The sequence below is a fragment of the Chelonoidis abingdonii genome, chromosome 5, assembly GCF_003597395.2.
Source record: "Chelonoidis abingdonii isolate Lonesome George chromosome 5, CheloAbing_2.0, whole genome shotgun sequence".
NCBI lineage: Eukaryota > Metazoa > Chordata > Testudines > Testudinidae > Chelonoidis > Chelonoidis abingdonii.
In genome coordinates this window covers 16,718,880-16,790,968 of record NC_133773.1, presented here as the reverse complement: position 1 = coordinate 16,790,968, position 72,089 = coordinate 16,718,880, and the positions used below count along the sequence as shown (strand labels likewise).

Genomic DNA, 72,089 nt, shown 5'->3' with positions numbered 1-72,089 from the left:
CAAAGATACCATCACTAGTCTCCGGGCAGGCAGCCATGGAGACCGCATAATTAGTTGCCGGGCAGAGTCAGCATAATTAGTTGCCAGGCAGAGTCAGCCATGGAGGCATCACCACTCTTTTCCACAATGAATATAAACAAGTCAAAATACTGAACACAACTATCCGGTGCACACCTTGCTTCAATCCTGAAGGTTTCAACTGCTCAGTTATGGAGGCCAAACATCAACTAACTGACAGAACTGAGGTGTCTGGCAAACACTAAAAACTCTCTGGCAGGCAAAGAATTGCATAAAGTTGTATGACAGTTTCATTATTTCTAATAAATTCAAAATAAAAAATATAAACGTTTTCTTTTTTGAACACCATCTTCAGTGACATTATCGGCCCGCTGGATTTGAAGACTAGCTCTGGCCCTAAGGTAAATTGAGTTTGAGACCCCTGATTTAGGCACCAGTATTCATCAGGTTTCAGGCATTTCTGCGATGTAATCACTAGACAAGTTTTAAAACCTCAAGAAGCACGGCCTAATGAGTATAGTTGCCATTTATTTCACCAATATATTCATCCTTTAAGGAACAAATGTAATTGTCAACCTGATTGAGTCAGGAAAAGAAAACTGGAAAGGGCATAAATAAAAAGATTCTTGCACTACTCACTGAATGTCTGGAAGAGTTTGCTAAGTGTTACCTGCCATGACCTCTACTTGGATCTTTTTCTTACCATTAGTTTAGAATGCTGCAAGCCTTTGCACAAAGAAGAAGCCCACGGAAGGCTAGAATACCCACAGAAAGCTAACAGAAAAGGAATTGATGAGCTCTAGAGTGCCAGTGAACTGTCTGTTCCCATTGTAGGATCTCTGTCACTATCAGACAAGGCTCTCTCTTGAATATGTATTCTTGGTTTTGGTCCACAGTTTTTAAAACCTGAGATTTGGAATTCTTCCCAAGCCACAAACATTCCAGTATTGACAAGAGGACAGGGAAGGGTTCACAAAGACAGGAAGCATGTTACGTGTGCTACAAATATCACACCCTTTAGTAAAGGGGAAGTCTCTCTCAAATATGGCAGCAGAAATGGAAAGGTCTTAGGCATTGCAATGCTGAGCATCATGGTGCCTAACTTTTAGGCACTTAGAAAAATCACAGGAACAACATGGTAATCTACAAAGCTGAGTTAGGTGCATAAACTCCCTATACAATGGGAACTGTGCCCTATGGTCTTGGATGGATATTGAGTCACCAGTATGTCTGGCCCATTCAAGCAAGAGGTATTTGTCACCCCTCCTCAGCTAGTGAATTACCATATATAATTTATTGCTCAATGGTCTGCCTTTGCAACAACATAGAAAAGTCAATGGAAAACTATTAAAGCCAAATTATACACAATCAAAACCACTTGGAGATAAAAAGGAACAGACAGACGATTGCCTTGTCTGGGAATGAAGACAAAAGACATGCAGTATATCACAGGGTGGAGAAAGATACACAGCATCCATTCATGGTGGAGACATCTCCTTGAGCCGGGAATGTTACGTGAAATACTGGATCCTGGGAAACCAGCCAGCTCTGCAATAGACTTAACTAATAAATCTACTTTATTAGATAGGAAAGGTAGCTATTAGTAAAAGTAGACCTTATCTCTCTTTTTATTATTCTGTTTTGTATTGTAACCATTTGTTTCCATCACTCTAGTTTCTGCTGAAACCTCTACCCTTTTGTTTTATACATGCTGTGTGTTATATAGGAGTGGTGACAAAGTAGAACTAGTAAACTGGTATACACTGCTCCTTTGGAGGCAGAGGATCAGGGATCTCAGAGTAGCTAGTGTCAGTGGCTGGATATAACAGAGGAACATTTCAAGGGGACTCAGGTGCACCCCTTGTTAACCTGAAAGGCATAGACGGGTTCCATAACCCAGAGGATAGTGCTTGAGTGGCTGAAAGGCTGGAGAGGTAAGTGAGCAAACCCCCAGCTCCCACAGGCAAGACACCATCTCCCTAGAGGAAGTGGGTAACAAGGTGATTCAGTCCTGGGTATCCCAAGAACCATCACAGGGCTCCCTCTTATTGAAGCTGTTGCACTGTGGATAAATAATGAAAAAGTGATTGGAGCAGGGGGACTGGGGCCTGCATCTCCCACATTCTAGGTTGATGCCCTAATCACTGGACTATAGAGGGAGACAACAAGCAGCATGCCTGGAGGCAGGATAGGCACCCAGAACCTTTTACTGTGAAAAACATAGGTACTGTTACGTGCCTAAGTGCTTTGCAGGGACGAGACACATACACAGTGAGTGATATGGCTTTTAATGAAGGTAAAGAAAACACACCCGCAACGGGGACTCTGCACGTTGCTAACTCAAAGCAGGGAGCGAGTCCAAAGCAGCAAAACAAATTCTGATAAATATAACTTTATGCTAATGGCATGTAAAGCAGCTCATACATAGGCATGTGGGAGCTTTCCCACAACTCGGCTCTCTCTTATGGCAAAGGGCCAGGCTTTTCCAAACACGCCGGGCTTCCCAGGCTAAGCAGTTCCAACCGGCTACAAACAGCATATGCTAGTGTACAGCAACCTTTAATAACCTGTCCTTGAGAAGGCGAACAGCCTTAGCTAAACCGTAACAAAATCTTCTGCAGTCCCTTACAGGTACCTACAGGGTTTGGCATGAGTTTTGTGGATTGCAATGGAAATAAAACTGGGTTTGTCTACACTACCCACTGGATCAATGGGTAGCGATAGATCCAGTGGGAGTTGATTATCCCATCTAGTCTAGACGTAATAAAATCGACTGCCGAGCGCTCTCCCATCGACTCTGGTATTCCACCGGAGCAAAAGGTGCAGGCAGAGTCAACAGGGGAGCATCAGTCGTCAACTTACCACAGTGAAGACACCGTGGTGAATAGATCTAAGTATGTCAACTCCAGCTACGTTATTCACGTAGCTGAAGTTGCGTAACTTAGACCTATCCCCCCTGCACTAGTATAGACCAGGCCTAAGTGCCTTCATGGATCCTACCCCGGCTTCTCTGGGCTTCATGACTTTTGCCTTACATCCCTGCAATCTATGCAAGGTGCAGTCTCAAAACTCATCTGCCTCTGGTATGGCCAACCCACCTCATTCTCTGGACTTGTCTACACAACAGTTATTTTATAAATTTTTCCACTATTTAACCACCTGTGCAGCTGGTGTAGACAGATGGCCAGCAGCCACTGGTGTTTTAACAACCACATCACCCAGGCTTGCTCTGAGCAGAGTCGGATGACAGTGGTTAGAAGATGGCTGGCTGCAAGGAGCAGCAATAATGAGAAATTTTAGGAAGACAGGGTCTTATCCAGACACTGCTTGAGGAAATGGGAAGTCTTCATGATGAAATGTGACTATGACCAAGGTTTTTTCTTATTTTCAAATTAGATAGGCTGGATTCTGCAATCCTTTCCCATGAGTAGCACAGAGTTCTGTGAATAATTCCATCGACGTCAGTAGGATATACACGTGAATAAAAGTAGTAAGCCAAAGTCCTAAAGGCATGAGCCAAAGTCCACTAAAGTCAATAGAAAGACTAGGTTATTTCAAATGGCCTTTGGATCAGGACCTAAGGGAAGTTTGTCCCAGCCCGGTTGCTTGGGCTGATGCAAGGACAAAGAACATTTGGATTTCATGCAGCCTTCAAGGCTTGCAGGTGAGAGAATTGCCAGGTCACAAGACTGCCTTGGCCACCCATCCTCCTACTCTTTACCCTCTCTCCTTCCTCCAACCAAAGGCTGATTCAATCTACAGCTCACCTCACTATACTGCTTCTGCAGGGGCAATGCAGAGATTCCCTATGCTAGTGCAAGCAGGTCATAGAGCAATAATGAATCAGCCCTCAAGTGTGTATATATTCTCCTTCCTTATGGTCTCTAATGGCTTATTTCTGTATCCTGGGCACAGGACTGGCTCCAGCTTTTTTGCCACCCAAAGCGGGGGAAAAAAACCAAAAAAAACAATTGAGCTCCTGCAGAATTGCCTCCAAAGAAGAAGAGATGGAGTGTTTGACTCGCCGCTGCCAAATTGCCACCGAAGCCGAAGTGCCGCCCCAATACCAGACGGAGTGCTCCCCTTTCTATTGGCCACCCCAGGCACCTGCTTTCTTTGCTGGTGCCTGGAGCCAGCCCTGTCTGGCAGTACTGCAATGGTTTCTTTATCTGGAAGCCAACAATGCATTAATAGGTTTGCTAATGTGACAAATATCCCTAAATATCGCTTACAGACTAATTGGGTGGAACGCAATAAGACATTTGCACGTTCAACTTAATAACCCAATTGTGTTGCAGCGAGGAATGGTTTCGACACAGAATTTATTGTATCAATTTTAATTATGAAATAGCTTGTGAAATAGAGCTGTGAGTTTGCTTTAATACATTCAGAGTCTCAATCTCTGGAGAACGGTATTGTTTCACTATTGAAAAATCGAAGGCATAAAGCACAATCCAGCTCCTATTAAAATCATTTAGAGGACTACCTAGGCCTTGGATATAGCCCATAAAGTGCACCCTTTGAATGGACCTTTTCCTCTTTCTATTAGAACCCTACTAGTAGTAACATCAGGGAATCATGAGAAGTGTTGAAAGCCCACAACTCCAGTTGAGTAAGTGATATCCTGAAGTCCCTACTCTGTTTTTACCTAGTGGAGTTGTTGGGTAAGCTCAGTGTTTAACCACAAATCTTACTAAAACACAAGATGAACCTTCACACTTGAAAGAGCAAACCACACTGTAAGTAAAACAGAGTTTACATGAATGTTGCTTGCATGCAGTTCTTGGTATGAACTGGTGTGCAAGGTTAGGGCTCAATCTCATACTCCATGCACATCGGTACTCTCATTTAAGTCACAAATGATTTTTAAGGGGTTACAGGATTGGGTCCTGGGTTTACTCACTGTAGCCATTACATTTATTTTGTATTATTTTTCCTAAAATGCCCAAACAGTATGCCAAATCACAAGAGATGCTGAGCACACAAGATTTCCACTGGGCCAAGCCCTGAAGGCCTTATTTATACAAACTCCTACTCAATTTATCTGAGTAAAAGATGAATGAGAAATTCAAGATAAGGGACATTGAGTTCAGGGGGAATTAACAGAATAGGTATAGGCCAGCCTGTAACACCAACTCTAAATTCTCATGGATATTAATTGAAAAGTGTCAGTGGGTGGATAAAATACTAGCATTATATTGCAAAGATGGAGTTTGAATGCTTAATTTGTACTTTTTAGTAACATTTGTATTATCTTTTTCTATCAGTGTAGTTATAGCTGAATTGTAAGAGATGTGCAGTCTCTCCCTATCTCAGATTTCCTATTGTCACTCCATCTGTTTGAGACTTTTGATATTTTATATTGGAAAAAGGCCAGGCTGAAAAATGACAGAATGGAAGGTAACAAAGAAGCTTGTTAGATGTTTCTTTCCCCACTGGTTTTCATAACAGTGTGGAAAGAGGTTCTTGCAGACTTCAAGTGATTAGCACAGTTTTTAGATTTACAAATAGAAAGTTTGGTGGCAACGAAAATATAAGTCAAATGCTAGTTAATGACATCTACTCTACTCTTCAGCATTCCAGTCGCTTGGTCTGAAAATGTACCTGCTTTAAGTTGAGGTAAAACATTATTTATGCTTAGACTGGACTTTTTAAAAGTAGAACATTTGTCCAGAAATTATGGACACAGGAATGCCCAAGATAGGGTTCATTTTATACATCTGTTTGAAGAAAAAAAAGCTCTGAAGAATTCCAGCTCCGTTTCACATCACTTCTTGTGACCTCTCCAACTGCATAGTTCACCTTGGGCCCATAATGAGTTGATAACTGATGGACTAAACCCAAACACATGTATTTCTGTAGGTTTGGACTGGATCCCTAGTGCCTGCAGTAAAAACTATCATAATTAGCTGCTCATGCACAAAATCTGATCAGTTTTGCTTTACAATGATGCTAATAAAAATAACGTTATTCTACTTTCCTGGCTAAAAATCACCACCACAAGCCCTTTCTTGCTTCAAATCAGTGGCCAAATACAGCTTTACATCTTAATCTAGTTGAGTAACAAATACACATCAGGGACTGGAGTATTTCTCGTATTTTGAAAGAAATATAACCAACACCCATGGCATAGAGAAAATACCTATGATGCTCCCCAAAATACTATGATGTGTAGAACATATATTATTGCAGTTATTTACAATATGTAAAGTCTAGCCAATGTTTTCGGAATGAGGGGCAAAACTCCAATTGATTTCAATGGGACCAGGATTTCACTCTAAGTGGCTAAACTTTTCTTTTTCCACTTTGCACTTTAATACCCTACACTCCTTCCCAGCCCCCACAATGTTCCTCATCTGCTGAGACATTTGAAACTAGAACACAGAGAAGAAGTGGCAACACACATGACGGTCAATAAGAGTTTTCTTGGCAATTCTCAGACTATTTGTTGTGCATTCAGAGAAAAGCTGGCAGGACCTCCTGTGGACAATGTGGTATGTGCGCTACTTAAGGATTTCTTAAGAATCCTTAATAGAAGAAAAAAAAAAATCACCTTTACAGCTATAAATGAAGTTTGATAAGAAAGAAGATCCCTTGTATTTTTTTAAAAAAGCAAACGATATTGGTGTGTTAAAAACTAACGCCATTGCTTGCAAATCCATGAAAATGTTGAACTGCAAACTGTGGACTAGCCAGGGGTTCATACAGGGCTGCCGAGGGGTGGGGGGGGGAGTGAGGCAATTTGCCCCAGGCCCAGGCCCCGCAGGACCCCCCACAAGAGTTTTTCAAGGCCCCTGGAGTGAAGGCCTTCACTGACTCCAGGGGCCCCGGAAAACTCTTGTGGGGCACCGGCCCCCAGAGCTTCTTCCACTCCGGGTCTTCGGCAGCAGTTCTGCAGTGGGGGATCCTTCCACTCCGGGACCTGCCACCGAAGACCCCAGGCCCCCGAATCCTCTGGGCGGCCCTGCATTCATACATGTAAACACAATTACTTCATTCCTGAGATTTTACTACCATTTCAGGGATCCTCTTGCAAAGCTTCAAACAAATTTCTAAGTTCTCAAACTAGTGAAAGATCAATCACCAAAATAGTTTCCTTTTCCCCTTAGGGTCTCTACCATATCTACATGATGCTGATTTAGAAAGGGATTAAAGAGGCTGTTTTCAAATTAATAGTGGAATGTAGCCACTTGCTCAAGATTTTCCTTGAGCTCACAGGCTCTCAGTCATAATAACCCAGTCTTTAATTACAGCACTTAAGGTGTGGTTCTCAGAGGACCAGAAGTAAGATTAGTTCATAAGGCAACAAATTTTACATCAAGCTTAGAACTGGGAATCATCTAGCATTAGTTGTAAAGTCAACACTATTCTGCTTTTCCCGGATAAATCTGGTGAAAGTTTACTATAACCCTTCCCAGTGTGCCCAGAAGTAATTTAACATGAAAAATAAGAAATTAAAGAGTACATGACTTTCTTTTGGTGGGGATGGGGGGTGTTATAGTAGGCAGTCTGTTATTAACACAGGAGAGACCAGGGTTCGATTCCCAGTCAAGCCTCTAGACCCAAAGTCTAACATGGACAGCACAGGCACTTGGCATTTTTCTACATTAAAAGAGGAGGTTGAGTTTTTTTAAACAATAACCATTTTCCTTATGCAGGGGCACATTAATACCTTCAACTCCATTCTGCTGGCCAGGGGCAACATTAGTTCTGCACCATTAGCTCCTCCACTCTAAGGGAGACGATCCCTGTCCAATAACACCCAGGATCTCAGTCATAAGGAGAGATACCTTCCCTGCTGTATGGGCCCTGAGGTTTCCTTCTGCTACAGACTTCCATAACAGTGGCTAGGGAGAAAGAGGAGAGCTGCAGATGATGCCAGAACACAGATCCCAGCTCAGCTACAGAGACATTTCTTTACACAGTTAAAAGGTGTTTATACTAATTCTGAATCTCCTGAACATAAAATAAAGTATCAGGCAAATAAAGTCTTCAGCCTTATCCAGAGTTACTCTTTATACAAGCAGCAGTGACTAGAATACTGTGTGTGATAAGTTCTATATTCTTCCTTAAAATGTAAGCTAAAGCTGCTATCAGACTTTAGAGCCAAACAAGATACTATTTGCTACATTGCCCTAATACCTATTTTTTTTTCTCCCAATAAACACTTTCCCTGGATACTAAACTCAGAACATTTTCCTCTTTGCAAAGAGATGTAGCTTTTTGCTGAGAAACAAACACTCAGTTTCATAATCCCAGCTTGTGACTATCAGTTCTATAACTGATATTTAATCTTGATATCATCTCACAACATTATTGGGTTTTTGAACTATGAAGAGATGCAATACCTGCAAATTCAAGGGAGACACAGCTCGTTAGGGGAATGGTGGAAGCTCCAGTCCTTGCAACAGTTTCTGGGTGGAGCTTAAAATAACATCACAGCATTACTTCCTTCCACTTTGAACAGACCAGCTGGCTTATTACATTGGTGCATGTCAGGTAAAGAAAAGTAAAGGTCCTTTGCTGAGTGGAACCTTCCATAATTTAGCAGGGGGCAGGTAGAACCATAGACACCCAGGCAACAAACATACATCCCAGAAGCTATCAGTATCAGCAGCTTGACTAGCTAAATCAGCACTTATTGATTAATTCCCTTCTCCTTACTGACTTTCTGTTTTACTTCATATCCCATTTATACAATTTCCTGTTGCCTTAACAGGCTAATCTGCAGCAGCTATTGCTGTCCCTTGATAACAATACTTGCTTCTCAGGTGTGGGTAGTGGAAGGCTGTAACCACCCAAACCTATAAACTAAGGGGAAGAGGGGCCACACACCCATCCTCACACCCAACCAAACAACTAACACCACACAAACAGGTCCCCTCTTAAGGGACATGACTACCCAATCACAGACCCAGTAAATATTACTATTTCTATTTGCACATTGAGGCAATGGGAAGGAGTATGGTCTGGGGACAAGGCACTGGACTTGGGTTTCAGGAGATTAGAGTTAAATTCCTAGCTTTGCACATGTGACTTTGGGCAGGTCCCAGGCTGAGATCCTCAAAGGTATTTAGACATCTAACTCCCATTGATATTAAGGGGAGTTCCCTTTGAAGATCTGGGGCTTAATTCCTGTGTGCCTTAGCTGCTGATTTGCCAACAGGGGATACCAATACTTGCCTACCTCACAAGGACAGCATGATAAATCTGTAAATATTTGAGTTATTTAAGATAGATACTACAGTGAGGGGGACCATAAGGTCCAGTTCTCCTGCTCCAATCACTGTTTTGTTATTTAGCCACAGTAGAACAGCTTCAATGGGAGAGATAAAGGGCACCTTACATTGCAAAATCCCATAATTCGGTTGTTAGAGCACTCTCAGGACAGTTCAGGTCCTTTCTCCCCCTCTGCAATAGGTATCCATCATTGCAAGTATGTGCTTTAACCACTGGGCTAAAAGTCATAAGGAAGACACTGGCACCACCACCTCCTGCTGTAGTGGCCAGATTTTGAATGGGTCCTGATCTGGCAGGCATGCTCAGAGGCTACCTACCAGCTTGGACCCTGCACAGACTTATGTGACAGAATGCTCTGGTTCGTGGGTCTTTGGTGAGAGCTAGAAAGGCACCTGGATGCCTGGTGGGGGCTGCAGTTCGCATGCCCACAGAGGGACCAAGAGAATATGCGCCCTGAATACTTAGGCACCAAGTGAGTTTAGGGTTCAGTGGGAGTTTTGTGGATTCCAGTGAAGTCAAAACTGAGGTTTAGATGCCTAAGTACCTGTGTGGATCTTGACCTAGGCCACTAGCTATATGCAGCCTAGCTGGAAAATTTATATCTAAATGGAAATGAGGTAGGGCATAGACTTGAGCTGGAAAATAAAATCTGGAACCTTAGATCTACCTCCACAAAGGCCCAGGTGATCTTGTCTTCCCCCCGCCCACTCCCAGGATGCAGGGATGGTGGATGAAGTTAGACAGGAATGTCAGAAGTGGAGTAGATAGCAGTTTGGTCTGATTAATGAACAGTGGTTCCTCACTTAAAAGCTGAAGTCTCATAGACTGAAGGAAGCTCGTCAATGAGGATCTCTGGTCTGATGAATCTCCTGTAGTTTGTCAAGCTGGACATCATGTTTGATAAACCTCCTGTGGTTCATCAGACATCTGTTCTCTTCTCACGAACCACAGGTCGTTCATCAGAGTGTAGCTGCAGCCTCTTCTAGATTTAACAGACCTCATCCATTTCCTGCCCCAGAACATCTTTCACACAAGTCTGGCAGGTCCCCACTTTATGACTAGTAACGGATTCTTCAGCGGTGGGGAAGCTGAGATGGTGCTAAGCGAGCTTTTGGTGGTTATTGGGGCTGAGATGTTGGGATAGGGGCTTGGGAGTAGCCAAAGCACCAGCACCATAGTTCCCTTGGTGCACCAATGCCTTGGCAAAGGGAGTCTGGGAAGCACCAGTGTTGATACTGTGCCTCACCAAGACATTGGTACATCAACACTGGTGGAGTCCCTGAAATGCCAGTGTTTTGGTGTTTGTACTCAGGACTTCCCAATCCTAAACTCCAGACCTTCTCTCACTATCAACCTTCCCTCACTGTGCATCCCAGTCCCCTTTCTGCTCTTATATTCCACAGAAATGTTGCATAAGAGGAACTATAAAGTAACATTAGTCCTAACACTTGCCAGATCTGTTAACACCTCTTCCATTGTACACTGCTATTTAAAATGAGCACTTGCATCTGTTTCTTTATTATAGAAATGTGACTTAACCCAGAAAAGCTCTTTTCCTGGGAGTAGATGTGCCATCATCTAAGGAGACACTAAGGCACCATGCAGCCATAAATATAATTTTTTTTTAAGATCCATAAAGCTGAGGTGACGCCTATCAGGATCACTACGGAGCCCATGGCACTGTTTTCAAACGTATGTCCTGATTCCAGTTTGAGCAATTCCAGTACATTCTGCCCAATGAAATTCCCCCATTTGGTTTCCATTAGTTAAAGAATTCTTTGCGTGCTACACTGCTAGGTAGCATTGCTGTGTTTCCTTACCAGTGCTGCCATGTTCCACCCTGGAGATATTTGTATTCCTATACACTGGGCCAGAGTGTGCTTATTCCTGCTTGGGTGTGCAAGGATAGAGGAGTGTGACTTCCCCCTTTGAACTCTCACCACAATCAAGCAAGGCATAATGCAGTCCCTGCACTTTCCTGAGCTCCATTCTAGCTCTCGTGACCAGGGCCCTGCCTCCTGTCCACTCTCACAGGTCAGCAGAGCTGGCCAGATACACAGGGGTGGGAAAGAGGGATTCTGTCTGCTTGAGGCACCATGTCTCCTGGAGCTCTGGGTAAGGCAGAGCTACTCCACACCACTACGAGCATGGGCTTGTGCCTCCAAAGGCACAATCTAGCCCACAGTTTGCAGACAGCATGTAAAGTGCTTAGGGATCCTATTAGCAGGAAGATGCCATTCAGACTTAAATAATTACCATTCAGATGAAAAAGTTAGAAAGGTAAATGAAAGCCTGAGAACTTCATGCAAAATCTCTTCTTTCCCCTCCCCAGGCAATGAGGGGGAAATGGATCCCCACTACTGTGACTATTGGGGCTACAAATTCTACCCTTACTGTGAACTAAAATGTTTAAAGTATGCAGAAGTTCACAAGATGTTACAACAGAACCATGAAATAGGGCAAGTGGTTTACAATGTGGAATGCTGTAACCAGTGCAAAAGAGCCAGACGAAGCTGGATTAGTCTAACCCCAAAAGGCCACCTTGATATAATCTAAGGACTGTTGAAATTATGGTTAGTAAAGACAGAAGATGTGGAAGTTAACAGACCAAAATTGGTGTGATGGATATTAGACCTAATTGGTGGACAAAATAATGAGGGAGATGAAATATGATGTTCACTTTTCCCCTTTTTGGGTTCCTAGAAAGAGACTGAAAAAAGACAGATACAGTTCAGATCAGTTACGCTCAAATCTCCCTCTCATTTCCCATCCCACTTTCTATCCCACCTCATCCCCTGAACTGCCAGAAACTCATCTAAACTCATCTAAAGGACTTTCTTCCTGAGAGGAAGGCTGGCTGGTCTTCATCTTGTTCAAGGACCTTTGTTTTCACCTGTGACTGCTTGGTGATGGCTACAGGGTAGTCACTAGCATGACTGCATCTGCTCTTCTGGTCAGAACTGCAGTCTGGCTGTCCTGCTTCTCATGAAGGGCAGAAATAGCCTCACTCCACTCAGCTCAACACAGCTCACACTGGTCACATTATTGGACTATCCATGCACTCCAGCAACTATATGAACACCTATGCAATTTCTGCCCCATGGACTCCTCTAGAGTAACTAGGATCTCCATGAATTCTCTCTTCCTGGATGGTACTTAGTCTCAGTTGCCCTCATCTGATACAGATGCAGGAGAGAGAGGCTCTTTTAGCCTTATATGGTGGCACAGGAATTTCAGGTCTTTCTTGAGGGGAGCCTGCAGGACTGCCGTGCAGAAGGTCTTCTGGGAGGATGCTGGTGTTCTTGTGGCAAGTTTGTATCTTGCACTCTAGGCAATGGGTGGTCCAGTGCTGAGGAAGCTGAAAGAGACAGTCCAAAGTTAGTTGCAGTCCCTGCCTTCAGGATGGATAAAAATATATCATTTTTTATTTAAAAACTCAGATTTTTTATTTAAATTCAATACAGGTTTATTTTTAAAAAAAAGCAATTTAAAATTAAATGTGAAATTATGGCAATCTGTGTTAAGGCCTAAATTTGCTATGTTCCATTAAAATAATTCACGTTAATTTTAGAAATAAATTACATAAAATTAAAATTTAAATTTAAAATTTGCTGCCAAATTTTAAAGAAAGCCAAATCTCTGAAGTGGTGGAAGCCACTGGCTAAGCAACTGGAACCAGAGTTTATTGAAGTGCTAAACCAGCCATTGACAGTAGTTGTCTCTTTTTTACGTGCAGAGAGAATATTTTCTCCTTTTCAATTTATTCAACTAGTTCAGTTCAATGACTAGTAGATTCAAAGTTAAGAAAGCAATAGAAGGCTTGTTTTCCTCTTCCAGTCTATGAATAAAAGCTAAGTGTAAGAAGATGAGGTCTACTAATTCTAAAACCTTGAAGGGCACCAGGAACAATCAGTTCAATTCACTAACTACAGATAATATGTGGGGTTTTTTATAGTAATTCAGTTAGTTTTAAATGCAAAACATGTTTTGATACATTTTTATATGCTTTTTCTCCTTAGGTACAAAATATTTAAGATTGTTTCATTTAACTAGTGAAAAAAATTCAAAATATTAGCTTTTTGCATTTTAATTGAATTTAAAGTTTTATCCAACTAGAGTTTGACACAAGCAACAAGTAAAAGAGTTAATCCTCATCAAAAATAGCACCAGTCACCATTTTCTAACATAAATGTAAAAATTAAGAATATGAATAAATGCACGTTAAGCTACATAATTGCTTAAATAAATGTGTATAGCTATAGTATATCCTCCTGATTAGCAAAAAGAAACACCAAATTTAGCACAAAAGCTATATTTAGTTGTAAATATGTTTATGTTTTAATGTCCTAAGTATGAGAAAAATATTATTAATCTATCTGAACAGCATGGACCCTGTGGAGCTCTACCAGACCCATGGAGCTTGTTGGGAGCTGTGGACCCTTCAACCTGAGCTCTAGTGCCATGTGGTATCACAGAGAGCGTAAACTTCTTTTCATACCTCTGTCCTGGAAAAGCCAGGGGAGAATTCAGAGGGGCAGGGTAGTGGGTTGGCCTAATAGCTGAACTAGCATATGATTGAAGTGGGTGCTGATTTTCAAAAACTTCAAACAGCACATGGAACAAGTGACATCTTTCTGCCTGTTAGTAAAACCTGATTCAAGTGGCTGTGCACAGCAATACTAAACTGTAGTCTTTACATACATCCACTGTGTTCTCTGGTGCAGTACATACTGTGATTCTGACTTACAGTCTGGCCTCTTCTGCATTGGAGAGGTTGCCAGGCCTCCTCCATCCATTGTGACTTTCATAGAAATAATAGACTCTCCTACCCATAATCCTGGAAGTAGCTGCGCTACCCATTTTTCTTCCGCACATGGCCCTGCTCCACCAGTGCAATGTCATGCAGAATTCCCTTTGTTGTTTCTTGCAACAACTTCCACTTCATGTTGGTGTCCTCTCCTGTGCCCACCCACCACAGTCATCCTCATCCACAGTTCCTCCTATTCCCTGTCCCGGTCTTCTACAGATTGTTCATGTGGCACCACCAGTAAGGTACAGGTCCCACTTGCTCATGAACTTTCAGAAATGACATTGATCTCTGTGCTGAAAATATCCTGCTGCAAGCAGGTTCCTTCTTCCTCTTCCAACGCCCTGACACTGACATCTCACTTCTGACCTGGATGTTGCCACTGCACCTTCTTCTGGGGAGTGGTAAGAGTGGTCAGGATGAAAAAGTCCACTTCAGAACCCTTCTGCCTGATTTTTGGCACCATGTGGTAACAAGCATATGACATCACCTCTCTGTCCACTGCCTAGCTGGCCCTGAAAGACATTTTTCAAGGTGCCTAGGGAGAGAGAAGCTTCCATTTTGAAACATACAGGCAGAGCTGAAGCAACCGTCTTCTAGGCTTGGCTATGACCGTTCTCTGTCTTAAATGGTGACACCTCAGCCCCGGCTCACAACTTTCCAGTCCCTCCTGACCACTTATCTGAAAGGAAAAATAAAAGCTGGTGCCAAGCTCAGACTGACAGCTGGACTCTACCAAAAGATTTTGTCTAAGGTCCTTTAGAGAATAAACTGCTCCTCCCTTGAAAATAAATTGACAAAGTGGTACAAGGGACGTGGGGGAATGGGGGACAGCTCAGCACTATGGGAAATGGTAGCATTCTCCTTCTGCATTCTCTGAGCAAAGTCATTGGTGGCTCTGGTCCCTGGGGAATTCCTTGCTTTCCACAGCCAAAGAAGGGATGAAAAATAATCTGGAAATACAGCCAGGCACCTGGCAGCAGCCCAGAGGGTAGGTGAGTGTTGTGCAGATTGTTACCTCTATCAAAGGGCTGCTCAGTGCACTGGACGGCAGGCTGGGAACTTGCTGTTTTATTCAACAGCATCATAACAGAGTGGGGAGGGAAAACTCCCACCCACAAAACAAGAAGCAAAGGAGGGAGGGAGGGTGGCTCAAGCCCGTAATACTCTGGAGAACCTAGTTAACCCTATCATGACCACTTTACTACACTTACAAATCCACCTTGAGTCAGGGGAGCTGTCTGCTGGCATTGGGGGCTGATGTGTGGTGATGGAGAGGAGTGAGGATGAGGAGGAGATAGGAGGAAGGGATGGAATCTTTGAGGCTAAGGAGCAGGGATAGGGTGAGGGCATGAAGAACTGTTTGGCTTAGTTCAGCAACTTGTTGGTCATTTTCCCAGTCTCTGGAGGGAAGGGTGGGATTCTCATGTACCTCTTGAGCACCAAATGTCCCAGGGCTATCAACAACCCCAATGGCAGGGCACTCCTGTTCCTCCTTTCCTTGCCATCACTCTAGGATCTCTAGGGCCAGCATACATTTGCATAGCTCAAGGTTGACCCTTGATGTGGGTGGAGTGTGTTCAAAATGTTGTGGAGACGGACTTCCCTCAGAGCTGCCTCTGCTGCTCTCTAGGGATCCTTTGTGCCTGAGAATTAAGGCAATGGATTTGGTCTGTGTATGCTAGGAATAGAGGGCTTTTTCCCTTTAACTTTCCCCCATCCCCGTCAGATCCCATGTGCAGGTAATGCAGCACAGAGGGAGAACTCACTCACCATTCTGTGCCTGGTGGATAAAGCTCAGCAGTCAGGGAACAGGGGCACATGAGTGTGTTCAATCTCATTACCTCAGCCAGCTGGACTTACTAGGGTACCCAGAGGGAAAAGAGTTTCCTTTTTTGTCTCCAGTACTGTGTTGGGTAGTGAGAAAGTCCTTGTACGGGCCAGAGCTGCAACAGATGAAGGTGGTGATAGACTGTGTAAATCAATTGTTTGTGGCTGACATTGGTGCAGAGGGATTGACCTGCTTCCCACCATTTAAAGTCCACCTTTATTTAGTTCACTGTTCAGTTTGGCAGCCAGCACTCACTTTGGGGCTTTCAGAAATGTCATATATTAAGCTTTAACATGTCCCCATTTCCTAACATCTACCTGGCTCCAGTATGCAAATACAGCTAGGTAATATATTCCCTAGAAATTTGTACCTTAGACCACTGAGCCGGGCAATGCTGAGGGACTTAGTAAGTCTGGCCCTGGATCTTAACTTCATCACTGCTGATGCAAATGTCTGTTTATTCAGCATCACATAGTAATAGTTACTGTGGTGAAGAATATGGACCAAATTCAGTCCAGGCGCCAGACAGGGAACTCTGCTGAATTCTTGCTTGGCTCGATGAATTTTATGTGCTTCTGGGAGAAATCTCTGTTCTTGCTTTTTTCAAAATGGTAACGCATTCGTTCACAAAATATACAGCATACTGCCATGCAGAACATCTTAAGTACTGCCTCAGCTTCCCCCTCACAGAGCAGGGTGTATCAGATGCCTCCCACGGCACAATTCCACCCCCCCCCACACACTCCTGCCAAGAGCCTTCCTCTGGTCCTGAGTAGAGCTGGGCAAAATTTTTGTGCGAAACCTTTTTTCCCTGAAGAATGTGGTTTTAGGTGGGCATGAATTAGAGTCAATTACTTGGAGTGGGGGAAATTCGTAAATGTCAAAACAGTTCATTTCAGCCTTTTCAAAGTGAACCGTTTTCGTCTGCCATTTTGTAAAGACATTTGGTTTGGGGATTTCTCGCTATTGTTTTTTAAAGCCTCAAAAGCAACAACAAAAAAATGTTTCTGCTGATACCAAAGGAAACTTTTTTTTGGACCTACACCTAAACTTCATATTCTGTATTCGGACATCCTTTCCCTGAGATCCATACAAGGAAAGGGATTAGGAGGGGGTAGGGCTATGCATCATCTCCCACAGATAGTACTGATCCCTCTTCTGGGCAGCAGCGGTTCCTCATCTTGGAGTGACCCTCTCTGCCTGAAGCTACATTAATTTTAGTGCAAAGAGGACCCCTTCCAAGTTAAGAAACCTCCCTGGAGAGGGATTCTGGGCACAGCTGTTAGCAGGGAGAAGCCCTCACATACCGGCCCTCCAACAGAGCCAAACACTCCAGGAGTGGAAATGGAGGTGGTGTGAAGGCATTGAGTCCATATGGACAGCCTTCCTGTGCCCCTAACAATTTTATTCATGATACATTTTGCGGGGTTTAGAATTCTTGTTTAAACATTTTTTAATAATCTCATAAAACCCCACCTGTAATCCCACGTGTGCTCTGGATTAACAGAACCATGGGATCAACAACAGCAGTCATCCAGTAAAAAGGCACTGAACTCTGTGGAATTTAACTGCACTAGAAAGAACCTCACAGTAAGGTAAAATACTGCTAGGGAAGCATTGGTTTAATTGTACCCTGGAGAAAAAAGAAGCCTGGTATTGCTTCCTCAGCAGAATTTCACCTGACTGCACTGAAATCTGATAAATTCTCCACTTCCCACAGAGGGAATAGCAAAGGATTTAATGAGAAACACATTTGAACTGGACCTATAACTGTGAGATTACATGCTTGTTAATCTCTCTGAGGGATATAGAGCGATCCCTTCTTCTGTGTGCTGGGGGGCATCTAGTCGAGTGGAATTAACCACATTGACAAGTGAATTAAAAGGAAAATTTCTTCGGACACCTTCTGATATTCCAATAGAACAGTTTATACGGTTTGCAAAATAACAAAGCAGATATCGTGATGATAGTGGGTCCAATCTTACAACCCTTGCTCATGGGAGTAGTCCCACTGATCTGGAGCTTCTTCACAGCCCAGGATAACTCCTATTAAAACCATTAAAAAGAGTTCCCTTGATGATGAGTCATGCCCAAGTTCCTATGGACTGCAGGGTCAGAGCCTTTATTTCAGTGGACTGCACACGTGAGTAATGCAATTCATGTGCATAAACGTTTGCAGGATCATAGCCTAACATGAGCTCTCTAGTACAGGGATAAAAGTTGTCCTTTCTGCTATAAATAGGTTGCCGCTATAAATCAAGCTCCCTTAAATGGAATCCAAGAGTTGGCAACAATCCAATGGATTGATGAAGGGATGGAAATTTCACTGTGAGTAGAAACAGGCAAAATAGTCCATTTTCATTTGTTTCAAAATTGATGTTTTGTTTTGTTCCACAAGGGGTGGTCAGTTTGTTCAGACTCAAAATCTTCTTAAGCAAAAGAGATGCCAGTCTGCCAGTGAAACAGCATGGTTTATCTTAGAATATGAGCTCCCTGGAGCAGGAACTTTGTGTGGGGTGGAGAGGTGGGGGGATTGGTACCACGGTGCTCTCAGCCCTGATCGAGGTTCTTACAGTCATAGAAATCATAATTATGTCCATTGGATTACTCACATGGGTAAAGTTATGCACATGAGTGCTTGCAGGATTGGAGACCTAGTTGGTGGCCTTTCTTGTGGCAGGATATGGGCTATCTCTGAAAGAATTCTAAATGTGTTCTTTTGCCAGGGACACAGAGATGTGTTTATTCTGGTAGCTGCTGTTACTAAAATGTGACACTAAAGTTAAAGCTGGATTTTGGATTTGTTATGAGGGGCAATACATAGATAAAAGAAAAGAATGTTCTTTGTTGTACAGGCTGGGCTATCTGCAAAGATTCTTCCCTAAATGTAATTTTTTAAATTTGTGTTTTGTGATGGAAGGCAATTACATTTCATAGCAAATCCTGACTATGTTTTGTTTGTTATTATTCTACCAGTAAAGACAGTTCTGTTTATTGACAGCAGACATAACTATCCATGTACTGTATGTGTAGATCCCCTGGATAATGAGGATTAGGAAGGTGTTGTATTATATATGTCTTCTGCAAATGTGTTCATTCAATTAGTTAATTTAGGTAGCCCTATGCTTCACTGAACATTAATTATATGTAATTGTGTATGGCTGGTAAACTGGAGATAAGAAGTGCAATTTGAATTTTTTAATTTTAGTTTGGCTTTAGCATTTGAAATTAATGAGCACGGGCCTGTGTAAACACATCTCCACTATTCTGCTTTAACTTTGCTGTTGCTAATCAAGTCAAAATTAGTGTACAAGATAAGTGATTGGGTTCTTTTGTCATCATGTAAAATATGTGGCTCATGTAGTACAAAAGGAGCATGTATGCTCATTTTGCCTCACTCTTTATTGTCAACAATATTATCTCCTGCCAAACCCTTTAATAGAAACGTGTAGTAGATAATTTAGCAACATCCATTCTTCATATTCAATGAAAACCTTGTAGGATAGTTGACAGAAGAAAAGAGAAATTACACAACTATGTTTTAAAATTAAACACAGTTATACTTTATTATGGCATCACCATCTCTTGTGATATGTATAGTGTATGCATGTAGGCAAAATCTCTTTATTCCCATTATTAAAAATAAAGACACTACATAGTATGCTTATATTTAAACTGTATTAAATGAAATATTTGGGAAAAGGCCTTGAACTCACTCAAAACAATGATGGATGAAAAGCCAAGCTTTTAATGGAAATAATATTTTGTATGATTTTTGGTAAAATATTTGAAAGTAGCACATGGCTTCGTTATTACTGATATGCAACTAAAATATGTTAGTACAGTTAATATGAGAGCTTTGGTTCTACTAATGCAAGCCGTTGTAAAGTCTATTAAGGCTTAATTGGTGATCAGTTTCAACCCTAGTATTTTTTGTACATACACAACACAGCTAGATCTGTGTGTATGTCCAAAATTCTTTTATATGCATAATTAGTTACTAGAAAAATATAAATGAATAATTATTGACATTTAAAATCTACACCACTCTACCATAACTAGAAAAAATACTTTCAAAGGTTCAAGTAGCTATAGTATTGTTTATTGCCACATTGCCATACTTAAGATCAAATAAAACATTTTTCAGTGTGAAGTGTATATTAATCAATTAAATAAATAAATTGCATAAATCATATGAGTTAAAACATTTGCAGAACTATATTCCATTTGGAGTGATAATGAGCCAAATGATCAGTTGGACTAAATCAATGTGGCTCCATTGAAGTTCATGGGAACGAGGCTGATTTACACCAGTTTAGGATCCAACCCAAAGGACCTAATTCTGCTTTTAGTTACACCCGTGCACCCCATTTGGCCCACTGGTTGGATGTCAACAGCAACTCACATGTTCTTCGAATAGGACTGATTCCTGTAGCACATGACCAGCCTTTAAATCCACAGCCCATCGTTTTGTTACAAAAGGCAGATGCACTCACAGGAATCATTTACCTTTGGAGTAGGAGTCTCAGGAGAGGGTTTTACTTGCTGAGTATAATGATGACAGCATTTGATAATAGGCTATGACATTGATGGCTGTTATCTGATACACCTATGGAATGGCTCTTGCCTCCCTTTCTTTCCCCTGAAAAGCAGCTCCATCCCTGTGGACCTATAATAGCAGGAATGCCACAGGGTCATGACAGAGGTATTTTAAACGCAGACTTAGAAATGATAGTTTGATGGACAGAATAAGACTTATTCTTCCAGCTGTTCAAGAAAAAGTTGGAGTGGGGGACTGGAATCAGGGTCATTTATAAATGAAGCGTTCCCCTCCATAAACTTAAAATGCATTATCTCCCTTGGATAAAAGAAAATCCTTCCCAAATAAAAAAGAAAGAAAGGATTCAACATCAGGGCACAAATTATAATGTATAGATTGTTTTTTTGGTTTTTTTTAAAAAAGAGTTGACTTCTAAGAGGAGAGGAATCAAACTTAAAAAAAAAAAAAAGACGGATATATGAGTTTGAGGTACAGTCAGAAGTAAAAAGTGCAGCAAAAAGAGAGGATGCAGGCAAAAAAATCCTTATCAATTATAACTTGACTCTGACCAATTTTCTCATATGAAAATGATTGTGAAAAGTGTAATTTGTTAAAACAGTGAAAGTAAGAAAATATGTTCAATGTAGAGGTACCTTTGTGTTGCTTCCGACAACCAAAATAAACAAAAGTTCATAAAATAGTTTATCAACACCAAAAGTGTATTCTTTGGAAAGCAAAAAAATAAACTGATCCATCAGACATTGTTTCAAAATGTACAGTCCCATCTCAATGCTTTGGAGAGTAGGAAAGTGAGAATGCTATTTAAGGCAAAAAAAAAAAAAAAGCCTTTATGTTTATTTGACCTGAACCACTGCTTTCCTCCCTAGGGCTGGATGAAGAATTCCAGTTCAGTTAACACTCTTGACTATCAAAAAGCAATTTGGCTGAGGTCAAACTGAAACAAATGGGTATTTCCCTGTCTGACCTCCTAATGCAGCTAAGTGTGATCAAGGCCCTATCTCCTATGGTAAGCCAAGGACTCACACACGCACGCATCAGCTCCTGAGAAAAGTGTTCCTCTCTAGCGATCAGTTTAACAGCTATCCAAAGCGAAACTTCAGCCTGTATTTAACAGTGTTGGGGCTCTTCCGAGGCACGGACAATGAAACCTTTGGTTTTACTGGGGTGGAGACAGGTGACTTTTTCTTTTCAGGAACAGTGATGGTGAAAGACAGTTCTGGCTGCTCAGACTGTTTGAACCTTGGAAGGAAATGGGTGGAGATGTGCTGGGGTTTCACCCGGGGACTGCAGCCTCTTTTGGCTTTACCCCTCTTGTTCAAAGCCACATACCATTCTCTCCCAGTCTTTTCGGTCCTGTAAACTGCCGAGGCATATGTGTTATAGCTGTTTTCTTGAAACCTCTCCCTGAACTTGCAGTCTTCTGTAAATTTGGCCTAGGAAAAGAAACAAATAGAAATCTATTGAAAGGTTTTTGTTTTACCTGGTAAGAAAGGAGAGCCAACACTGTCAATAATAGCTGCCTATAATTTAGGCTCCTCAGTTCTGATATAATTGCCTAATTGAGTGACCTGATTTTCAAAAATGAGGCGCACCCAACAACTCTGACTGATGCTGCTTGGGCGCTCAGCACTTTTGAAAATCAGGCCATTTATGTGTCTAAATATACATTTAGGAGATTAACTTGAGGCACTCATTATTAAAAATCTTGGCTGGAGGTATCTATCATCTGCCTCAGGAGTAACCTGCCCAGTCTGCTTCTCCACTATCCTCCACCAAAAGGAAAAATGCCTCCTGATCTCCTTTGCAGCAGCTCCTTCAATGAATTTTAGTTTTTGCTCTTTAGTGTGTCTAATTTCCTGCCCTCCAAAATTGCTTTCTGGTGCATCACGGCTTAATAACCCAGAATGACAATTTGCATGCAGATTTTCATTGCTTCACTGCACATAGTCTTGATCACACTGTTGTTTTAACTTTGGGTGTTTTGTTGTCTCTTGATAACCTTTAAAAATGCCCTTCAGTCAAAGAGCATATTTCCTTACAGAGTAGTTGTATTTGTTGCACACCAATTCCCGGCGGAAAGACTTCCATGGACTTCATGGCCCAGGGATCAAGCCCCAGACTGTCAGAGTAAATCTGAACATCCCATTGAGAAACTAACCCTGTGCAATCCAAGATTAAGGTGCACAGATGGCTCTGAATCCACATAGACACAGTTCCTGTTGCATAGTGGCAGGATTGGGGTTGCGTCTGCAAGGTGCCAGATACCTTTACACAATGCCAGATACAGCTAAATAAAAGGTAATTATAATTAATAACAAGAAAACGATGTATGGAAAATGTTATGCGTCTGTGGAAATTAATCTGTTGTAGTGTGTAATTCTAATACTACTGCATTGAAGAGCCAGTCTCAGAGTGCGTCAGCTCACTTCTCGTGTTGTTGATGTAAAGGCAGGTTTTGTTCCTTTCCAGAAAATAAACATATAAAGAAAATTGTACGAGCTTAATCTTTTGCCAGAGGCACTAAGGACCAAATCCTCAAAAGTATTTAGGCTCCTCACTCCCACTGAAATCAATGAGAGTTAGGCACCTAAATACTCCTGCCTTTCATTGATTTCAGTAGGCTTTGACTCAGCCCCTTGGTTTGGCAGTTGTCCCAGCAGAGTTTCTCTCTTGGGCTGAGATCCTGCAAAGATTTATGCATGTCCTTAATTTTACTCACTGGGAATAGTCCCTTATGGGTGCATCTGGCTGAGGCATAAAAGTTAAGCATGTGCTTCTTTACAGAATCAGGACCTTCTAGAGCTGGGCAGAGATATTCAAAGCAGATGGGAGGATTCAATCACCAATTCCCATTAAGTTGAGCGGCTAAATCCCCTAGTAAACTTTGAAAATATCAACCCTAGTCTCAACAATTTTTCATGAGAACACTGAAACAAGTCCTTTCTTGTGCGTGTGAACAGAGTGCAGGAATAAGGCCAGTCAGTCAATCAGCTATAAAAAGTGAGACATAGACGTTTTGCCATGGTCAGACATCAGGGCAGCTGTGAAATGTAAGCTAAGCAAATCTCTGCCTAGATGAAATCACAGAATATCATAGTACATTTTTCCTAATGGAAGGGCTGGATATTGAGATGAACCTATAAATACAAAAAGATAGAACAGGGCCTTAAAAATCTGAAAGGTGTGTGTATGAAGATTATTAATATTCTTAAGAAGCAGCCCTCAAGGAATTTGCCACTTCTGGAATCTAATGATGAGAGTGTTAACTGGTGTCCTGAGATCATCTAAAATTGTTTCTAAGTGCATCAAAGTTTGATTTCAAAGTAGATTATTCAAATATATTTATTTTAAAAGGGACGCTGGGCTTTTTAACTTAAAAGTCTGATGCAGTGGAAAGCAAAAAGAAACAATGTTTTATAATCAATTAGAAAATGGTCAGACTTGCTTGATATCACATTATTAAACCTATATTTTGTTTAAAGGAGTTGAATTCTAGAATTCAAATGGCAATGTCCTTGACCTCTATTGCATCTTCTCCATAACAACTTCACTTTAATCTCCTTTAGCTCTTTGCTTGAAAGAAGAAAGAATTATTTTAATTATGCATTTTTGCTTTCTCTGCCTTTTGTTATCCAACATGATGTGCCATACATAAATGAATATTACTCTTCCAGAAATAAAGGCTTGAGCTAAATTCCTAGCCACTGTCTAAAACACTGAATCCTGGGACCCTTACTTACATGAATTATCTGTTGCCCTGAGAAGGATACAGCACTGAGATGGAAAAGAAACAAATCCCCAAAGAGGAGGGGTTGTCCCCTGAAGATTTCTTTGTGGAGGTTGCTGTCTTTGCATGGATCTCTCCCAACCAAGATAGGAGAGAAGAGGGACAGAGGTCCATGCGTTGGTTAGTCCCAGAGGATATCCGTGGGAAATCCAAGTAAAACTCAATGCATTCTGGGGCAGCACCAACTGCTGTGAAGAATCACTTCTACTCTTGGTATCCCTGGATGCGGATTTTTGAGTGCATCCACCAGCAAGGGAAGCCAGGCAGCATGGGTCCATTCCAAGGCACCTGGAACCACTGTGGAGACATGAGACCTCCACATTGCTAGTTTCTAGGGGGAGACAAACTGCACTCACCTGAGAGGCCCAGATTCTCCATTGTCATGGTAAAATTGGCGGGCTAGGAGTGGTGTCTCAGAGGAGGAAATTTCTGCACTTTCCCACTTTGCATAATCAGAAGGTGGAGCATGCCCTGCACCCCACAGAAAAGATTCTGTGGCCCATGAACGCTGCTGGCAGGGTCCAGGGATCCATGCAGGAAGGCAGGGATATCTGTGCAGAGGTCTTGATTCAGACCGCCGCCACCAGCTGCCACTGGGACTTCCAGGGGTAGGGGCTTAGAAAAGATAGCACTGCCTGGGGCTATCGTCCTCACCAGCATTTCTCCACAGGGCTGGAGTAAGGGACAATATTCTCCCATGCTCAGCATGCCCAGCATTGCCCTAACCACTCCCCCACAGCCTCTATTCACCCGGCCTACCCAATCTCCATCCTCAGCCCTCCATATCCATGAATCATTCACCCAGGGTTGGGAAAAGGCAAGCAGAGACACCTGAGTAATACTGGCCATACTATCTAGCCCTCTTTCTCACATCAAATCCAAGTTGAAACCATAGAAGCCCAGTGCAGACAAAACACTGATGGAAATCACTGTACTGCAGGCCCAAGTCCTTACTTACCAGTGCTTTTAATTAGTATTATTAATAAACCAGTATTTTATTTATTGCCCTCAGAGTGTTTGGGTCTTGGGAGACATTTTCCTGGGTTGTATTATCACCTGGTTATTTCTTTTTTTGGACATCAACTTAGTTCTGGTCTACTGGCACAATCCAAATTTTGTTACAGCTTTACTATTTCCTAGCAAGGGAGATCGAGGCTGGAGACATACCTTACTGGGATTTCTAATGATATCCTAACTTGAGCAATGGACCCCAAGAGAGTATAAGAGGTGGTTACATTCAGTACACCAGACGTGTTCTGAAGGTCAGAGTCTTTCTTTCTTTCTTTTTTTTCTTTCTCTACTGTAAGTCTGGCCATACAGACTAGGACAAAGGAATTAAAAGTATTGATGTAATCTTGTATGAGGGCACTGAAGCAGGTCCTCTGTTTCCTGCCAGGATCTGAAGAAACTAGAAGAACAAGCCCTTTGTGTTTTAGGACATTACATTTGCTCAGCTGCCTTTGCAATCAATGATGACAGAACCCTTAGAACCTGAGGTTGAAATACAGAGGCCTCTACCTGGATTTTAATTTTCTTTTTATGAGATGTTGCGAATATTTGGTAAATGCTTATTACTTACTAATATATATATATACACACACACACACAGGTGTGCAAGTTAAGCTTAAAATAGTTTTCTTAACTGGGAAGTTTAATAAATATATTAGCGTATGTGTCGGCATGGCTAAAAGATCGTGGTCTCGAAAAGATACCCAACATTTACAATGCTGTACAGTATTAGGGGCAGGCTGCACAGCTAGAAGTTTTGTCCTTTGTCTGAATAATTAATCTGAATAATTCAATCTGTCTTTTGGATATTTGTTCCATTGGAAATTAAAGATCTCTGGGATCTGGGGGTTTTTGGAATCTCATCTGCCATTCCTTTGGAATTTCTTTGGGACTCCCAAGTCAACTGGGATTCCCAGATAACACTTGGCCATCTTTTGGAAAAAAGAGTGAAGAATAACCCCGGTGCCCTTGCCAACATTCTCTTTCTCAAAAAAAAAGAACTAGCATTGTTCAAGGTTTGGGGTAAGCCATTGTTGCTGAGTATATACTAGCTTTCACACTGAGCAATAATAGATAGTCACTTCACTAAGGGAACCTAACTTTGATTTAAAAACTTTGGAAACAGCTATGGCATAAAAGGTTCTATCTATCCCCATGCATGTCCATCTAATCTGTCTGTCTGGTTCCTATAATGGCACCCATCACCACTGTATTTGCATGTCTCCTGAGAGGGATGACTAGGGCTAACAGAAAAATGGGAATTCTTTTCTGTGAAACGTCTCAAACAAATGTCATGTGACATTTTTCACCGAAACCTTCTGATTTTGTTGATGGCACAGCTAAAAAACATGTTTCCATTCCAATCAAGTGGTGTCAAAACCATTTTTTTTTCACTTTTTCATTCAAAATGAATGATTTGTTTGATTTTTTAATTTTGTTTTGTTTTGTTTCAATTTTCCCTCCTTTCTCTCCCCTGTTTTCCCTAGCACTCTCTCCCCCTTTGGGAAATATCCCTTTGATTTCAATGGGGCAGAGTGATGCTGAGTGCTTTTAAAAGTCCCATTCTCCATGTCCAATATGGCAGGAGAACATACAAACAAACATATACTAAAATATTTCCAATCTGATTATCTTTCCTCTGATAAAAACATCGGGGGCCAGATACAGCATTTGAATTGTTTGCCAGCTGCCCAGTGATTTCCAATGTAACATCACATGTCAATAGAGAGATTCAAAGTGGAGTCCATATACTTGAACTGATTTTTGAAATCTGAATACGAAAGCATTTGTGACACTGAAAAGCCATTGTTGGGACTGCAGTTCAGCAAAGCAGGGAGCTGAAATACCAAGGAGGCAGGAGGAATATGTCAGGCTTCTTAATTTTTTTGGTGCTCCTGGAAGTTGCTTTGCTGCTGACATACTGTCCACATCACAAACACAAGCTTAACCCAAACTGCCATCTATCTAGGTATTTATATGGCCCGCATCACAAGGGCAGATCCTCAGTGGAGCTATGACCATTTACACCAGCTGAGGTCCTGGGCCATGATATCTAAGCACCTTCCAAATATTAATAAATGTATGCTCACAAAACCATTCTGAGCTAGGGAGTTGTTATTATTCCCATTTTACAGATGAAGAAACCAAGGCACAAAGAATGTAAGTGACTTGCCCAACCACAGGAGACAGGAACTGAATCCAAGCCTCCAGCATCCCAATCCAGTACCTTAAACACAAGACCATCCTTTTTCTCCTATGTGTCTCAAGCAGGGGCTGGAGTTCAGTCTCCCTCCATTTAATCTTCTCTTCTGAGATGCTAACAAGGGTGCCAACTACTGCCAATTGTGGTGGCTTTTTCTTTTTAATATATAGTAATGCATGCCTCCGAAGAACTGGTCTGTGACCACCAATGCATTTCAGAAAGGCTTTTGAATGGAAATAACTTTTAGATCCCTTCCTAATATGTCAGGTTTCACGAGCTGAAGTTTAGGATCTAAGTAGTTTCCATAAATAAATGTATGGGAATACAATGAGGATCTCATCAGCAAAGAGTAACAAAAATGTTGCTGAGGAAGGGCTTTATCCAAGTAGATTTTCTTACAACTTTAAATCAGGTCAGAAAAAGGAAAACCCAATTTTCTGAAAAATGTTGATGTTGTTTTTCATTTTGCAGGGTTCGCTAGCCACTGGTTTTTCTTTTTTTGATTATAATTATTTTTCATGATTTGCCCCGCCCCAATTCTCTTTTTCAAAAACTGAAATTTAAAAAAAAATAATTTATTTTTAAAACCAGAATTTTTCAATTTTGAAAAGCAATATTTAACTAAAACACTTTCCATCTAAAAAACCGCAACCAACTCTAGTCAACTCTATGTATCATTTGGTCACTGAATGTTGGCACGTGTTCGGAAACTGCTCCATAGGAAATACAAATGGAACTATAAAGACAAATCCTAAAGTCAATTACATTTTAAAATGAAATTCAATAGGAGATTTGCCTGAGTGACGACCGAAGCACTCAGCCCATAATTATTAATTTAGAACAAGTCTTAACAAAGGAAAATTACCTTAAACCCTGTAGGAAAATATTTCTGCATTTATGCTAATACCAAACCTTCTCTTGAAATCAACACCAAACCAGAGCTCAGCCATTTAATGATAATAATGTTTAAACATATAACTGAGGCCTTAGAAATTAGAAAGAACCCATCTGTGCATGGAACTGATAATTGCTAGTTTTAATATTATTTCTGAATCCAGTTTCCTTAAAAATGAACCACTTTATAATTTAATTAAGTTGCCAACTAAAAAAAGAGGGCTAATTTAAAGCACTAAGCTCAGATAAGAGAAAACAGGTCCTAGAGAATTGGTTTAGAAGGATCCCAAATAATTGTAGGAATTACTTTTATCTACAGTTCGCTCAAAGTCATCAGAATGACTTTTATATCAAAGAGGTGCAGTGACTGACAGGCGCAGGATTCGCTTTGTACTGTTTAAAACTCATTAGGCCATGAAATAACTTTATCCTGCCAAGACAGGAAAGAACAACAGATGCTGTTTTTGCATTATCTGCATTATTTAGCCCAGCAATCTTTAGACATTTGGGTCAAGTTTCTACAAATTTGTTGCTTTCATCTGAGTGAGGAATCATGTGTCCTAACCTTTCAGTCTGACCTGTCTAATTGGTGTCCATTTATAACACTGTGGGGGTTTTTTCAGTGACAATTAACCATATGCTGACAAGAGTTTAATTTAATTTCTGCTAATGCTGGGACATAAATCAAAACTTAAAACGGAATAATGAAGGTATTGGATGCCACTAAAAAGAACAGATTCTTAAGCATAATCTAGCCAGTGGTTACTTGACTGTCCTGAGATTTATATAAAGGTGTTATTTTCCACATTCTCTTAACATTGAAGCTGCAGTTAAGTAAAACCTATTATGGTAATTGTAGGTGCCTTTATCTTTCTTTTCTGAAGACTTTTCTTTTTACAAAGCACCTATGTTTTACTTAAAGCAAAAGGCCATCCCTCTTAAAGAGAGGAATAGTTGTATTTAGCATATTTTTCCTAGGGCATGCTGAATTTTCCTGTTGCATGATGATTAAATAAAAGGAGAGCATAATCATGTTTATGCTTGGTAGGTGCTAGGCAGCCTATCTTATAAATAACAAAAAAAAAAACCAAAAAGACAGGACTTGATTTCTGCCTCATAATGGAGTGTGACATGCATGCAATTGGTATTCCCCTGGAGACAACTGCGCTCAACCAAGGGTTTGCCCCACCTTGTGAGGCCAAGCGGTGATACCATTGCCATCTACTAGGGGAGGACCAGCTTTAAATTCTGAACCCTGGATTAGCAGAACTCCTGGGTATTCTGGCTCTGGGCAGACCCCGGCTGGCCTGACACACTTTGGTCACTCTTATTCATGTTAAGTAATACCTGACTCTGTAGTCTTGTCGAAATCAATACATCTCCCCATACAGCAAACGACTTCTCAGTGGGAGTAATGGTGGCAGAACAGGGGAGAAGGATGCTCCAGGGATTATGGCACTAACGAAGGACTTCAGAGACCTGGGTCTAAGTCACTCCTCTGCCACAGACTTCATGTGCAGCCTTGAACAAGTCATTTAGCCCCTTGTGCCTCCGCTCCCTATCTATAAAATGGGGATAATCACACTTCACAGGGATAGTGGGAGAATAAATACATTAACGATGGTGAGGTGCTCAAACACTACTGTGATGAGAACCATATAAATACCTATGATATACTGTAGTCCTTTGTAAAATGCAATGGCAAGTTCTAGGCACGGCTGCACCCTGTTGCAATTGTCTGCAGAAGCCCAGTGGTGAATCAGCCCCCAGCATTCAGATATTAATCTTACTGCCTTTTCATTCAGTTCAGAGAACACACTGATGAAGAGTCAGATACAAAACCTATGTTTCACTTGATATCCCCATCAGGCTTAAATGAAGAAGCTCTGCTACTGTGAGCCCCACCTTGTTACCTTGCTAGAAACCAGTGGATCTGGTCTCCTTACGGCAGACATTTCAGACTCATTTCGGGAAGAGGGTCAAATCTGATGAGATTACAAGTTTGGTGGATAAAGATACTAGTGTTGATGTAATACACATAGATTTCTATAAGGCGTTTGACTTGGTCCGACACGACATTTTGATTAAAAAAACAGAATGTTATAAATTTAACATGGCACAAATTAAATGGATTAAAAACTGGCTAACTGATAAGTCTCAAAATGTAATGATAAATGGGGAATCAATTGAGCAGGTGTGTTTCTAGTGGGGTCCCGCAGCGGGGATTGGTTGTTGGTCCTGTGCTATTTAACATTTTTATTAGTGACCTGAGAGAAAACATAAACTCATCCCTGATAAGGTTTGCAGATGACACAAAAATATGGGGAGTGGTAAATAACGAAGAGGACAGGTCACCAGTGCAGAGTGATCTGGATTGCTTGGTAAACTGAGCACAAGCATATAATATATGTTTGAATATGGCTAAATGTAAATGTGTAAATCTAGGAACAAAGAATGTAGGCCACACTTATATGATGGGGGATTCTATCTTGGGAAGCTGTAACTCTGAAAAAAAGATTTGGGTGTCATGGTAGATAATCAGCTGAACATGAGCTCCCAGTGCAACGCTGTGGCCAAAAGGATTATGCAGTCCTTGAATGCATAAACAGGGGAAGCACGAGAAGGAGGTGAGAAGTTATTTTACCTCCATACTTGGCACTGGTGTGACTGCTGCTGGAATCCTGTGTCCAGTGCTGATGTTCAGAATTCAAGAAGGATATTGAAAAATTGGAGAGGGAGGGTTCCAAGAAGAGCCATGAGGATGAAAGGATTCAAAAACCTGTCTTATAGTGATAGACTCAAGGAGATCAATCTATTTAGTTTAACAAGGAGAAGGTTATGGGGTGATTTGATTATAGTCTGTAAGTACCTACATGGGGAACAGATATTTAATAATGGGCTCTTCAGTTTAGCAGAGAAAGGTATAACATGATCCAATGGCTGGAAGCTGATGCTAGACAAATTCAGACTGAAAATAAGGCTTAAATTTTTAACAGTGAGAGTAAATAATCATTGGAACAATTTACAAAGAGTTGTTGTGGATTGTCCATCTCTAACAATTTTTAAATCAAGATGGGATATTTTTCTAAGAATTATTTGGAGCAAGTTCTCTGACCTGTGTTATACAGGAGGTCAGACTAGATGATCACAATGGCACTTTCTGGCCTTGGAATCCATGAATTCCATTTTTTTAAATAATGGTCAGTTGAAGAGGGTAAAATTTGAAGACTCCTTTCAATCCACTATGAATTTCCCACTGATTGTGATGGGAGATTTGTATGTTCAATGTGTCCTTTAGGTAAAAAACTACACTTGTAGTCATTATTGTTCTTTATTATTTGTTCCATACCTTATCCTTGCAGTCAGTATCACTCAAAGGGAAGATCTGCTCCCTTTAAGATTATCACTACTGCTGCTCTAAGTGTCTCTTTCTTCCCTATCTTCTGCTGTATGCTTCTCTTCCTCTTCCCTGACTTTGTGTCTCTCCTTCTTTCTTCCTCTGTATTTCCCTCCCTGCACTAACTCCCATTTCCCCACTCTTCATTTGTTGGTTATGCTCCCAACCCCAAATAAACAATGAAATGCTTAGATTGGCATTAGGTTTCAGAGTTAACAAACCAGGGACATTAATGGGAGGCTGGGGGGAGGGGGTTCAGACCTCTAAAAGTTTCAGGCTCCCTGCAGATTTGGGCAGTGTAATAGGTTCTGTAACACTTGTTTCTTATTTGGGAGATTTTCTTCACAACCTTGAGAGCTAGAAATTTGCTTTTTGTTAAAATAAAAGCTCAGATTCTGGATGCACTATGTGGGTCACATAAATTCATCATCTAGGCTGAATCCAGATCCCAGGTTGTTTGTATGACACCTATGTGTTAAAGAAATTTTCTTTTTTCAGGACTTACCCATTAGGATATATACATTTTAAGAAGAGTTATTTTTACATCAGCATAGTAAATGTTATGATTTCTCTATACATTAACAAACATTTTCTTGTCCCTAATAATAGCAAAAGCAAAAAGGACAGAATATCCTTGATCTTAAAAAAACCTATAGGTATCTGGAAAAGCATACTGGAACCTGCAGTATAACCAATATGTCGAAAAACAAAAGAGGAAAATATTTTTTAAAATGAAATTAAATAGTTAAATGTTACTCTGATTTAAAAAATAGAAATAATGCTCCCACTTTGGAAGCCTGTATTTGGTTGAAATCTCACAGCTTACATTACTGGGGCATGATCCTGTAAAGTGCCGAATGCCCTCAACTCTCATGGTTTTCACCTGAAGTCGATGGAAATTAAGGTCACATGGCACATTGTAAAAGCATAGACCTACTCCTGCTCGCATTGAAATCAGTAGGAGTTTTGCCATTATATTCAGTGGGGCAAGAGGCGCCCACTTAATACTTACATGGCTGTATGAGGAATTTGGGAAGGTGGTGGAAGGAAGGGCTATGCGCACTTGTGTGCTGTATCCTGCACCAATCACCAGCCCCCAAATCAGGGGCTAATGGTAAGGAAATTAGTGCATGCTGGCCCCAGTGAAAGAAAGCATCTAAACATGTGGATAAGTTAGAGTGCGCTTAAGGTCAAGCACATACTCCAGGTTAAAATACAGGCCCCTCAGTGACTTAGCTTTTCTGAATAGGGATACCTGCTTGAACGGGGGACTTGGAATTTTCTCTGTTTTCCTTTTCTTCTCTCTCTGAGTGGTATTACATGTTATTACAACTGGTATGTCTCCATTCCATCATATGCCATCGAAGCAAACTGAACCCAAGTGCCAAGTCTGCATCTTAATTTCCATCTGTTTCAGTAAACACCAGATCAGACCCCAGTTCTGTGTCTCCTCATCTTTTTCTTAAGAAAACACATGGATAAAACTTTCTGTGAAAATCTATCTCCTTTCTCTAATTAGAAGACATTATTGAACAAAGAGCCTTACTATTCTGAAGACAGAAATCTGATTGCAAAAAAAAAATCTTTCTTTGGTAAAAATGTAATAAATATGATCCAGAGCTTCAAGTTTTTATATCTACCTGACATCTAATTGTCTGTCTGTCTTTTTACCTACCTAAGGCTCCATCCTGAAAGGAACTCCTCATTTAAGAGATGGAGGTTGAGGAAACTCAGCACAGTATGTAGGTGCTTAGCACCTTACAGGATTGAGCCCCAGGAAAACTGCTTTTGCTACAGTGTACATGTGAAGTTGCCACAATGCCTTTAATAAACAATATATACTGGTAATTCAATTTTTACTTACACTTGCATGGAGTTTTCCTTTTTTTGACATCGCTAAAAATTTGTTGCTGAAAACTCCTCGTATTCCTACAGTCCCCTGAGACACAGCAAATATTTCCAAAATACCTAGGATGACAGAAATCCCAAAGTAAATCACAATACTTTTCAGATCACTGTTACAAAAAGAAATTCTAATTTCCTTTTGAAAAACCCCGATTCTCCTCTTCCTTGGTTTTTGCAATAATTTCCCGATTGATGGTTTACTGCTTTGCTTATTGGAAATGTGCATTTATTTATATATGTCTTAAAACCTTGAGTCATCTTTCAGATGACTGACACATGATCTTCAGAAATGCAGAGGATGTCTTTTGTTGGGCCCTGATCCCACGAAAATTTACAAATGTACATAACCTTTAACATCTGAATAGTCCACTGATGTGACTGGAACTATTCATGTACATCTTCTTAAGTACATGCATAAGTCTTTGTAGGATCAGGGCTAAATGCCCATACAATAACCTATTTCTCTATTAAACTTAACAGATCTCTTTTCCTATGAATACACCCAAAAAACAAAACAAAAGCAAAAAAAAAACCCTCTATGTTCTGTTCAAAGTAGGCTATAACACAAATCAGCAAAAGCCAATAATTTCAACCATATGGCTCCTTGACACTGTACCACTGCCATTGCAGAAATTATTTTTATACTGTTAGGAGACCTCTTGGCCAAATACATCTCAACAGTCCCTGTTTTTCAGTGATGTCCCTTATTTCAGACCCAAATTTCCCTCTAGTTCACACAAATTTGGTCTCTCACTTTTGTTGCTATAAAGGATTTGCACCAAAAATACAGGAGTAGAGCTGATCTGAATTTTGGATGACACATTGTGATTCAGATGAAATTTAGCTATTTTCGACCTGGAGAAACATTCACAAGTTCAAAATCTTTTTTTTTTCCCCTTTGGCAGGGTTTATCTAGCTGGATAACATTAGCGTGTATTACTGTGTCCATTCAAGACATGCTATTTGGGTATGTTTCTAATTTTAACATATGCAAAACTAGGGTAGATTAACTTTGGCAAAGGGGAAAAGAAATGAAAATAAAGCATTTTAAATTTTGCCCCATTTTATCCAAAATGAAACCAGGCCTCCTTACTCACTGGTATATTGCATTATGGAAATAAAGTTACTGCAAATATAAGTTATGCAAAAGGAATAAATTCCATGTCTTATGCTTCTCATGGGTCAGATTTTAATACACTTGCTCATATTGAGTAGTATCCTACTCAGCTAGCATTCCCACTGATTTCAATGGGACTTTTTGTGGAATAATACATTATTTAGTTTGACGAGGAATAGCAGAATCTAGCCATAAGGGAACAAAATTTATTTTCCTTTTCCCTATTGACTTCCAGGGAACGACTCTATTTGTTACCAGGGTATCTGAATTCCTTTTTTGAGTAAGGGATCAATGTTTATGGCCACATTTGGGCCTTTAAATGGTGAGAGATTCGCTGGACTCAATTCTTTATCTACTGAAATCTCGTGCTTGAGGACTTGGGCCTCAATTCAGCAAAGCACCTGAGTACGTAGAGAATCCCATCACTATTTCAGCAAAGCCATTAAGCATGTACTTATATCCCACTGAAGCCAACGAGATGTACAGATTGGTGTCCTGTTCATCCTATTCATAAAATTGGCTGTCTCCAGGGAAATTTTGGACGGGCAGACAAGTGTAAAGTTTCAGGCCTATTCAGATTTGTTTGTACCAAGAAATGGATCTACTTTTTTGGAAAGCTTCAGGGCATCGCTGATCTAAAACTTCACTTGGAATTTGAGGCACTGCCCCTCGAACTCCTAATAGGCTTACAAACTATTAGAACTACTTCCTGGGGTGGAAGGCTCAGCCCTTAGGTCATGACCCACTAGAACTTTTATCTGAGGCAGAGTATATCTACACTGCAGTCAAGAGATGTGATTGCAGCACATGTAAACATCCCCAAGCTAGCTAGAGTGAAGCTAGCACAAGTAACAGTAGCAGCAAAACTGTGGTGGCACCCACCCACTGAGGACTCTGAGTACACATTTGAGCAGCCAGTATCTGCATTGCCATAGCTTCCCTGTTATTGTTACTCAAGCTAGCTTTGATCCAGCTATATCAAAGCAAGCTCTGGTATCTATACATGAGCTGTAAACACACCACCTGATTGTAGTATAGACATACCTTGAGTTTGTAACCAGGTATTCACATAACTGGCTTAAATATTATTTTTGTCCACATGGCTAGTAACCATGGCAGCTATAACAGTGTTTGTCCTAGACTATCACATTTGGCATCCTATAACCAGGTTGGCACACTGCTTTTTCACTTGGGACAAGACTCCCCTGACTGTGAATTTGTTCTCTTTCTTCCTAGCTGTGGTAGGACATCCCAGAGTGCATCTCCCAACATTGGTGCCACTCTGTGTGCGTGTCACCCAACCCCCTGCTAAGGAATGATGGGATTGTTGCCTATTCCCCTCCCACCCCCCAGAAATCAGCAATATGAATATGGTTAGGCAGCATAGGATGTCATACAAAGAAAATTAATAACTCCAGATCTGTGACTGATCTAGCTCCTTCTTCCTGCAGTCTTCCCACAGTCCTCACATTTTTAATGTACTAGGATAGGGAATAGGCTTTGAGATTTCCACCCCACACAGGGATCTGCCTGTACAGGGTAGAGAGCCCTACAATTTCATTAAAGGGCAGAGTTGGGCCCTGAGTGAGTTTATTACCTGATGTATACAAAGTAATCAAAGTTTTAACAGTTCAATTGTAAATTCTGTTTTCTGAGGTGAGAACAATAACAACATTATGACACCTCTAGCTCTTGCTCTATAAATACATCAATTATATGCTTAGGACTCACAATTTAGATCCAAATATTGAATACCGCAAACTTGGGGGATGTTCAGATCTGGTGTTTTGATTGTGACTCATCTGTAAAGTATACACCCCAAACCTGAAACAATCCTCCCCTGCATCCTGTTTTCACTGAGATGGAATAATTTAGACGTACCTTTGCAAAACAGTAGATGGGGAAATGGTTTTAAAGACATAAAAAATCAATCCTCCCCTATAGCTCTAGTCTAGAGCACCATGTGGTTGTTCAAGGCATTGTGTCTAGCCCATGGACAGCCCTGGCCAAATCTCGCTGAAGTCAATGGCAGATTTAAATGGGAGTTGGATTGGACTCCTGGAGCCCATCTTAAAGTTGCAAGACTGATCTTAGCCAGAATTAGCAGAGTACTTACCACAGAGGGCTACTAGTGCTGCTTGACACACTGAAACAGTGTGATGCACACTGAGTAAAGAATGAGGTCGTTCATTGTCCCTTCAAGCATCTGGAGAGTGGAGAACTATAGGAGATATTATTTGGAATGGCACCCCAGAGAACCACAAAGTAACCATGAAGTATGCACTTGACATGGCATTGCAATGTTTGCTTCAGTGCTTTGCCTGAATAGGTGATGACATTGTGTTGTGGGGATGAAAAGTCACAGACCAAAGAGAGGTCAGGATGCCCTCCCAGGACTTTGTGGCTTTGTAAGATGACTAAGTGCTCTGCAAAAAGAAAATCACTGTTATAGAATGTCAAAAGTAGATATACTGACCTCAGCGAGGGTTTTTTTTTTATTATTTGTTAGTGGTCTTTTTTTGTTTCCTCAGCTCCAGATTTAAAAAAGGGTTTGCTTTAAAATACTTATAAGCATACAACAATTTTTGTGCATTGGTGCTTTTTGTTATTTTAATTACTATGGACTTGGGTCACTTCTGTTGGGTCGGGAGGTTGCACTTTGATTCCTTCTGTGCCAGGTCTGGCCAGTTCATTTGAGATGGAGATTAAGTTATCTCCAGAGCAAGGTGCTGGAATCTGGCAGGGGAAGGCAGTTTTAATTCAGAGCCCTGCAGCGGTGAAAGTAAGCCGGTATGGTCCAATACGGCATACTGGCAGGACTGGCTTCCCCAGGTCAGCGATTTAAAGGGTCCAGGGCTCCCAGCAATGGCTAGAGTCCCAGGCCCTTTAAATTGCCACGAGAACCTCACTTCCAGAGCCCCTGGCTAGCGGAGGTGGCTCAGGGGCAGGGCCGGTTCCAGGCACCAGCATTCCAAGCTGGTGCTTGGGTTGGCAATCTGCAAGGGGCGGCAGTCCCTGTTCTTTTGCCCCCAAGCAGCGCACCGAATTGCCGCCACGGAAGGCGGGGGCAGTCTGTGTGCCTTTAGAGTGGCAGGTGCGTTTCCGCAGTAGCGGCAATTTGGCGGCAGCTTCTATGTTTCGCTGTCTGCGGTGGCTTCAGCTAAACACAGAAGCTGCTGCCGAATTGCTGCAGCTGCAGAAATGCACCTGCCAACCTAAGGGCACATGGACTGGCCCCACCGCCCACGCAGCAATTTGGGCGCTGCTTGGGGAGACAAAAACTGTAGAGCTGGCCCTGCTCGGGTGGTAATTTAAAGGGCCTGGGGCTCCAGCCTCTACAGGGAGCCCCAGGGCCTTTAAATCACCACGGGAGTCCCGCTGCCGGAGCCCCAGAGTAGCATCGGCAGCCAGGGGTTCTGGCAGTGATTTAAAGGGCCCAGGGAGGTAGCAACGGCCAGAGCCCGGGCCCTTTAAATTGCCCCTGAGTCCCAGGGCTCCCAGCCGCCTCTGCAGCTGGTAGCTCCAGGGGTGATTTAAATGACCTGGGGCTCCCAGCCACCACTACCACAGCTGGAGCCCCGGGCCCTTTAAATCTTGATTTAAAGGGCCTGGTCATTTGAAGGCCCCACCTCTTCCAGTTGAGGCCACGCCCCCTGCTCAGGACTCCAGGGTACCGGTAAATCCTTTAAGTTACTTTCACCCATGGAGCCATGTCTCCATAGGAACCCACCAGCTGCCCTGGAAATGGACTGGATCAGTTCTCCTGAGCATCCTATCCATGTTCCCTCTCCGTCCAGCACCATCCACTATTTGCTTGGGACAACCAGCTCTGGGTCCCCTGGAGAATGGAGGTTTTAATCACCATGCATTTCTGTGATCGCCCCATTCTCTTCTGCAGGTGGACTTTCCAGAAGTAAGAAACTACAGCCCAGGTTTCCCTGCAAGTGAATTGAGCTGTTTATACATTAATAAACCAAAATACCTATGTATGTATAAAAGCAAATGGGTATATATACAATTTGGACCTAATTCTGCACTTATTAACACTAGTGTAAATCAAGAATAACAGCATTGGTGTAAATGGACATACAACTGTATAAAAGCGGTGTACGTTGGAGGAGAATCAGGCCCTTTATTTTCATTATATCAATAATATTTCTTTTTTTCTGTTCTACATCCATACATCCTCATTTGGGGGGCTATATTATTTTGACTGTTGAAAATTTATGAGACTGTAACTTTTCAGCTTGCTATACACAGGTTTTTCATACATGCACATAAAAAAAAGTAATCTATAAAGACATTTACTGAGCTGGGAAAAAAAAATGTTTTTGCAGATTTCCTTTTCCCTTCCAAAACTCGGAGCAAAACCGGGAGATTAATTCTTGATATCAGTTGACATTTTTATGCCAAATTTTTAAGAACAAAAAATATTTAAAATACCAGGAAAATATATTATTCTTATGAGTTTTTCATGCCACATGATGCAAAATTATGACCATATTTGGCCTGAATCAATGATTTCAACGTCTAATGACAATGGGAGCTCCGTTTATTAATTAAGGGATTACTTTGATCCTTACTGTACATTAATTCAGCTATGCCAATTATTCTTAAAATTATTAGGATTCTTCACTTTAAAGGCCAGAGTCCCCCATACAACTTCTACCTTCAAAGGTCACTTCAGTTGGGCCAAATCTTCCTATCCTTAATTCCAATATCCAATACACGGAGGGCCTTATTCTGATCTCACTTACACTGGTGTAAATCAGGAGTGACTCCACTGAGTCAATAAATTTACTTGAGTTTCAAAGTGGCACAAATAATTAGAATCTGACCCCCAAAATACAGGTATGCTTGACAATTCATTTTATATAAGATCATCATTCTCTAAAAGCCTAATCAATAATTTCATTGTGCAAAGAGCCACTGAATGAATCGATCAGCAGCACTGTTGATCCCACTATAATCTGTGCCAAAAGAAATTATATAAACTACACAATGGTGCAATACTGCATAATAGTGTATAGTATTGTACATAATATATGTGAGGAATGTGCTATGCTTGCTGCTATGCCAGTGATTCTCAAACTACTGTACTGGTGACCCCTTCCACATAGCAAGCCTCTAAGTGTGACCCCCCCTTATAAATTAAAAACACTTGTTTATATATTTAACACCATTATAAATGCTGGAGGTAAAGAGGGGTTTGGGGTGGAGGTTGACTGCTCACGATCCTCCGTGTAATAACCTCACGACCCCCTGAGGGATCCCAACCCCCAGTTTGAGAACCCTTGTGCCACGCCATTCTGATTAAGAGAGAACTTTACCCATGGAAATATTTGGATTACAATATGCTTTGAAAAATGAATAAAATAAACCCATTTTTATAAAGCTATTTTGGAATATCATAAATGTTCCCATCTGGTCCTGCAATCCCTGAGCATACACATCTCTTTTTTATTTCCGGGGGAGTTCTGGTATATAAGAAAAATACAAGATCGGGCCTTTGAGATGTGACTGAACCCGCATCAGCAAGGATATTCAGATTTAAGGACAGAGTAGTTCTGTATCAGAAGCATGGTCAGATGGTACCTGTCCCATCCTTAACCTTTTTCAGCCTAAGAATTGCAACCTGTATGATCTAGAAATGTACATATCTTATACAGCAAGGGCCCAGTTCCAACTTCAGATATATGATGTATCTATCTATGTACTTCTATAGCCTCATTATTGTAGCATCTGAGCACCTCATGATCATTAATGGATTTTATCTTCACGACCCCATTATGAGTTGGAGAAATATTATGCCCATTTTTCAGAAGGTAAACTGAGGCAGATGGTAGCTGAAGTGATTTGCCCAAGTTTGCACTGGAAGTCTGTAGTTATGCCAAGAACTGAACCAAGGTCTCTTGAATCCCAGTCCAGTGCTCTCTGTGACTAGAACAGGGGTCAGCAACCTTTGGCATGCGGCTTGCCAGGATAAGCACCCCGGTGGGCCGGGATGGTTTGTTTACCTGCAGCATCTGCAGGTTCGGCCAATCGCGGCTCCCACTGGCCACAGTTCGCAGTCCCAAACCAATAGGGGTTGTGGGAAGCAGTGGCCAGCACATCCCTCGGCCTGTGCCACTTCCAGCAATCCCTATTGGCCTGGAGTAGCAAACCGTGGCCAGTGGGAGCCGCGATCGGTTGAACCTGCGGATGCAGCAGGTGAACAAACTGGCCCGGCCTGCCAGGGGGCTTAGTTGGTGAGCTGCGTGCCAAAGGTTGCTGACCCCTGGACTAGAACATCCTTCCACAGATTTGAATAGGAGAGACACAAGCATATTTCTGGCTAGAAGAGGGCCCTGTATTTTCTCTTCTGACCTGACAGTCACACTGCAGCTTTCCTAGCTTCAGCATAACTTCTGCATTAGAAGAGTACACCACAGAACTGTTGATTCACTTGGGTTCTTCCATCCTCCCAGCTCTGCATATTCTCAGCTTTTATGGTTGGTGTGACCCAAATGGGCACAGATAACCTAACATGAAAAGTTATTTGCACACTTCCAATATAACAGGCCATCTGCTGCCTTCAGTCTGTTTTTTTTACTCTATGTAGAAGCTGTGTTGTGGATCAGAGATAGCATGTAGCCAAGTGAATGGAAGCAGTTGCCAATCTCATAGGTGACAACCAGTGCACATTTGTAGCCATAATGCAACACACTGGAGACAGGACCAGATCACCACTTGCCATGACAAAACCCTGCAAAAAAAGGTTAAGAGGGGAAATAAATTCTGTGCAAGGTACATAGAACAAGCCGTGGTTCTGCCTCCCAAGCCTCATGATCCACAGGCGGCATTGACACAGAGACCATGTTCCTCCATTTGGCTCTGGGGCTCAGATCCTCAATGATATTTAGGCTCCTAATTTCTATTGATATCAATAGAAGTTAGGAGCCTAAATACCTTTGAGGATCCAGGTGTGGGTCCCCAGTGCTATCCCATCACTTCCTGGCCACACAGATCTGTTGGAGCCTCTTTGCAGGAATCTCCTCTGCTGCATCTGTTCTTTGGCCTCGCTTACATGGAGAGGTTTGTGAAGTAAATACAACCCTTTCCCCTTGTGTTTGTGCAGGGTATGTGGGTTAACAAGGTGCACTTCCCCTTAAGCCACCCGGTCTCACCCAGCCAGTGCCTAGGAACACAGGAGTTAGATCAAATCAGTGGTTTGATATTTTGTCTCTGACATTAGCCAATACCACGTGCTTCCAATGAAGTTGAAACAACCCAATAATGGACAATTATGGATTTACCTGCTCATATGGAATCTGCTTCCTAAATCTCATGAGTTAGGGGGTGATTATACCTGATGTGGCATTTTGCTTATTAAAAAAATGTATTTAACCTATCGGAAGTCACTGTGCATGTGCTCATTATCCATATTAACATCTTACCCTCTCCTGAATCCTACTAAAGTCTTAGGTGGAGATTTTCAGAAGTCACTAGTGATATTATGTACCTCAAGTTTTGGGTGCTCACCTTGAGACACCTCAGAGGGGCATGGGTGTTCAGCATTTATTGAAAATCTGACCTTTTTCAAGTGTCTCAAGTTGGGCACTCAATATCACTTCTCACTTTTGAAACTTTTGGCCTCAGTGATGTGTTGTGGCAATGAACTCAACCCATTAATTAGTTGCTGTTTTTAAAACAAATTCTGTTTACCAACTGTGAATGTGTCACCTTTCTGTTTCATTGAATATTGCCTTGTTCTTGAATTCTCCAAAGAGATAGTTAAGAGCACCTGCTCATAGGTTATTCTGTGTACTTCTATAATGCTGCCTCTTAGGCCCTCATCCTAAAAACTCCTCTATGTGAGTGAACCCCTGTGTCCGTGGGGAGCTCTAAGGTCCACCTATAGGGAAAAACTTTTGAGACTAAGGTCCTTCTGATTTCTGCCCTAGACTAAATGATATCAGTCTTTTCAATCGCTCCCCATAAAAAAGTCTCTGATCATTTGTTGTTTGTCTCTGAACCCTTTCTGTTTCCACTACTCCTTTTTTAATATGGTGTGACCAGAACTGAACACAATATTCCAAGTGAGGGCAGAACATCAATTTATAAAATGTCATTGTAATATTTTCAGTATTATTTTCTATTCTATTCTTCATCCATTTGTACATTTTGTTCCCTTTTTACAATGCTGCTGCACATTCAGCTGAGGTTATATCTGCCAATAACACCCAGGTCTTTTTTTCTGGAGTGGTTACACTGAATTTGGAACCCAAAAATGCTCAAACCATTCCTTACAATGTGTATTTTCTTGTCTTTGTCAACACCATCTTTCATATGACCCATTAATCTAGATGCATACAGTCCTGCTGACGTTCCTCAGAATGTTCTTTAGTCTTGATATACTCAAATAATTAAGGGTCAGCTGAAAAGCTTGCCACTCTGCTGGTCTACCCCTCTTCCAGTTCCCTAATGAATATATTAGACAACATCCTTGGGGCCCCTTCTATTAACCTTTTGCCATGTTCAGAACTGATCCCTATTTCTTGTCTCTTGGCCAGTTTTTAATGCATGGCAGTACTTTTCCTCTCACCCCATGTCTATTGAGTTTTCTTGACTTCTTCTTGTGAAGGATTCACTCCCTTGGCTCAGACCTTCCCCACTTGTAGAACTTTGAACCCTCCTTCCCTGGTCACTGAGAAGGTGGGAATGTGGCTGTGGAATTAGCTTACAGCCCCTATTTCACCTGAGAACAGTGAGATCTCTGCACAGGGGCCCTTCTCTGCTCATGGATCCTTCGCAGCTATTTGTCAAATCTACTGACCTTTACTTTTTGTGTGAACAACCTTGTCTGTGTAATGCCTCTGAAATTCACAACCCTCTTCTCACATCTCCCCAGGAGGCTTCAGGAAAACACACTGGATCTTGGAACTTCCTTGATGAAGAATTCTGCAGATGAGCTTCAATCACTCAAAATATCCCTTTGGCCAGGAGTCTCTCAGATGCTCTCCGATATTGCAGCTTGTGTGATGAAGCTTCAGTTATGGGTAAGGCTACATTTATGTCACAGAGGTCATGGAATTCAGCAAATCCGTGACTTCCAGAGACCTCCATGACATTCTCTGCTTCAGCCCCAGGGGCTGCAGAACTGGAGCTGGCAGCCAGCGGGGCCCTGGCAGAGTTCCAGCGACAGGCAACAGCAGTGACAGGTAACAGGGGGCCCCCTGCAAGATTCCAGGGACAGGTGACAGACTCCTGAGGGGGCCTCCTCAGGGTTCCAGCGATGGGTGACAGCCTCATACAGGGGAGGGTGATGTGTCGGGTGAGTGGCTGGGGGTATCCCCTTTTCTCTTTGGGAAATATGGCCACCCTGCAGCTCCCAGCCACCATTGGCGGAGGGCCTCTCCTCCCCCCAAGCTTCCAGCTGCCACAGGCAGAGGGTGAACCCCACAGCTTCTAGCCACCACCATGGTGAGGGAAACCACGGAGCCACAGCAGCAAAAGTCACAGACAGGTCACGGCTTCTGTGAATTTTTGTTTATTGCCTGTGACTTGTCCGTGACTTTTCCTAAAAATAACCATGACAAAATCTTAGCCTTATTTGTCGGTACAGGGCAAGAGAACATGTTCCAAGTCTTAATGAAAACATTTTAAAGATGATCCTATCTAAGTAAGGAGCAACAGAACAAACAAGGCTGAACTTTAGAGAATACTATTCGCAGTCGGTATATTATGTCCAGTGAAGGAAATGAGAGATTCTATTTGTCTAAGCATCAGTGTGAGATATATTGCAGGGGCTATAGAGAGGTTGTATATGTATGTATGTATGGGTCAAACACTGACACTGGTTCCCTTTTCCACCTGTGCAGGAGAGGATTGCAGAGGAAGAGTGGGCGATGACAGGAAAGAGAAGGATTCACACTTCTGCATGCTCCCTGCCACACACAAGAGCCTGGAGAAGCAACTTGGCCACCAGGCTGGTGGGTCTGTGAATCAAGAGAAGAGCAGCCGGTTTTCCATGTGGCTATCCACATGGAGTTAATGCTGATCTTGGCAGCATTAATTTCCACTCTGCACCTGCACCCCTCTTAGTGATTTTGCGCAACTGTAGGCAGGACAGCCAATGGCAGCATGACTCCTGGAGTACCTATGTTCCCAGGAGGACAGGAAGGTTGGAGAGAACAGTGGACAGATTGCTCCTCCGCTGGCTGAATGCTTCTTTCCCCACTGATTCTGAGAATCAATGGGTTCAGATGCCTGACTTTCCCAGCCACGTCCTCTGGAATCCCCAACACTGTCTCCTTAAGAGGTGCCAAGTATCAGAGGGGTAGCCGTGTTAGTCTGGATCTGTAAAAGCAGCAAAGAGTCCTGTGGCACCTTATAGACTAACCGACGTTTTGGAGCATGAGCTTTTGTGGGTGAATACATGCATCCGACGAAGTGGGTATTTACCCACGAAAGCTCATGCTCCAAAACATCGGTTAGTCTATAAGGTGCCACAGGACTCTTTGCTGCTTCCTCAAGAGGTGCATTAGCTGGAAACTCTATGAGTTGAAACAGAGACCTAATAACTTCAGCCAACCGCAGATCCACACACCAATGCCTGGAAAAGATTAAAGGGACAGAATCTAGTATAAGTTTGGCTTTCCTGGTCATGCATACAACCTTCAAGGTTTTGTGACTGAGCCTCAAAAATAGCGAAGTGGAGCCCTCTGTAAGGTGCAATAACTTTAAAAAAATGTGATGAGTTAAGGACAGAATATGAGATGTTATCACAGTTTTAGTACAGTTCTGCTATTAATTAGTGCAAAATTATTATTTCTTTTAGGAAGAATTACACTGAATGTGGATAGAAAGTGAGGCAATCAGCTATGCCCAGGTGCAGCCCTGTGCCTGAATAGAACTGATTGCATGATTAGGGCCTAAATTATTTACTATGGACCAGATTCTGTAAGTGCTCTTCTAGCAGAACTCCCACTTGAATCAACCAGCATTCCACATCCAGAGGTGGTGCAGAACCACACCCTATGTTTTTAATGTTCTTTTTAAAGCACCACCAGCTCTTTCTGCCATTTTGATTTCCAATAATAGGACTATTGTGCAGTAATAGTAAGATCTGAACAGTAGTCAAAGCCAGTAACAGCAAGACAGGAGCTCCTCTAGGAGGAGATGAGTATTCGCATTTCTCCTGAGTTTTAGGTTTAAACAAAAGTATCGTGTTGCTTCACTCAAACAATACAAAACATAAAAAAGGAAAGAATGACAAAGTTATAAGTAGGAAGTTAGGAAAGACAGGACAAAACGTTACGCATCTGTTCAGACTCTAAGTGGTAGTATGGTCTAGTGGTCCGAGCATGGAAATAGATGTTAGGAACTCCTAAAGTCTAATAGTGACTGCCACTGGCTTGTGATGTAGGTGTCGGTGAGTCATCTGGGGTGTGATGTTCAAAAGTGTTGTTTCCATTTCCTTCAGTGGGAGCCGAGCTAAGCCAGTGCAGCGCTTTTTGAAAATCTCACGCTTGTAGCTTCATTTTCTGAGTTCCTGAGCACTCACAATTGCCAGTGACTTCCACTGGAGTTGCTCAGCTATTAAACTTACCACCTCAATTTTCTCAGATCTAACATGAAGCTAATAATATTTGCTTCATCACATGGCTGCTTGGAGGATTAATTAGTTGAAATGGGGCTCTGTTCTGAAAAGTGACTATAAAGATGACATTGAAGGGTTCCAGGCTTGTTATTTCCATATCAGATGTGTACTGTTTACTATTAAAATGATGTTTTCTCTTACTACCAGCCTTGCACATGGAATCAAAAATCAAACTGGTTTCTCCCTCTTGTGCACAATCATCTGTAATAGAGGTTCTGGCAGCAAAATTCTTCCCTCACTGATACCTGTGCAGCCAAGTTGTCTTCCAGTTCTGCCTCTGGTGACAAGTGTTTAACACCATTGCTTTCACTGGGGTTGCATAGCTGTAATTGACTGGAACCTAAAGCACAATTCTGTTGGTAATGCACTTGTAGAAGTAGAACACAATTCCTGTTGTCCAAGGCTAACAAGTAGTACACACTTATTTTTGTGGAGTAATCATTTGTTACGATTTTGAATACTGGATGAGAGCAGATCTGTTGAGTAAGGTAATATTTTACCTAGTCAATTTTTTTTTTAAAAAAAGGACATTTTGAATACCCTGTAGTCCTTTACATTTTCAAAGCACTATCTACATTCACTTGGTATTACTAAATCCTATATTATCTAGTTTCTTCTTTAGTGATATGGATGAAGGAATAAACAGTGGGTTTATGAAAATAACAGATGAAATTGGGTGAAACTGTGGCGACAGGGGAGATAATAATCCCAAGAGACATAAAAGATTCCTCTTGGGAAAAGGTAAAGGGTTACAGCTGAGGGGAAAGAATCCAAACTAGGCAATCATTTGGAGAGAGACATAAAATGAAATCAAGAAACTGAAAAATTTAGAATGAGTAACAGCAAATAAATGCTGACCATAAAACCTATTAGACTGTAGGAAAGTCTCAGGAAAAGTGATGGGAGCCCCATTGCGTGACAGATTTTAAAACAAGGCTTAGTTGAGTATTATTCAGACATGGACAACAGATGAAAACGCTGCATTATCAGGAAATAAATTAACTCCCGTGGGTGGCCTTTTCAAACGCGGTCCGCCATGCCTTAACTCTACTCCCATTGAAATCAAGGGACGTTTCACCAGTGATTTCCGTGGGAGCAGTTAAGCTAACACTGAGCTATTTTAAATATCCTACCCAGTCGTCATAGACCGTTTTCTTCTTTGTGGGTCAAATTCTGAGCCAACTGACACCTTCCTGCACGCCCCCTTGTTTCAATAGGCTGGTAAAGGGGCGGGGTGACTCTCCAGCTGTTCTGCGGGGCTCACTCCGATTATACACCCTTTCTCCCCAGGGTCTGCTCCCTCCTCCTTTCAAACTTGCTTTGCCAGAGCTTTTCACCGCGGGGAGCCCTGGCTTAGATCTAAAACTCTGGGGTCTCTCCAGGCTACCAGGAGCCTCTGTCGGTGTGTTGGTGGCTGGGGAACAGGGGGCAGAGACAGGGGATACCTGGCTGGGCCCAGTGGCAATAGGGCGAGGGATAGCACAGGCTGAGCTAGCGTAAGGCAGACAGCTGGGTGGGTGAGTGGGTGCTTTCGTGGGGAGAGGACGGAGCTCCCTTCCTCCTAGCCACCATCAGCACGCGTCCCCCTGCTCCAGCCCAGCAGCCCGAGGCACCGCTCCATTTGGAAGAGCCTTGAGCCCAAACAAAACTGCACTGGGCGGACTCTGTCCCTGGCTTCCTACAAGGGTTGCACCTGTCCGGGGCCGTGTCAGCTTCAACCGCCCCAACCTCACAGCGGCTCCCGACCCAGCGATCGCAAGCTCGCTCCACCCTTGGGCCCGGGGCCAGGCCCGATCCTTCCGCAGCTGAAACCCGGGGGCTCGCGGTCACCCGGGGCTCTCCGATGGCTGAGCTCTCAAGTTACCGCCGGGTAACGCTGCATTATTCACAGAGGCACCGGGCGGGCTCCCCCAGTCCTGTCCTCCTGCTGCATTTCCTCGGCTCTGGCTCCTTGCATCCCGCTGCCCCGGCCGCTCGCAGAGCAGTTGCAATCATTACTGCCCCAAGCTCCCTGCGACTCCCTGTCCCGGGGGGAGCAACCTGCTGGGAGAGCAGAAGGCCTGAAGGATCAGGCCATGCAGACTGCGTGCTAGTAACCAGTGCAAACAGCCATGGAGTCCCGAGCTGAGGGACATGGACATCACCGAGAGCCATCGAGTCTCATCTGACGTACGGCCCCGTCACCTGTTCCCACGGCTTGCATCTAAATTATAGCGACGGCGTCTTAACTCTTTATAGTCCGCAACTAGCCACATTCACACCCATATCATCTAGTCCCAGGGTCTGTCTGAATTATAACCACACCATCTATATTCCAGAGTCCGAGGCCAGAAGGGATCAGTGTGATCATCTGGCCTGATCTCTTGCATAACACAGACCTGAGAATATTTTATATAAACACACATAATCTATGTATATTTATAGCCACCTAATATATATTTAATCTAATTTATATCCATGCAATATATGTGTGTGTGTGTGTCTGTGTGAGAAGATAGATTAGATGAAGCTATGGAATTAAAATTTGCACTTATAAAACACACACACATATACAGTAGCAACAGTAGAATAAACCTTCCTGGTTGGCTACACGAGTAAGTTCTTCCCCACAGAGGCAAAGAGGCTCAGGCCCGACCCATCACTTCATACAGTCAACGGTTTATCTCAATGATTTCCAGGGGAACTGTATCCGGCCTCTGCGCAGCAGATCCATAATTACCGAGTAAAAATGAATGAAATGAGACGCACTGCGGTAGCAAAGGTAAAAAACGTTAAGCATAGAGTGAAACAGGGAAATGAACCCCAAGCTTACTTGTTCAAGGCTAGTTGCAGGGCCAGATCCTGTGCCTTTACTCACAGTATAGATCACTGACCGTATCCGCCTGGAGCAACGTACTCGTTGAGGATGAGAAATTAGGGTGAAATCCATTACATTGTTTTTTTTAAATAGTACTTATAGTTCTGCCCAGCTTTGCAACATGACACACAAACCTTATTGCATGCAAATAGCGTTATGAACGCGATGCCCCAATAGTTCAAATACACGGTTTTGCTTCTCTCTATTGCCTGGCCTTTCTCTGAACTTTTCTTATAACTCTTTCACACACACACACTTTCCCACACAGGAAAGGGCACACGCGCACATACACACACACACACACACACACACACACTTTCCCTCTCAGAAAAGCGCGCTCGCACGCACACACATTACTGCTATCACAAGGTAATTGCACTTAGCCTCTCTCTAGCGTACTCGCATCATCGTTAGTTAGAAACATTCAACCTGGTTTAAATTACCGTCACTGCTGGTATTTGTCCCATCAAATAGTTGTATGTTTACAACTTCTTCTAATTACCATTTATTTGATGCAGATTTGTGTTGCTTTGCTTAATCTCTAGCCCGGAATGCAAAAAAAAAAAAAAAGGCCAGGAAAGACCCCCCCAGCTCGGGGAAGTAGACAATCTGGTATGTTGTTTACCGTTGCTCGCTCCAGTTGCGGGGCTCGGGTTTATCTGATCTTTAGGAAGCCATAAAGGTAGAACATGGCCTCTGCCCCCAGCCAGCCCAAACCACTCTATAGATCGGGGCTGCTGCACACAAAGGAGGGGATTGCGAATCCTATCCAAGACCCAGGCGCCGGGTGGTGCTTTCGGTTCCCCAGTGGCCCGTCCCAGGACAGAGAACTGAACTTACTTAAGAGATTGGCTTCATGGGAGCCGTTGACTTTGCCATCCGGGTGGATCTGCAGATGGAAGCCAATGCCCACCCTGCAATAGAGGCTGCCCGTCCTGCGTCCGGATGGGCTCCACTGGAAGCTGCTTCTCTCCGGCCCGTCTCCTTGGGCTCCCGAGGAGGAGGAGGAGTGGGGGGAGGAAGGTGATGAAGCGGAAGAGGTGTTGCGGGTGCTGCTGGCACCGGCCGCCTGCCGGCCTTGCGCTCCGGGGGGCAGTTGCGCCAGGGCGCTGGTGAGGATCAGGTGGCTGAGGGAGAGGAGGCAGCGGAAGGACAAGCTCATTCTTCCAGCCGGGAGGGTGCCCAGCGCATCTTGCGAGCCAGGCTCCTGCTCTGTGTGCGCCGCGGCATGGGCTAGTTGCGCTGAGAAGGCATAGCCCCCCTCGCTGCAGCGCGCGAGGGAGATCCGAGCGCAGCGCTGGCACCGAGATATTTATAACCCGGGTGATCTCACTGGTCGGTGCACGCCTGGAGCCGAAAGGAGGCTCTCTCCTCCATCCGCCGCTTCCCGGCTGCGGGTTTGGGGGAGCCCCGCGCGGCCCCACGAGGAAGAGGCGAAGGGCGGAGGGAAAGCAGCACCCATGGGCCCAGGGGAGGTGCGGATCGCATCAGAGGCCCGGCTGCGCCAGCGGCTCTTTACGCGCCAGCGGGCTAATTCCTATCCAAGGGCAAAGGCTGCAAATAATTCATAACGGGGACTGCAAAATGGGCTCCCCGGAGAGGCGGCGGCGGATTGGGTCGCTGCCATAGGGCTGGGGGGCGGAGAGGGGGGATTCATTCCCCTCCCCCCCCTTAAAGATGCCGGCTCGGATTTGAAGCGCCGGCCCCAGATGATTCCCAGAGACCCGCGGCGGTCTCGTGGGGGTCCCGTGGGGCTTTGCCGATGCTCGGGCGGGCTGTGCATTAGGGACCCAAGGGAAATCTTGCTCTGGCGGGCGAAGCTCTGCCAAGCTGCCAGGGGAGGGGGTTTGAATGGGAGGGGGGCTAACTTCGGAATTGGGAGTGGTTTGCAAAAGGCAAAGGGCACTTAGATACGCCACTAGTGCGTCTCCCGGGGGAAAGTGCTCCTCGCTCACCTTCGGCGTCACAGATCCGTGCAAGTGGTTATTCAGCGCGTGCCCATCCGGAAAGGCAGGCGTCCAGGCATCTCCCACGGGCGTGCATGGCACACAGCACCGCTCCGGTGCGTGGCCTGGTCCCACTGCCCCTTGGCAGCAGGCATGTGGGAGCTGTCTCTCCCTGCGGCTTTGCTGTCCCAGGGATCACACTGAATGATTGATGACAATGCGCACACTGGATTCAACCTTAAGAAACCTGAGAATAGCGTGCTTCTCTGTATGCAACGTCCGCCTGTCATCTACCGGAGAAATATACCTTCCTGGCAAGCTGGGAACGGGCTCTGCTGCCTGGAAACATGCTGAAAGTTTGAAGTCGTAGTTCTGAGCCATTATTCCTCTGGCATGGTACCGTGAAGGGCATGCTCCTGACGGATAACGCCAATGCACAGAAGCCAGGGCTGATACTCAGATACGGCCTGATGAATTATTAAGCACGCATTTAAAGCTGCCCATTTCCATAAAGAAAAGCACATAAAAGACATACCGATATTCTAGAGCTGAAATGCTCCTGTTGGCAGAGCACTTGACGTAAACCAAGCTATAAAAAGACATTCCTGTACTTGCAAAGCGCCAAAGCTGCTGTCGGAAAGCGGGGGGGGGGGGGGGGGAAGAATACATGTGTGTCTGTTTGTGGGTAGCTAGAGAAAAAGAGAAACCCAGTCCTGCACTCACGGATATCAGTGGACATTTCAGTGTGAAATAATGCAGGATCCGAACCTTCTTGAGAGTTTGGGGTGAGGAACGTGGCATGGTATAGATGTTCAGGTATAAATTATTCGATATGAATGATAGATACATATATGTATATTGAAATTAAATATAAATACTATATAGATATATACACACACCAAGAGAGATGTATGAGGGCATATATATGTGTGTGTGTGTGTATATATATATTTATATATATATGTATGTATGTATATATATATATATACCGACACCCATAAATTATTTCACATAAAGTATAGATAGATTAAAATAAAATATAAATAGTATATATGTATGGTGTGTGTATGTATATATAATATATACAGATATATGTATATATAATATGTGTGTATATATACACACACAATATATATGCCTACATACATAACACACACACCCGTCTACAAAATTAACCCCCTAGAAAAAAGTCTGCTTTTTCCCATTGCAGGCTGTTTCAGATTTTGTGTCCTTCTGAACAACAGGTATGGTCTGAATATTACGGCTTTAAGCAGCTCAGAAAGGCTCATGCAAATAAAATAAACACACAGTTCCTTGCCATGCAAGTATGCCCCCGGGAGGAGTTTTCTCCTGTCTGTTTTTTATGCAGCGCTTGAAAGGGGTTTTTGTACAATCGATCCAGGAACGTGTAACCACCACCACCCCCCGCCCAGGATTGCTTCAGGTGTGTTTATTAACTGGAATCAAGGCCCATGGTCTGGAGAAGGGCCAGGACCAGCCGTCTTGTAAGGCAGAGTCGTTTAGTTTCTTCTCTTCTCACCTCCCTGATTTTAAGTCAGCTAATGTTACACCTGAATTAGTCCTAGAGGCCCCGATCCGAAATCTTGACCCAGGCCAGTCTCCCATCGACTGCAGCCGGAGTTTTGCCTAAGTAAGGACTGCAAGATCAAGTCCTCCGTATCTTGCAGCGCGTTCTGCAAGCCCTGGCCAACTACTCGACTGAGGACTGCGAGATGGGGCCCATTGACCAAGGTTAGCGTTGTCTGTCGCGGGAGCTCCTGCTTACAGACACACCAGGTGTCACAAGCCAGCAGACTGAAGCTTGGATTAGTTCCATAACCCCTCCCAGCCCCCAGTGGAGCCAATGGGATCGTTATCTTCGATTTTTATGGGGCCCAGAGTGCCACCCTTCAGGCTTTCCTAGCAGTGACACAATGACAAGCCAAAGTTTTGCAAAGTCTTATTTCCCCTTGGGAAGGGCAAAGGGAAACCCAGACACTTCCATTCCCACAGTTCACATGCAGCACACGTCAGTGCAAACTAAATTCATTCCCTGCGTGGTCTGCTTTTCAAACAAGTAAACAAGCTGGATGTGCAGGGGTAAGTAAATCAGACCCATTTGTGAATGGGCCCTCTTGAATCCTATTTTGCAACAATGAATCTGGTGCAAAGAACAGAAGTTCCTTTTGAAAAGCCAGATCAGGTAAAGAGCGCTTTGGAAGGTGATTTTTCAGCGCCGTATTAACTTTTTGATAACACAACTATCGTGCTTGCAAGTGGTGGCAAAATAACTGTGAAACCTCCAAACAAAAACAGCCTTAAATAAATGAAATACATGCAAAATAAGTCTGTAAATGGCCTATTCTTCACCCACAGCATGTCGTTACGTGCATATATACTCATACTACACTTTCTCTGTAGCAATACAATGACACAGGTAATAACCAATTTTCCTGTTAAAATTGCAGCTCTGACATTTTTAAAACCCACATATTACATTTCAAATTCCTGTAGAGAGATCAGAGTTAAAATGTGTCCATTTCGGCATAATCAAGGCTTGAGAAGTTCAGAATTGGAGTTAGTTATAATGTAACTTTAAGCACAAAGCATTTGTACATTTCCTGGTCACACTTTCCAATTTTATTATTACTTAAACCTATTAATTGCTTTGAAATGAAAACTAGGAATACAATTCAATTCTTTCAAAAATTATTCTATAGATCCCCCTAAAGATAATGTTGATCTCAACCCGGAACTGTGTTAAACAAGTGTCTACAAATTAGAACTTCATTGGAATATAAAAGCAGCATTGGAAATGCATTCCTGAAAAGATGAAAGAATTAACCTGCACGGGCAGTTTTCTCAACCTGAAAGATTAAAAATGTAAAAGAATATTAGCAGCTGCAAAACAAACACCTTACTATTACCGCTATTGGATCAATGAACTGCCATTATTCTCATCCGGAATGTTTCCCAGTCTATGTTTAACATGCCTCTGTTTGCCCATCTCGAGCACTGAGAACGGAAGTCACGATCAAATCACCCTTGGGAGGTGATCCACACCAACCAGTTACCTTCAGCTTCTCACTGGGATAAACCAGACCTCGTTCGCCCCCGTCTCGGCTGAGCTGGTGCAGGACGCCCCGATCCAACCGCCCCCCGACCCCGAAGTACCGCTGACCCCAAAGAGCCGATTCACAAGCACTCCTCGCGCTTCCAAATTCGCATGGCGATGTGTGTCTCGGCCCTACTGGAGCTGGGAGGTCTTCTGAATCCGGCCCGCCTCTAACGGGAACCAGAACGGGAAAGAAGCGGCGGCTGGGGGCGGGGGGGCGGTCCAGCCCGATGCTTGGGATGCATCAGTGTGGCAGCAGCAGCAGCAGCAGCCATGGGCATAAGGGCACCCACCCAGGGGAGGGAGAATTCTGACACAAGGAGGGGGGAGCCGAACGCATTTGGAGGGATAGCTAAATCCAGGCTAGAGACACCCTAGTGATTCCTGGGGGGATTCCCCATGTGCCTCCCCCCCCCCACCAGCCAGCCACGCCGGTCGGTGCCTTGCAGCGTTGGGGGGCGGGGGTTATTCCAGGGAGCGGAGGGAATAATAATCGGTGCTGGGCCCGTGGGAGGCATCATGCGGTGCCCGCGCACACCCAGCCAGAGAGCTGTCACTAAAGCAGAGGGGTAACATCACCCCCTCCCATATACAGGGAAGGTGCTTGCTGTGCATTCACCAGAATACACGTCAAGCTCTTTTTAAAGTAGCCCCGGAGCCAGATTCTCCCCTGGTGTAAATTAGCTAGTCCCACTTGCGTTAATGGCCGATCTTCGCCGGCTGAGAATTTGGATCGATGTCTCTAAGTAGCCCAGTAGTAACTGACCATCTAGATTCTTTGGGAGAGGGCAAAGGGGTTATTGTCTGTAGGGGGTGACGTGGAATGATAGTATTTCACAAGGTGCTCTTGGGTCCATTCCGACAAATATTGATAACGTCTGGATTCACACCACACCCGAGACATGTCCCCATTGGTTAGAAAACGTCTCTGGACTTTTTCCACTGTTTCCTTTTCCCAAATCCGTGTTTGTTATCTCTGGAGAAAGACAGTTTGACGCTGCATGTAATGAAACAAGAATATTTTCATTGCCCTCCAGTTAACTTCAAAATCTCCACTTTTGTTCCCGGTAAAGTCATTAGTGAAATCCTAGTTCCAAAGTCAATGGGAAATTTGCCATCGACTTGACTGGGCCCAGGATGTCAATTTCGCCCTACCACACAACTGTGTTGAACTTTTCCTAATAAGCAGATTTTAGTAAGAGAAAAGATTCCGTGAGTCTCCTCCTGCGCTCAGGCACCCTCCGGATTTATACCGCGCCTTTAAGCTTTTCTCCCACGGGGTCCTTCAGCTCTCACTGAAATTAACTGATAGGTTCCTATAGACTTCGGTGGGAACCGGAGCGGGGCCACCACGGTCCCTAGGGTGACTTAAGCCAGAGGTGGTTTGGTCCCAGCCAGCGGGCTCCCTTTAAAGCCAAGGGGCGCAGGATCGAGCCCTCCCCCCATCCCAACTCATTGTTAGGGACACCTGTCATTGGTTTTATAAACTGTTGGCCTGACATCAGCGCTGCTAGGACCATAGGAAAGTCTCGCGGACCGTGTGATTTCTAACGCCACGCACAGAAAGCTGGGGAGACGCTGTCGCTGCGTCCTGACATTTTCAAACGAGAAAAGTCCCCCGCTCTCCAAATCCCTTTGTTAGATCGGCCTTTTAAAAGGCAGCCATCCAATACTCAGGAAATATTATCTGCTGAACGGTCCCCACCTTTCAAACCAGTGTGCCACAGGATGATTTGTTGACTATCATTTCTCCTGCTTATCCCCCGCCCCCTTCCCTCCGCAATATGGATTTCTACAGCCTTTAATTACAGCCATCAGCGCTAGCAAATGCGCTTTGTTTTCCACTGGGTTCCCTCTCACTTGGCAGGACACACAGGGAAGCACCTGTTGTCTGGTTGTAGAGAGAAACACCTGTCAATGGAAGCACTAAGTAGCGACATGGGGGCTGTCAATTGGCAGATCTTGGGAGGCTTCTCTATTGACAGCAGAAAGGAGCAGGCACCTGTTCGGGACTATTGAAAGCTGAATGGAAGCTTATTGACTTCTGTCAATAAATGACCCCCTCTGAGACTGGGATCCCAGAGCTGCAACATCTGCTAATGAGCGCAGGAGTGACGCCAGATTCGAGGCATTCCTTTCGGAAAGAACAGCGCGGAACCGATTGCAAGTCCTCTAGTTGTTTATGTGTTTCGCGGATTATGCCCGTTTGTGTTTAGTTCGGTGTGCAGCAGAGGCGATAACGGGGATCCGGGTTAGAAAGGTGAATATTTAGTTTAATAGCAGCCCTCTTCCCCTCAGGATAATAGCCTGGTTATCACAGATGGTTATGATTGCTTTTGCCATTACAATGATCCCTGTTCACTAACACTTAGACATTAAAAGAATGAGCTCAGTGCTGTTCAGCAGGGCTGCATATTACTGAGTTCTTAAGTGCCTAGGACACTGGGGCCCGCTCCTGGCCGGTCCTTAGGCACTACCGCAAGAAACATGATTAAGAAAATATCAAATAACAGTGTGCATCAGCCTGCCTTTCTCTCCAGCTACTGTCTGCCTGCCTGTCTATCTACCTGCTTGTTTGTTGATCTGATTGATCTGTCCATCCTTCCCTCTGTCCATCCACCTCTCCCATCCAATCTATTTACGTGCCTCTTTATATATTCTGCCTAGCTGCCTACTTATCTATCTATCCTCATTACCATATCTATCTATCCATCTATCTATCCTCATCCACCCCATCTATCTATCTCCATCCACCCCATCTATCTATCTCCATCCACCCCATCTATATATCTATCTATCCCCATCCACCCCTCTATCAATCTATCTATCCTCATCCACATATCTATCTATCCTCAACCACCCCTCTCTCTATCTATCTATCCCCATCCACCCCATCTATCCCCATCCACCCCTCTATCTATCTATCCTCATCCACCCCATCTATATATCTATCTATCTCTATCCACCCCATCTATCTATCTATCCCCATCCACTCCTCTATCTATCTATCCCCATCCACCCCACCCATCTATCCCCATCCACCCCATCTATCTATCTATCTATCCTCATCCACCCCATCTCTATATCTATCTATCCTCATCCACCCCTCTGTCTATCTATCTATCCCCATCGACCCCATCTATCTATCCCCATCCACCCCTCTATCTATCTATCCTCATCCACCCCATCTATATATCTATCTATCTATCCCTATCCACCCCATCTATCTATCCCCATCCACCCCTCTATCTATCTATCCCCATCCACTCCACCCATCTATCCTCATCCGCCCCATCTATCTATCTATCCCCATCCACCCCTCTATCTATCTATCTATCCCCATCCACCCCATCTATCTATCTATCCCCATCCACTCCTCTATCTATCTATCCTAATCCACCCCTCTGTCTATCTATCTATCCCCATCCACCCCTCTATCTATCTATCCTCATCCACCCCCTCCATCTATCTATCCTCATCCACCCCTCTATCTATCTAATCCCCAACCACCCCCTCCATCTATCTATCCTCATCCACCTCCTCCATCTATCTATCTATCTATCTATCCACCCACAAGTCTGTTTCTGATAAAAGTATAAAAACAACCAACACCCGTGGACAGTACTGCCGAGGAGACCTAATTACTCGCAGGGCTGTGGGGGCAGTTTAGAGCTGACTCCGAACGGCCCCGCCCACTGGCCAGCTGGCTGCGAGCGGTGACATTCTGCTCGCTGGAGAACACCGCGTTGGACCTTTGACTCCGCTGAAGGTCGGACGCGCAGTTATGTCTTTAAAGATGCAAGAAAGTGGATCAAGTTGCACAGCCTGGGAAGCCCACCTTCCCGCCCCCCGCTGCAGCTGCTGCTACTTCAGGGAAGGGGAGCTGCAAATCCCTCTGTAAATCCCATCTCCGGACAGCCTGCCTTCCCCCTACCCCTAACCCCTGCCTTGCTCTGCGTAGGACCGGGGAGGCATAACACATCTCGGGGTGAGGACTGGGCATGTCCCGGCGTTGCCATCAGCCCTGGAGGAGGGAAATGTGCCACACAAAGTCACCCGCACGTTTATGGCTAACTAAGCAGCAACGTGCAGGGCTCGAGGCAACTTTACAGTGGTACGTGTGTTTATGTCCCCCAATTACAGAAAAACTGGGAAGACGGAAATTTATGTAGAGTTACACTTTGTTCCTCAAACAAAACAAGAACCGGGAGCCGGAGATTGCTAGTGAATGCAGATTTCTTTCTCCTGCCAAAATTGCCAGGTAGAGAACAAAGTGGCAGCACTTAAGGAAACCCGATTTGCATATCATGTTAAAATTCTGGTCTGATTGCATATCTACAGGGATCTCTGGGCCTGGAAGGGGAATCTGAAATCAGTTACAGTATCATTATTACCTTCAGTTCCTTGTTATCACAAAGGGGTAGGAGAACACAGAAAGAGAGAGCAAGCCAGCCATTTAATGGTCAGATCTTACTGCCCTTAGGCAGGGAAAAGTCCAGTGGATTGGAACAGGTCAAGTGGAAATTTAGCGTGCCTAAAAACAGCAGGATCGGGTCCCTAAGGAAAGACATGCTTTGAAATGCCAGACCCAGGTTTGTATTATCAACTGTTTTCTCCAACCAAAGTGATTCTTGTCATTGCTGAGAGTATTTAAAGACATCAGGAGTGTCATCTTCTCTGACTCGAAAAGTCCTGCAACAGGTGCTGGGGCTTTCAGGGTGGATAAATCTGGAGAATTAACTTGTCCCATCCTTTTGAAACAAATTAGCTGTGTCTTGGCTTCAGGTTACCATTGCAAACTACCTTTTTATTGGCCTTACTGCTGCTGTCGCATTAGGAACTATTTGGTCTTAACTACAACCAGGACTGTAGATCCTAAACAAAACATTTAGCTGAGGAGGGAGATATTGCATTGCACATCTATAGGCTATGGGGAAGTGAGCTTCTGGGAGAGATGACAGCCAGCAGCTGCAAAAGGAGCTTGCTCCCTTTCTCGTCATAATTCACCAAAATACACTGGGCTAGGCAAGAGGAAAATGGTTATTTCAATACCAGTGTGGGAGAAAAAAAATGATGTGCCTTTAAATATAAAATGTCTCTTTTACCTGAGAATCAAGGGCCTGATCCAAATCCCAGTTAATAGATAGACTCCCATTAACCTGAATGGGCTTTGGACTGGCCCCCAAATCTCTCTAGGGACAGCCACAGGCCCAGCCATAAATTAACAGAGGTGATTGCCTCTGCTGACACGTGGGGAAGTGACAGGTCTTGTCTGAACACAATGGCGCTAAAGTTCTGCAGGCTCTGACATAATGATCACCCTTGTCCTCCCACTACTGGAGTAATAACCCTCAGACATTCACACCATGTGCTTCACCAGTGATAGCAGCCGTATTTCTCCCAGATAACAAAGGCAACTGTCATGTAATGCCATGGTGCAGAAGGAGACCTCGGAGTGACAACCCATTCATCAACCTAGCAGAGCACAAAACATATTCTTCCCCTTCTAGGGCTGTTTGCTGGTCCTTTCACAGCTGCTAAAGCCTAGTGGGAAAGTTGCTGTCACACTAGGAAATGTTCTACACTAGAACACCTCAGTCACAAGCAGCAGTTCCTTATAACAACTCATCTCAAACTCTCCCCATTTCCCCAGCAGGCAACAGCCCTAATATGCAGACTGTGCACAGCCTTGCTCTTGCTACAGTTGTGTTGTGGTCTGTATCTAAGGGGTATTGTGGAATTTAAAGCTGAATAATCATGCCAGATATAATGAAGATCCAAGCTTTGATTTAAGAAACTTTATGTCTTTGATTGATTGAACGTATATCTTTGTGGTTTCTCTCACACTCATCTTCTGTGGCCTGATCCAAAGCCAAGATTCTTTGTCTTTAACAAGGCCCTTTGATGAATTACCCCCTGAGTTTTATGAATGCTGCCTAATTTCTAGGTAAGATGGCTCAGAGGTATTGTACATTGACCATGAATTATTTCAACAGTAAGACCACAGAGTGTGTTACCTTGGACTATAACCATGGTTTAAACAAGAAGTTGAAAGCCAACCTCATGAGAAGTGGCAGCCATCTGACAAGTGACAATATTCTAGTATGCGGTTACATTCTGGAGTGTGCTCTGATTAAAATGCTTTCCATGCACATATACGTAGATGAGTCTTTTTGTATATAAGCAGATATATGTATGCATGCAGATGTATATGTAAATATCTACACACATACACATAACTGAAGTTGAATGTCTTTTTAATGGTGTTTGAATATTGATCAGTGAACAAACACTAATTGAAATAGTTATGTGACATCAATAGTGTAAAATAAGTAGGAAAGAGATTAGAATCAGACCCAGAACGCTTGGTGAGCATCTTTTCTATAGAGCCAGCCCATGAAGGATATCAGCTTAAAGGGAGTCTTTGAGAGGGAATTCTTTACTCTTTTTCCATGTTCAAGGGGGAATTGTTTAACTCAACTTCCACAAGAGCTGAGTTAAAAATTTGCAAAGCCACAATCACTTGTAGTAACACAACTGCAAGTTACAACACAAGAGTCAAGATGGAACATTTCCAAGGCAAGCTGTCAACCGTGCACAAGCAACCAACCTAAGCTGGCATCCTATTTTCAGAATATCAACACGAAGAGGCAAATTCTGCCCTAAACTATGAATCCATAATTCCCATTGACTTCAAATGGACTTGCGTGGATGTATCTTGGGGCCAAATTCTGCACTCAAAGTCCAAAGAAATGTGGATGAATGGGTTTCCCAGAAGAGGCCCTGAAAAACTGAATTCCCACAGATTGAGGATTTTTGTAACTAATGTTTAAAAGATGGTTGGAGCAGATCTGAAGCCATTCTCCTGTGCAGGAGAAGACGGTGTATCTAGCTGTTCAGTGCTCTGGAACCACTCTCAGATACACTCCAGAAGTTTTTCATACAGTGATTCCTGACGTGTTAGAACAGTGTGATGTGAAGGCTGAATGATTTTGCCAAGGACTCTATTTTACTTATTGCTGATATGTGGATCCATTCCAATTCAGGATAAAATAACTACTCATTCTTAACTGCTCACTTGATTAGCAAGTTTCCTAGAAGAGCTTGTTTTATTGTCGTGTGAGGATTTTGACAGCAAGACCAGAGGAGCAACCATCTCTGAGAGTTTTTTTAAAATAATCAAGAACTGGCAGATTGGCACAGATATTTGCATATTCTTTGAGATAACACCATATACATTTATAAAGCTTTCTGAGGTTGCTGTGTTCACAGTTTGCATTGCACACATACCTGCAGTGGTAGACTAATAATGTTTTATTAAAAGACAACAATCCACTGATTAAATTATTATATAGAAAGTACTGGAAGCCAACCATCTATTTTAAGGACTCATCCTCCACCCTCTCCAAATTCCACAGTTACAAAGAGATTCAGGCATGCTTGTAACTGAGCTAGTTTAAGATGTCACAAGACATAACTCAAGTTATGAAAATGAGCCATCAAAAATGAGTGATTTCCCCCCTCTCCGCAACAGTTAAATGCTACCTTGTGGTCTCCATTGGAACCGGATATTTCAGAAACCAAGTGGGAGTTATGAAAGTAATTTGAATAGTTAACAAAAGCAGTAAACCATAACACATCCTGCATTCTATTGCTCTTCCGCAATGCACATTTTTCAGGGCTCTGGGCTAAGGAGATCAATCTTGCAACCCTTCTTCATGCACAAAATTCTGATTCTTACCGGTAATTCCATTGACTCCAATGAGCACAATACGATTTCATGGAGACTTCTTGCATGAGTTAGGGTTGCAAGAGGAGAAATCATGGATGTCCCAGATTTAGGACCTGATTCTGCAAAGATTTAAACATGTGCTTAACCTTACTGTGAATAATCCCTCTAAGTTCAGATCTTTGTAGGATTGGGGCCCATGAGATCAGAATTATGACAGGAAAAATATCAAATGCAAGTTCTTCATGCTTCAGCCAAAGTAAATCAGAACAAACGATCCCTTATTGCTGTGAGGGGGTCTAAAATTATTTTTAGGACAATATTATATATTGATGTATATCCCTTCTCTATGCTTTAAATCATGCCCTCTAAATTGAGCTGCAATATCCAGTGGTTTGATGCCAAAGGCCAACAATATTCAAAGCTGAGTGTTTAAAGTGAGACTCCTAAATCAATATTTAAAAGCAATCTGATTTTCAAAGTTGTTGATCATCAACTTCAATGGGAGTTGTAGGCTCTCAGCATCTCTGAAAAATAGGCCACTTTTATCAGGGAACCTAAATATGGATTTAGGACTTTCATTTTAGGCATCCAGATTTGAAAATTTTGATCCAACATTTTATTCTAAACCTTTATGAATAAAACCAACAAAAAATGGAAATACTGAGCCTGATCCTCAGTTGGTGTAATCAGGCTAGCCCCACTGATTTCAATGTTCATACACTGAAAAAAAAAACAAAAAACAGCCCTCCCACCCCCAGAAAAGAAAGGAAAGGAAGAGATGTTAAGTGCTCCATCAAGAATTCCTTCCTGGTCCATGAAAGTCTCTGGAGCTGCTTGGATGAAATGGTAATAGAACTTTGATCCATGGTTCCTCAGCTTCTATGCATGTGTGAACTGAGATCTATCAAAATAATTTATTGTCAGGTCCATGAACACTGAGGAATGGAGGAAGCAGAATACAAACAGGCTCTGAAATCTTGCATTGATCAGGAAGGTGTTACTTGGAGTTCTACCAAGCAGCATTCTAGCAGAATGGCTGTTCAGTTCTGCTGAAGATATAGTTGTCACAGAGCATTATTGCAGACTTCTGCTGGATAATACAGAAGGGTTAGTTTTTCTAAAATGCGATTTGCCTGTAATTAAGAACAAGTACTGTGGGTATATTCTGTATTATCTGCAGACTGGATGCTTTTTATTATTAGTCAGAAAAATAATCACTGTCACATCACAAAATGTATTAGTCCATTTGAATTTGCATGGCAAGCCACACACTTTTGAATCAAATTGTAGTCTTTACATATTAGAAGAATGTATGTTAAGCTTAGTGCATCTGTAAATAAGATTCATATGTTTAATTATGGTTGCTATAGAAATGCTGTAAATTATTATTTTTATCAGAAATTGATTTTATAACAGTACTATGGTATATTCGAAAACAAATGTACACAACACTCTTGTTTTCTCTCATTTTTCGTATTCATCCTGCTCATATTTATATCAAGTACTTGACAAAACCTAGGAAGGGATTGATGCCCAGAAACGTAGTGGTCCAAGTGGTGCACTCTAGGCCAAATTTCCTGTCTTCCAACTAACTCTCAAAATGGGAAGGCACAAAACCTCAGCCCATCATCCGGGATAAATCAGCATAGCTGCATTGATGCCATTGATACCATTGCTGTCAATGGGACCACACCAATTTACACCCGCTGAAGGGCTGGCCCATATTTTTTTGTTACATGCCTCAAAGGAAAGGAAAGAAGGGGAACAGCCAAACGGTAAGAGGACATCTCAAAACAGAGCATGCACCATCCCACAAGGCCTCTCCTTTTCTCTGCCGATGATGGTATGAAATCAGTTAAGACCTGCCAGCGATGGAAGACTGGGCCGCCAGGTCACTTCTTTAGAAAATGGAAGAATGCCACCAGATCAATAAATAAGCATGAAGGTTGTTGTCAGTCCCTCCACTAGGGCTTGATCCAGTGTCCCTGTTGGAGCTAACCATCTAAGTATAGGTGAGAAGAGGCAGGATGAGGGTGGAGATGTGACCCTGTCCATCTGGGTCACAGAGCTGTCTGGGAACAGAGTGGAGAGCTCTCCGCACAATCTCCAAGGGTGGTAGAACTAGTAATTTGCAACCCACATGCCTCCAGCAGGAATGATGGCTGATTAAGCCAGAATTCCTCCTGAGGATTTCAACCTCGGTGGGATCCTCTTCACCCCTCCAGGATGCCTGGGGCAGAATCTGGCCCTGAATAAATAAATCATAATCATTTTCAAGGCAACAGACAGTAATGTCATGAGCACAGGCTCCTGACTTCGTGACAGGATCAGCAGAAGGGAAAGCTAGGCTCTGAGGGAGACAGAACTTACAATAAAACACATATAATAGTAATGGCAAGACAATAATACTGGCGTATATTTGCTGTAGGATTTGTGGTGAAAATCCTCCTGTTAAGAAAAAGAACTTAACTCTGAGCTTCTCCATACAACATCTTCTATTATTTTCCATTATAAGCTCTTTTAGTCTCTTCATTTTCTTTGCATCTGAGCTTTTCAGCAATATTTATTCAGAACTTTTTTTTTTCTGGTTGTTCTGACCTTTGGAGAGAATGCAGGGGGGCGCAATTCAGGAAAACATCCCTATTCTGGAAGGGCACTCAAGCATATGCTTAATTTATTTTGAAGCATGTGCTAATGTGATTTCTATGTGAGTTCTAAAATAAAGCCACTTCTGGAGCAGATGGCAACAACAGTTTAGCATCACACGGAGATACTATGCAATAGTTTAGGGCAATAAGTGAAAAAGAATAATACATCTAGCTGAAACTGCAGAGGGAATGTAGATGGGCAGATTTTAGTTACCTCAATTAGACTTTATATAGGACACATGGGTTAACTTCCCTGTTCTTGATCAAAATGCCATGGAATCTTTCAGGGTCAAAAGTGTTTAAGGTCTTAGCTTTACATGTCATTTAGAAGATTGCCCCTTTTCCACCACAGAGTAGCCCACCGACCTACTGGGGTATTTTCTCAGTACTGTCTTAGAGGAACGAATGCCATCTACTGACACAGGAAGACCACTTTCTATAGCACTCAAGGTTTTCCTTGAAGGTCATCCCTCTCTGTGGGGCCATGTCCCAAACTTGCTGAACTTAGACAACAGACCAAATTGTAGCCAAGGTGCATTACATTTGTTCACCTTCACAATGAAATGTTAACGAAGTACATTTTTAAAGTGTCATTCAGACAATAAAACTACAATCTATATTTGTTTTCATTTGAATTCATCAGCTCCTCCAGTATTTCAACTTAACTTAAAACCTTTCAGATGCACAGATGATGGAGCACACTGTAGAAAAAAACAGAGCCTAAATTAGTAAATAACACTTAATGGTCAGCTTGATTAAACGGACTTACAAATTGTCTTCAGAAGTAGCTCCAGCTAATGTCAGGCAGCTTCTGAAATCCAAAAGTTGGTTTATATTATTTAAAACTGTTAAAAACTCAGCTATGGCAGAAGCTTTTACCAAACTGGGGAGAGAAGTTCAATTTAGAGGGCTAATATTTGTAGATTTAATAGCTCTTAAGACCAGAAGGGACCATTATGATCATCTAGTCTGATCTCCTGCATAACACAGGGCATAGAACTTCATTCTTGCACTCTAGGAATTTATTTTCCCCTGCTCTAGAAGTAAACGTTACCTGTGTTGCACCGTTATTCAGCACTTTTCTTTTCTGCATGTTCTGAACTCTAGAACAAATGTAGGCATTTTCTAATAGGTGTCTTATTACAGATGTATAGAGGCAACACTACATACTGTACACTATCAAATCGCAACTCTCGTTAACATCACTCGACTCTAGCTTAACTGTCCTTTAAAAAATAGAAAATGCAAAATATCACAAGACACAAATTATCCAGTTAATAATCAAAATAAAAACACCCACACTGCTCCATTCCAACAGTGTTAGTGAAATGTTGTTGACTTTAATTTGTATCAGCCACCATGCACTCACTGTACAATTTCTGCTTATAGCAAAAACAACTGGATCCTAGTAGATGTGCTTATGATGTTATAATGGGCCTCAGTTCAAAAGGAAACCAGGATATGGTAATCTTATAACAGATGGTCTTGCAGAGAAGGTACGCTGCATTTTAAATGTTACTTATTCCTTTATTTTTTTTATGTACAATTAGGTTTATCTTACGATATAAACAATGCAATAGCATGTTTGAGAACATATTTATACCAGTCAAAACCACAGGGGAGTAGGAAAAATGACAAAATGTCCTTCTGTTTGAGTACATGCAAAATCCATCAGCGGTTAGTATTTAAAAGGTATCGCTTTGTAAGACAATGTTCAAAACCTCGCACTAACAGTTCACCAGGGAAATCAAACCATGAGTAATGAATTCCTGAGGCTTCACTCAACAGGTGCCGGGGTTGGTAACTGTCTAGAATTACTGGCATTTGGGACAGAGTGGAGAAAGAGTTTTGGATTAAACATGGATTTTGAACTGACACAGCACTAACAATTGGCATTTAAAGGAATTATTACATACTGGAATATTCATCCCAGTTGCAAAACTGCCTCAGCACAATTGTAAAACACTGCAACACACTTAACATTAATAAATATAAAATCAATGTTAAATTGCCTAATTCTGTAAATTAGTAATAGCATACTAAAAATCCTTTTACAAGGACAGCACTACATTGAAATGTTACAAAATCTATGTCTTGCTTTACTAGCTGATCTCTTGATCAGAGATACATATCTTTCATAAAAGTGAAAATACAGCAGGTCATAAAAAGAACATAAACATAAAAAGCCCAAACAACTCAATCTCCATAGCACAACAAAGAACCAGGCAGCCAGTGAAATCCAACAAAAATAATTGCCCTGTTCCTAAGCCCAACTACCCCATTCACTCACTCTACCACTCAGTCTTCCCCAAATGCACAAAAATATCAATGTTGTCAACCCCACATTAAAAAATCATGAGCTAATCCCCCCAAAATCATAAGAATGGTTTAAAAATCATGTGTTTTTTTAAAGAGTTCTTTTTATTTGTCTTCTGGGTTTTGAACCTATGAAATTTACATTTTTTAGCTTTTCTTTGCAAACATGAGGGATAGAAATGTACCTTTTTTTTTAAACATGATAACCGAAGTGTTCAGATAATTACATGACTCCAGGATCTGGGACTTTAAGGAAACCAGCAAATATTGTGAGACTTGTAATATATTTACAGGAGTTGGCAACTAGAGAAACAGATGTGCCCTGCAGCATGCTTAAAGGTCAAGTGTCTCTGGCTATTTTGAACCAAGAGTTCCAAAATGCATAGGCCATCATGGAGAATACCCAGCCAGTCTCCCTTTTAAATATAGGTGGCTCTAGCTTGAGCTCTTCCACTTATTGTAACTGGGACAGTGTCATACAGGGAGATAGGAGTCACAGAGGCAGAAGTCAACTTGGGCCTGATCCAGTGCCAACTGAAGTTAATGGGAGTCCTTCCATTTTGTGATTTGTGGCATTATGTCCCTCTGAAGACTACAATTTTAATACTGGAAGCCATTTCACACTACACATGTCAATTCTAGTCAATATATAAAATACATGTATATGTTTTAAATATCCAGTTCCCAAATGCCATGATTTGGTAAGGAGTATAAATGCTATGTTTTAGCATGAGACTGACAAACATCTATACAGGAATTCATTAGGTTTGACTGAAGCAACTATGGTTCCAACTGGGTGTTCTGGTGTACTGTTTTTAAGATTATTATATGCACATTTTCTTCTTTCTGTTCCCCACAGCAATTGTGCCTGGTGGGATATGTGTGTTGGCTGGCTGCCTTTCTGCTGAAAGAAGATCCAAAGCATATATCTGTACATTATATTCTTATATTTCTGAAAGCAAAATCAAGCAGAAGGAGCCTGTCCCCTTTGAAATGGAACAGCATACATCTTTGGGATCTACTCTATGTCTACAGATTAATAAGCCATAATATTTTGTAACATCTTTGTTATTTGGCACACAAGATGATACAGGAAAGGAAGAATTGTTGAACTATTTCAATAGCTAAATAGAGCTTTTTAGTGATTTTAATATACACTTTTTATTGAGGAAAGGTACAAGAACATTGCCATTATAGATCCCTTTGCTTAACAAAGAATAGAGATGGTTTAAGATTTTCAGATGAGGGGAAGGCTATTGCTGTAGTTAAGACACTAGATTGGAGATCTAGATTCATTTCTCGCTTCTGTTATAGACTTCTGGTGCGACCTTGGGGAAGTCACTTGATATCTCTGTGCCTCAGTTACCCATTTGTAAAATGGAGACAATTTTCCTTCCCTTCCTGCAAACGGTGTCTCCATCTTGTGTAGTTATAAATTCTTCAAGACAAAGACTCTCTTTTTCTTGCACAATGGGGCTTCAATCTCAGGCCTGGTCTACACTACGCGTTTAAATTGATTTAAAGAGTGTTAAATCGATTTAACGCTGTACCTGTCCACACTACAACGCCCTTTATATCGATATAAAGGGCTCTTTAAATCGATTTCTGTACTCCACCCCGATGAGAGGTACGCTACAATTCGACTATTAACACTATCGTACGATTAGTGTGACGGAATCGAAGTTATTGGCCTTTCTGGGGCAATATCCACAGTGCCACTGTCGCTCTGGACAGAATCTGACTCGGATGCGCGGGAGGGTAACACGGAAAAGCCCCGCGATTTTTGAATTACATTTCCTGTTTGTCCCAGCATGGAGCTTATCCGCACGGGTGGCGCTGCAGTCTCAATCAACAGAGCTCCGCTGGACCGTACGGGAGATAATAGATCTGATCGCTTGTATGGGGGCGACAATCTCTTGTATCAGAGCTCCGTTACTAGAACAACGATGCCAAAGCTGTTTGAAAAAAATTCCAGATCACACGCTGCGTGACAGGTAACGGGGAAGTCAGAGCCTATGGCCACTCTGGATGGAGGGGGTATGAGGATCCGCTATCCCCGTCCACCAGCAAGTCTCATGAAAATATTTTGCTTCTTTGGTGAGCTCCCTTCTGTTAGTCAACACAGTGTTCCGGGTGGTTCAGGGACAGGCCCTCAGTTTCTTTCCCCCCCCCCCCCGTAAGCAAGGACACCATCATTTTCTTGTACTCTTTCAGTGTCACCCTATGTGTTTATGAAATGCTGCTGTGTAGCTGCGATGCTGCGCCAGTGAAAGAGCGTATCCGCTCCTCTCCCTCTCCCCCTCCCCAGGTGGTAGACGGCTTTGCAATAGGACTGTAACGTCCTCATGATATCTAACATGCTTGAATCCAGGCCAACATTGCTGAGTTACTCCCATGTGATAGGACCGGACAGCTAATTACACCAGTTTATCATAGCAACCTGGGTCTGAGGGGGGGTGGTGAGGAGGGCTTCAGCCCCCTCCCCTTTCCTGTGGTAAAGAAAAGCTTTCTGTACTCCTGACTGTCATAGCTAGCAGCACGCTGGGCTCCTTCTCCCCCCAGCACCGCTTAATGTCACTGCCTGACTATCCATCGCGCCGGCGGCTTAGCTCCCCCTCTTTTATTCACTAAACACTCAGTGTTTTTTATTCCGTCCATTCTTTTTACTTCAGACACCATGGCAGACATGCCACGGGGTATCCAGTGTGAAGGTTGGGGAGGAGGGAGAAGCAATGGGTGGGTTTTGCCAGGCACCCCCTGTGCATTTACTGGACATGGAGCAGCTGTGCTCTCTGATACATGGACCTCTAATACGACTTGCCCTTATTCTAGGCGGACTGAGCTCTATTTTTATTAAACCCTAAGGGAGGGGATTGACTCAGTACCCAAGAGTCAATCCCAATTTTGTTTGCGTTTCGCCCCGGCCGATTTTCGCCAGGGCACCTTCATGTAGCAGCGGACACGTACAGAGGAGGAGAGATAACCATCATTCATGCCAGTTTTCTCCGGCTCAGTAGACGGTTACAGACGACCGGTAACCTCTCTGCTAATCCGTTGCAAAAGCAAGTGAATGCTGCTGTGTAGCGCTGGAGTATCGACTCTCTGTCCGCGGCATCCAGTCACATACGTGCCGGAAAAAAAACAGCTTGAACGGGCTCCGTGTTTGCCGTTGCTTGATGGCGTTTGGCCAGGCAATCGAGGGGAAACGGCTGTGAAAGGATCTGTCAGCGTGTTTTCCCGGAGGACGGAATGATGATGATGACATCTTACAGAACACCGCGACCATATGATTTCAACACAGAATTCCCAGGGCGGGGGAGATGCGGCAACTATGGGATAGCTACGGAAGACTACCACAGTGCCACGCTTCAGAAATCGACGTTTAGCCCTCGGCCCATGGCGCACAACGCCGAATTACTGTGCCTAGTGTGGCCGCATGAAATCGAATTTATAATATCAGTTTTATAAAACCAATTTTAGCTAATTCGATATTATCCCGTAGTGTAGACGTGGCCTCAGTTGGACCCTCTATGGGCTACTGTGATATGAATAAATGATAATAATTTCTCCTTCAGAGGCATGTCCATTATTACCATTACTATTAAAGGTTGTTACACTTTGAAATGGTCAAAAATGTGCACTGCAATGTGCACTCTACAAGCTGCTCAGCCACAAAGAAGTATTTTCCGCATGGAGTGGATTGTGTAGAAGTGAGCAGTGCATGGATAATGCCTGGATTGTTTGGAAATGAGTGAAATAGCTGTCAGCAAAGTCTTTCTGTGTTGATGATTTCAATTACCTCCTCCTCATCCTCTGTTTTTTTTTTATTGCATATCCTTTTCATATTGAACAGGGGCAATGGACAGTCACAGGTTCAAGGGTGGATCATCCCAATCCGTCTTGCACAGGAAAACGGAGCTTCTGTTAGAGAAGATCAGTGAGTGATAGCACAGCTGTTTTATGACACTAAGACTGTGAAGTAGAATCACAAAAAAAAGTTCTAAAAGGGGACCAAAATGTTGTAGTCTATCATCCCTACGACCTGACGGTTTCTGGTTAATACAATGGGAAATCTGGTCAAGGACTGCTTAGTTGTAGGAAAAATGTAATCCATGTATTGCTACTGAGCTAAATGATACCTAAAGTGATCTATTGACTAAACCAGGGATCATGTTCTTTTCAGTAAGGGAAAAGCCCAGCTCCAAACTTCCAATTTTAAGGTCTTTCTCAGCTGACTGGACATCAGAGGACAACTAGAGGACTCCTAACCATGTCCCAGGTCGTCCTCAAGAGCCCAAAGTGTCATCTATTAATTGCACTCAAACAGGTGAAGCCAGAGATTGTGCTCTAGAGAAGGAGGCGATGTGGAATGCATAATCAGGCATGCTGCAGCCAACCAGCCATAAAAGAGGGGATTTACTTAGAAGAAACACAAAACAATTAGCCTAGTGAAGTTTCCATGGGCCAGCAGCTGTTGAAGCTATTTTCTGCTGCATAGAACCCTTAATAGTTGAAGACATTGGATCTGATTATCCTCTTACATTGGCATAAATAAGAAGTAACTTTGATGATGCCATTGATATAGACTGGTGTAAAATCAGTGTAAGAAAGATCAGAATCAGGCCTACTGCCTGCAATACCTAGGTACAATGGGAAGGTATAAGAATTGAATTTGGGCTGTAACATTAATTTTCTTGCTTGTATTTTTGCTCTGTTTGGTTTCAGGTTAAGTCATCAGTATTACAAGAACATTACTTTTTCTGCTGTAAATTTCTCTCTTAATAAAAAGAATAAAAGGGAAAAGTTTAAAGAACCCTCTTGGACTATTTAAGTGCTTATTCGATAGCCCCTCAGAAGAAACTGAGGGTCCTGGATCTCAGAAACTTTCTCATTGATAACTTTGTTGAAATTGATACATCTCCATGAAACATTTTGGCTTTGACACAACAACATTTTTTAACAAAAATACATTTTAATCAAATGTATTCTGAGCAGCGCTAGTCCCCAGGAGGACACAGTGGGGGAGTTGTGGGAAGAGCTGTGCAAATAACTGAATTTTCACTTTG

At 42.8% G+C, this 72,089-nt stretch overlaps 1 protein-coding gene across 1 annotated transcript; it reads right to left on the bottom strand.

Moving 5' to 3' along the window:
- Nucleotides 1-21,321: 21,321 nt before the first annotated feature.
- Nucleotides 21,322-50,428, bottom strand: FGF5 (fibroblast growth factor 5). The gene is made up of 3 exons (XM_032796844.1): nt 50,107-50,428; nt 33,611-33,714; nt 21,322-21,890 (listed from the first exon to the last, which is right to left on the bottom strand). The coding sequence occupies exons 1-3, from the start codon at nt 50,426-50,428 to the stop codon at nt 21,537-21,539; spliced, it is 780 nt and encodes a 259-aa protein (XP_032652735.1). The 3' UTR covers nt 21,322-21,536.
- Between the last annotated feature and the right edge of the window lie 21,661 nt (nt 50,429-72,089).

Excerpts from the sequence above, each read along its gene's own strand:
- FGF5 (XM_032796844.1), bottom strand. The coding sequence starts at position 50,428 with ATGAGCTTGTCCTTCCGCTGCCTCCTCTCCCTCAGCCACCTGATCCTC. Across the intron at positions 33,715-50,106 it reads CCATGAAGCCAATCTCTTAA|GTATTTTGGAAATATTTGCT; the intron begins GTAAGTTCAGTT and ends CTGTCATCCTAG. Across the intron at positions 21,891-33,610 it reads AAGGAAAACTCCATGCAAGT|GCCAAATTTACAGAAGACTG; the intron begins GTAAGTAAAAAT and ends TTCTTTTCCTAG.